The following is a 72,089-nucleotide window of genomic DNA, read 5'->3' as shown; positions in this document are numbered from 1 at the left end:
CCCATTTCTTGTTTTTGTCAGGTTTGTCAAAGATCAGATGGCTGTAGATGTGTGGTATTATTTCTGAGGACTCTGTTCTGTTCCACTGGTCTATTTCTCTGTTGTGGTACCAGTACCATGCTGTTTTGGTTACTGTAGCCTTGTAGTATAGTTTGAAGTCAGGTAGCGTGACGCCTCCAGCTTTGTCCTTTTGACCTAGGATTGTCTTGGCAATGCGGCTCTTTTTTGGTTCCATATGAACTTTAAGCAGTTTTTTCCAATTCTGTGAAGAAACTCATTGGTAGTTGATGGGGATGGCATTGAATCTATAAATAACCTTGGGCAGTATGGCCATTTTCACGATATTGATTCTTCCTATCCATGAGCATGGTATGTTCTTCCATTTGTTTGTGTCCTCTTTGATTTCACTGAGCAGTGGTTTGTAGTTCTCCTTGAAGAGGTCCTTTACATCCCTTGTAAGCTGGATTCCTAGGTATTTTATTCTCTTTGAAGCAATTGTGAATGGAAGTTCATTCCTGACTTGGCTCTCTGCTTGTCTGTTACTGGTGTATAAGAATGCTTGTGATTTTTGCACATTAATTTTGTATCCTGAGACTTTGCTGAAGTTGCTTATCAGCTTAAGGAGATTTTGGGCTGAGACGATGGGTTTTTCTAAATATACAATCATGTCATCTGCAAACAGGGACAATTTGACTTCTTCTTTTCCTAACTGGATACCCTTGATTTCTTTCTCTTGCCTGATTGCCCTAGCCAGAACTTCCAACACTATGTTGAATAGGAGTGGTGAGAGAGGGCATCCCTGTCTTGTGCCAGTTTTCAAAGGGAATTTTTCCAGTTTTTGCCCATTCAGTATGATATTAGCTGTGGGTTTGTCGTATATAGCTCTTATTATTTTGAGGTACGTTCCATCAATACCGAATTTATTGAGCGTTTTTAGCATAAAGGGCTGTTGAATTTTGTCAAAAGCCTTTTCTGCATCTATTGAGATAATCATGTGGTTCTTGTCTTTGGTTCTGTTTATATGCTGGATTACATTTATTGATTTGCGAATGTTGAACCAGCCTTGCATCCCAGGGATGAAGCCCACTTGATCATGGTGGATAAGCTTTTTGATGTGCTGCTGAATCCGTTTGCCAGTATTTTATTGAGAATTTTTGCATCGATGTTCATCAGGGATATTGGTCTAAAATTCTCTTTTTTTGTTGTGTCTCTGCCAGGCTTTGGTATCAGGATGATGTTGGCCTCATAAAATGAGTTAGGGAGGATTCCCTCTTTTTCTATTGATTGGAATAGTTTCAGAAGGAATGGTACCAGCTCCTCCTTGTACCTCTGGTAGAATTCAGCTGGGAATCCATCTGGTCCTGGACTTTTTTTCTTGGGTAGGCTATTAATTGTTGCCTCAATTTCAGAGCCTGTTATTGGTCTATTCAGGGATTCAACTTCTTCCTGGTTCAGTCTTGGGAGAGTGTAAGTGTCCAGGAAATTATCCATTTCTTCTAGATTTTCTAGTCGATTTGCGTAGAGGCGTTTATAGTATTCTCTGATGGTTGTTTGTATTTCTGTGGGGTCGGTGGTGATATCCCCTTTATCATTTTTTATTGCGTCTATTTGATTCCTCTCTCTTTTCTTCTTTATTAGTCTTGCTAGCGGTCTGTCAATTTTGTTGATCTTTTCAAAAAACCAACTCCTGGATTCATTGATTTTTTGGAGGGTTTTTTGTGACTCTATCTCCTTCAGTTCTGCTCTGATCTTAGTTATTTCTTGCCTTCTGCTAGCTTTTGAATGTGTTTGCTCTTGCCTCTCTAGTTCTTTTAATTGTGATGTTAAAGTGTCAATTTTAGATCTTTCCTGCTTTCTCTTGTGGGTATTTAGTGCTATAAATTTCCCTCTACACACTGCTTTAAATGTGTCCCAGAGATTCTGGTATGTTGTATCTTTGTTCTCATTGGTTTCAAAGAACATCTTTATTTCTGCTTTCATTTCGTTATGTACCCAGTAGTCATTCAGGAGCAGGTTATTCAGTTTCCATGTAGTTGAGCGGTTTTGATTGAGTTTCTTAGTCCTGAGTTCTAGTTTGATTGCACTGTGGTCTGAGAGACAGTTTGTTATAATTTCTGTTCTTGTACATTTGCTGAGGAGTGCTTTACTTCCAATTATGTGGTCAATTTTGGAATAAGTGCGATGTGGTGCTGAGAAGAATGTATATTCTGTTGATTTGGGGTGGAGAGTTCTATAGATGTCTATTAGGTCCACTTGGTGCAGAGATGAGTTCAATTCCTGGATATCCTTGTTAACTTTCTGTCTCGTTGATCTGTCTAATGTTGACAGTGGAGTGTTGAAATCTCCCATTATTATTGTATGGGAGTCTAAGTCTCTTTGTAGGTCTCTAAGGACTTGCTTTATGAATCTGGGTGCTCCTGTATTGGGTGCATATATATTTAGGAGAGTTAGCTCTTCCTGTTGAATTGATCCCTTTACCATTATGTAATGGCCTTCCTTGTCTCTTTTGATCTTTGATGGTTTAAAGTCTGTTTTATCAGAGACTAGGATTGCAACCCCTGCTTTTTTTTGTTCTCCATTTGCTGGTAGATCTTTCTCCATCCCTTTATTTTGAGCCTATGTATGTCTCTGCATGTGAGATGGTCTCCTGAATACAGCAGACTGATGGGTCTTGACTCTTTATCCAGTTTGCCAGTCTGTGTCTTTTAATTGGAGCATTTAGTCCATTTACATTTAGGTTAATATTGTTATGTGTGAACTTGATCCTGTCATTATGATATTAACTGGTTATTTTGCTCATTAGTTGATGCAGTTTCTTCCTAGCCTCGATGGTCTTTACATTTTGGCATGTTTTTGCAATGGCTGGTACCGGTTGTTCCTTTCCATGTTTAGGGCTTCCTTCAGGGTCTCTTGTAAGGCAGGCCTGGTGGTGACAAAATCTCTAAGCATTTGCTTATCTGTAAAGGATTTTATTTCTCCTTCACTGATGAAACTTAGTTTGGCTGGATATGAAATTCTGGGTTGAAAATTCTTTTCTTTAAGAACGTTGAATATTGGCCCCCACTCTCTTCTGGCTTGTAGAGTTTCTGCCGAGAGATCTGCTGTTAGTCTGATGGGCTTCCCTTTGTGGGTAACCCAACCTTTCTCTCTGGCTGCCCTTAAGATTTTTTCCTTCATTTCAACTTTGGTGAATCTGGCAATTATGTGTCTTGGAGTTGCTCTTCTGGAGGAGTATCTTTGTGGCGTTCTCTGTATTTCCTGAATTTGAATGTTGGCCTGCCCTACTAGGTTGGGGAAGTTCTCCTGGATGATATCCTGAAGAGTGTTTTCCAACTTGGTTCCATTTTCCCCCTCACTTTCAGGCACCCCAATCAGACGTAGATTTGGTCTTTTTACATAATCCCATACTTCTTGCAGGCTTTGTTCATTTCTTTTTCTTCTTTTTTCTTTTGGTTTCTCTTCTCGCTTCATTTCATTCATTTGATCCTCAATCGCTGATACTCTTTCTTCCAGTTGATCGAGTCGGTTACTGAAGCTTGTGCATTTGTCACGTATTTCTCGTGTCATGGTTTTCATCTCTGTCATTTCGTTTATGATCTTCTCTGCATTAATTAGTCTAGCTGTCAATTCTTCCACTTTTTTTTCAAGATTTTTAGTTTCTTTGCGCTGGGTACGTAATTCCTCCTTTAGCTCTGAGAAGTTTGATGGACTGAAGCCTTCTTCTCTCATCTCGTCAAAGTCATTCTCTGACCAGCTTTGATCCGTTGCTGGCGATGGGCTGCGCTCCTTTGCAGGGGGAGATGCGCTCTTATTTTTTGAATTTTTTGAATTTGAATTTCCAGCTTTTCTGCCCTGCTTTTTCCCCATCTTTGTGGTTTTATCTGTCTCTGGTCTTTGATGATGGTGACGTACTGATGGGGTTTTGGTATAGGTGTCCTTCCTGTTTGATAGTTTTCCGTCTGACAGTCAGAAGGACTGTCTGTTGGTCTGTTGGAGATTGCTTGAGGTCCACTCCAGACCCTGTTTGCCTGGGTATCAGCAGCAGAGGTTGCCAAAGATAGAATATTGCTGAACAGCGAGTGTACCTGTCTGATTCTTCCTTTGGAAGTTTCCTCTCAGGGATGACTCCACCCTGTGAGGTGTGGGGTGTCAGACTGCCCCTAGTGGGGGATGTCTCCCAGCTAGGCTACTCAGGGGTCAGGGACCCACCTGAGCAGGCAGTCTGTCCGTTCTCGGATCTCAACCTCCGCGTTGGGAGATCCACGGCTCTCCCCAAAGCTGTCAGACAGAGTCGTTCGCCTCTGCACCGCCCCCGCTGCTTTCCCTATTGGACCTCAGCTGTGGGCTGTCCCCAGAGGTGGAGTCTACAGAGACAGGCAGGTTTCCTTGAGCTGCTGTGAGCTCCACCCAGTTCGAGCGTCCCAGCGGCTTTGTTTACCTACTTAAGCCTCAGCAATGGCGGGCGCCCCTCCCCCAGCCTCGCTGTTGCCTTGCGGATAGATCCCCGCAGACGGCTGTGTTAGCAGTGAGGGAGGCTCCGTGGGCGTGGGACCCTCCCGGCCAGGTGTGGGATATATTCTCCTGGTGTGCCTGTTTCCTTAAAGCGCAGTATTGGGCTGGGAGTTACGTGATTTTCCAGGTGTTATGTGTCTCAGTTCCCCTGGCTAGGAAAACGGATTTCCTCCCCCTTGCGCTTCCAGGTGAGGCGATGCCTCGCCCTGCTTCAGCTCACGCTGGTCAGGCTGCAGCAGCTGACCCGCACCGATTGTCCGGCACTCCCTAGAGAGATGACCCCAGTACCTCAGTTGAAAATGCAGAAATCACCGGTCTTCTGTGTTACTCGCGCTGGGAGTTGGAGACTGGAGCTGTTCCTATTCGGCCATCTTGCTCCGCCCCCCGGTTTTTTGACTTTTTAACAGTAGCCATCTTACTGGTGTGAGATGGTATCTCATTGTGGTTTTGACTTCCATTTTTCTGATGATTAGTGATGATGAGCATTTTTTCCCTCTGTTTGTTGGTCACTTGTATGTCTTCTTTTGAGAAGTATCTGTTCATGTCTTTACCAGCTTTTTAACAGGGTTATTTGTTCTTTGCTTGGGAAAAGAAAAATTCTTGACACTACACATTTTAAGAGGAAAGGTTCATATGGTAGAAACAAATAACTTATAATTAAATTAGAGCTCCTATATTAAGCCAAGATATACTAAGAATGGCCTTGTTAATTGGTAGGGACTTCCTGGAGAACTGTGTTGGAAAATATTTTGACATTAAGTTTGAACACAGCAGCAACAGCATGACTGATAAATAATGTCTACTATAGACTCAAGCATGGGCAAAGGCAGCCCTTATGCCCTGTATTTAACATCTATGACCCAGCCCACAAATTTGCTTCATATATGAGAAAATCAAGGCTTAGATAGTGACATGAGTTTTCAAGATGTCATATTACATTTTATTTCATTTACCAAATCAATAAATGGGGAGACTGTCAGCCAGGAACTATGAAAAAGCTAAATAGATACTTGATATTAATTCAATCTTTTAAGAATTCAAACAATAACAAGAATCACATTGTGACTAGCTGAAGTGATATGGAAAGAAAAAGGAGATGTTCATGTGCTATGAGAACTTGTTGAGAATTATTAAAGGTTTTGAGTATAAAAAGGTTGTAAGTTTTTTGAGGTCAGGTTTTATGCTTATCCTTTTACTTCACATGTTGCCTTGGACATAGCTGGTGATCAATATGTGTCTTTTTTTAAATTGATTATTGAAAAGAAGGTAGGATGTGAGACAGATAATGAAATATTGATGTCTGAGTTAAAACTATGGAAGAGAAATTAGAAGAGAAATATCAGATATTGCATTGTGAAGGGCCTTTTTAAAATTATACTTTAAGTTCTACATGTGCAGAACGTGCAGATTTGTTACATAGGTATACACGTTCCATGGTAGTTTGCTACACCCATCAATCCGTCATCTACATTAGGTGTTTCTCCTAATGCTATCCTCCCCTAGCCCCCACCTCACAACAGGCCCCCGTGTGTGATGTTCGCTTCCCTGCGCCCTTGTGTTCTCATTGTTCAGCTCTCACTTATGAGTGAGAACATGTGATGTTTGGTTTTCTGTTCCTGTGTTAGTTTACTGAGAATGATGGTTTCCAGCTTCATCCATGTCCCTGCAAAGGACATGAGCTCATCCTTTTTTATGGCTTTGTATTATTCCATGGTGTATATGTGCCACATTTTCTTTATTCAGTATAAAATTGATGGGCATTTGGGTTGGTTCCAAGCCTTTGCTATTCTGAATAGTGCTGCAGTAAACATATGTGTGTATGTGTCTTTATAGTAGAATGATTTATAATCCTTTGGGTATATACTCAATAATGGGATTGCTGGGTCAAATGGTATTTCTGGTTCTAGATTCTTGAAGAATTGCCACACTGTCTCCCACAATAGTTGAACTAATTTACACTCCCACAAACAGTGTAAAAGCATTCCTGTTTCTCCACATCCTCTCCAGCATCTGTTGTTTTCTGACTTTTAATGATTGCCATTCTAACTGGCATGAGATGGTATCTCATTGTGGTTTTGATTTGCATTTCTCTAATGACCAGTGATGATGAACTTTTTTGTTCATGTTTGTTGACTGCATAAATGTCTTCTTTTGAGAAGTGCCTGTTCATATCCTTCACTCATTTTTTGGGGGGTTGTTTTTTTCTCGTAAATTTGTTTAAGTTCCTTGTAGATTCTGAATATTAGCCTGTGAAGGGCTTTTCTAATCACTGCTTCTCCTCCTCCTCTCATAATGCTTGGTATTTAACATTCCAGAATCTAATGCTACTGGAAACAGTTTTGTTTTATTTTCCCTGTATTCTAATCTCTGCTACAAATTAGCATTTCACCAGTTCCTGATAGATAAACGTACATGTCTTTGAAAAATGTAAAGTGAAAAGTGGGGAAATAGTAGAATAAAGGGAAGGGCCATTTTCACTCAAAAAGTATGCTTCAAGTTTGAGGATGACAGGCTTTTTCAGTGACAAAACAAACTGATGTAGCTGTTGCATTTCACTGCAGCCACAGTGAACAAATGTAGACTTTTGTTTAAAGTAAATGGTCTTTTGGCAAAAGTTTCTGTGTTTCGAGGTCCTTTGGCAGGGAGAAGGCTTGTTATATCCCTTTTCCCAAGATGGATGCATGGTGGAAGGTCAAACTGCTGTATTCTCTCTCTCAAGCTTGCTATTGTTTTTCTTTACTACTTCTTCCTCTTCTTCTTCTTCTTCTTCTTCTTCTTCTTCTTCTTCTTCTTCTTCTTCTTGTTCTTCTTCTTCTTCTTCTTTTCATGTTTTTTAGACTAGACATTGTTAAATCCTAGCCTGGGGATGGGTAAGAGTGACTTTCTCCTTTAACACCAGGAAACAGCGTATACATACATACATACATACACATACCGCTGTCTAGGAGGGTTCTCTGCCGCTCTCTGTTTCCCTAGGATGAGCCCTAGCATTACCATTGTGCACAAGACATTCTTCATTGTTCCCAGGATCAGCCTTCCCAGCCACATCCCCTCTAACCACTCAGAGGCTGATGTCCTTGTTCTGATGACGAGGGATCTAAAGTGAATGACTTATAAGCACTTTTCTAGATCTGACAGTCCACGCATAGTGTTTTGACTGGCAATAATTCTTTCAAGTAGCACAAGTCATGTTAGGATTTAAAGTTAGATTAATCTGAAAAGATACAATATGTAGACACATAAATAATAAATATAGGATAGGGAGATATATTTAAAGCAGAGAATGAAGTATTTCCTTAACCCTTTACGTTGCTTATAAAATTGTCAGACTGCTACATTCTGAAAATTCTTTTTTTGCTTTATTACAAAATTGACATAATGGTGAAGTCAAATTTTATCAGCTTTACGTAAACAAATCAGCATAAAATATAAGTTTAAATTTAATGAGTACATTAATTATTATATTACAGCGATAAAAATACTAATACAAAGAACTCATGCCACTAAGTGTGTTATTAACAGAGGCAGGTAATTTTCTTTAATTCATAACACGGTCACAAGCCACTTAGCTCACTTAATGAACACATACTCTTGTACTCCAGGGAATTTTGAAAACCTCTCAACTCAATTACTAGGATGCTCAATGAGATTCAGTCAGACTGACTTCTTGTTCTCATTTCAAGGACTAATAATATATTCAAGCAAGTAAGATGAAGAGTGGTTAATTAGTAGCCAATTGAAAAAGTACATCAAGACAATAAACTAGCCGCTTTTTTTGTTTTTATAAATAACGTAAAATATTCCAGGAATCAAGCAAATTTGTACAAAGTACAGTAAATGTGACTGGAAGAGACTGAGTAGTCGAGTAACCAATTAGCAAATTAATAAATTACTTTAATATTTTAGGCAAACTCCTTTTTTAAAAATAAAAAAGATGCCTTGATCAGATCAGCAACAGTTTAGAATGAAATCTGGCCTGGTGTGATGTCTCATGCCTGGATAGCAAAGTGCTCTCCAGTACTTTGGGAGGCTGAGGTGGAAAGATTGCCTGAGCTCGGGAGTTCGAGACCAGCCTGGGCAGCACTTTCTCTACAAAAAAACTTAAAAAAAAAAAAAAAAAGAAAGAAAGAAATTAACCAGGCATGGTGATGTGCACCTGTAGTGCCAGTGACTCGGAAGGCTGAGGGCAGGAGGATCGCTTGAGCCCAGGAGATCAGGGCTGCAGTGAGTTATGGTCGCGCTACTGCACTCCAGCCTGGGTGACAGAAGAAGACCCTGTCTCAAAAATAAATAAATAAATAAATAATAAAACTAAAAATACATATATAGAGAGAGACGGAATGAAATCTGTCTCTAATTTTACACAAATGTCTGCATTTCATATACTGCTATTTCTATTCAAGGAAACAAACCAACATTATTTTTGTAGAGAAACACCTGTGATTAAGGTTCACTACATACTATTAAAAGTGAATTAGCTGTGGAATTTGAGTATAAACTGAAAGATAAAAGGTGAATTAGCTGTATTTCTAGGTTAATTGTTAGTACTTCAAGGAACTTAGAATAATTTAGCTGTAGTCAGATGCTTTTAAAAAATAATGTGGTTTAATTTAGCAGAACAATTCCTTTGAGTTATGCCCAGTACCGATAGATATGACACATATTTTTCTTAACTGTATAATCAGAATAAAGTCAATAATGCAAACATTTCCATTAATAATGTAGCTCTTAAATGACAAGGATTTTCATATGAAAAGGAAGTAGGCTGCTTGAATGCCTATTTTGAATAGATCATTTTCTTTGGTAAAGTAAATTTGGTTAATATAATTTGTTAATTTCTAGAAGCCGGAAGAATTTTGAGACACTCACAAATACCTTCTACTGTGTTTTTCCTTTTGCTGTTTGTCCTTTATTATTTTGCTACATAAAACCATTTGTTGGAAAAGGAAATAACCATGTAATCTTACTTATATCTATCCAGAAACACCAAAATATCTTCCTCAATAATCTTGATTTGTTTCAACTTCTGGGGGTTGTTATTATTATTATTTCTCCTTACAGGTTTAGTGGAAAGTCCTCGAATTAGATTAATTGCCCTCGTCTTTGCTTGTGACCCTTGAAGATTAGCATGACCCTTAAAGCAGTTTGTTTTCCACGCAGACTTTTGGGTTGTTAAATGTGTCTTGTAAAAATTCCCAGAGATGTTGCCAGGAGAATCTTTCTATAAATACTTTAACTATTTATTTTTAACATGCTTGATTTCTTATCTAAAATGCTCTATTCTTTTTAGTTCAAAGATTTAAATTATTAAATTTGATAATCAGTAAGTTTTATAACTAATAATTAAATTTAGTTTTAGTTTTAAACTTATTTTACTAAACTATGTAAAATTGCCATATATAAGGTTAAACTATTCCAATATCAATAATTTTATGTTTCAATCTAATATTTTCATCTTTACCATGAGTGACTCAGGAGAATAATGGAGAAGGGTTTGGATTCAGGAGTCAAACAGACAAGGCTTCAAATTATATAGCAAAATCGTGTATTAGCTGTATGTTTGTGGATCATTTATTTAATCTTTGTTAGACCTTGATTTCTTTGTGATATTAATAGTATCCACTGCATTAAATTATTGTGAATATTAAAAGAATCATTGTATATACTGTGTTGTTATAGAGTGAATGCTGAAAAAATGTTAGAAGTTATTATTATTATTATTATTAATATTTTTTAGACAGGATCCCACTCTGCCACTCAGGCTGGAGTAAAGTGATGCCATCATGATTCACTATGGTCTTGATATCCTGGGCTTAAGCGATCCTCCCACCTCAGCCACCGAGTAGCTGGGACTACAGGGGTGTGCCACACTCCCGGCTAATTTTTTCGATTTTTAGTAGAAGAGGTCTTGCTATGTTGCCCAGGTCGTTTTGAATTCCCGAGCTCAAGTGATCCTCCTGCTTTGGCCTCCTAAAGTGCTGGGATTGTAGGTGTGAGCCACTGGACCCAGAAGAAGTTATTATTAGCATAGGATTTAATTAATATTTATATTATATTTCCCACCATTTTCTTTTTCCTCTTGAATTTCCCAATTAGTTTGCCTGGTTTACATGAACTGCTCTTCAATTTCAAGCCCACTGCATTTTCAAACATTATATAATCTGATACTATGAACATTATGAGTTTGATGGGTAGGAATTATTATCCCCCTTTTCCAAACAAGGAAATCAGGTTATGTGACTTTTTTTCAAAGATCACACAACTAGTAAAAGGCAAAGCCAGGATAAGAACTCACAAATCTTTTTACCATGTGGGCTTTTATAAGGACCTTTTAAATGGATATTTCTGAGCAGCAAGTATTCCAACATCAATGGCATTGGATTACCATTATCATTTTAGAGAATGTCTTCTCTCATTTGTTATAAATTTCTATTAATAGCCAACAATTATTTAGCAACTAATATGTACCTCATACTATACAGCATATGTATATACTAGTACCTCATACCATATAGCATATGTACTTCTACTATATACATAACAACTCATAAGATTGATAACTCTCATTATCCCTGTTTTACAAACACAAAAACTGAAAGCTAGTAAGTAGTGAAGTCAATATTTGAAACAAAGCAGTTTGCCTCCAGGACCTATGCTCTTAAACACTGTGCTATACCACCTCTTAGCAAATAGTAGTGCAAGCTTTTAAAAAATATTTATTTTAAAAAATGTTCACCATTGTACTTAACTCTTAACATTTTTTTTTTCTTTTCTTTTTTTTTCTTTCTTTCTTTTTTTTTTTTTTTTCTGAGACAGGGTCTCACTCTGTCTCCCAGGTTGGAAGGCAGTGGCACAAGCATGGCTCACTGAAGCCTTGGCCTCCCCAGATTCGGGCAATCCTCAAGCCTCTCGAGTAGCTGAAACTAAAGGCACGCACCACCATGCCCCAGCTAATTTTTGCACTTTTTGTAAAGACAGGATTTTGCCATTTTGCCCAGGCTGGTCTCCAATTCTTGGGCTCCAGTGATCCTCCTGCCTTGGTCTCCCAAATTACTGAAATTACAGGTGTGAATCACCATGCCCGGCCAGAACTGCAAACTTTCACTGCCTTTCAAACTTTCATTGATTCTCAAGCAGTGCATCTCAACATGTTATATGTGGGAAAAAAAAGAAAGAAAGACAAAACAAAAACTTTGCCCCCTCAAAATCTGACATGCTATACTGAATAGAAATCGTTTCTGAGGAGGTTTCTACTCTCACAGGCAGAACTGGCTACATAATTAGTAGAGACCAGTGCAAAAGAAAAATATGGGGTCCCCTGTTAAGAAATTATGAAACACTTTAATTAAGAATGTAACAGTAGAGCATTAATTCAAGTGTGTGATCTTTTTGAGGGTGAGGCACTGTGAGACTACACAGTAGCATGCCATGAAATCCATCCAGCTCACAGGGTCATAATCCTGAATCCAGCCTTGTTTCTGTGCAGCTATCCTTTTTGCAGACCTGCATAAAGCTTTGTAGCAGAAATACTGGTGACCTTTTAGTAAGTTTTTCCCAGAAACACTCCAGTTTCTCAACTGAGAGCATTCTGAGGAAACAGGAAGTAGGACTTGGGAGGGAAACAAGGCTACCAGGCTGCAGTCTAAATGACTTGTACTATGAAAAAGGAGAAGCGTAGGCCAATTTTTGTCTTAGCAGCCAGAGCGAGATGGTAGTCAGGAAGTGGGGAGAAGAAAGAGGAAGCTCTTGGAAACTCCCACCACCCCACAAAGGGGGAATTACCCTTTTCTTCCATCAGAATGGTGGCAGAAATACATCCATTTGTCTTTGTTTCTTGGAAGGGGTTCATGTTAATTTATGTCTAAAATTAACCAGCCTGGCGTTGGTTATTCAAATGTTTTTTGCCCATTTAAAAATATAGACAAAAATAATGTTTTAACCTTTCTTCCTTCTAAAAGTAGAAAAGAGATGCATCACTGAAAAATACCTGTTATTAATTCTTAGACTTTATTCTGCACAAAAGTATTGTCATTCAATTCTGTAGGCAGTCAAGAATCAGAGTCAGTGCTTTTAGAATCCGAGTATATAGGCTTAAGCTCTGGTCCCTGCCCTTATTGACTCTGCAATCTTGAGAAAGTTAATTCACCTCTCTGAGCCTTAGCTTTTTAATCTGCAAAATGAGAAAAATCTTAAATCATAACAACCTCAGAGGATTACTATATGCATTTGATGCATAAAGGTACTTAGTGTAATATCTGCCTGGCACATCACAAGAATTCAACAAATTATAGATGTTTTTATTTCGTGTAAATACACATGTTTGTATACATAAATATTCATACATGTACAAATATATTTTACACATGTGTATACTTTAAAGTGTGTAATATTTACACTTATGTATGTATATATGTATGTGTATATATACATATATATATTTTGAAGATTCTGAGTTTTAAGCTGTCAGACATTGGTGAGGGGAAATGCTTAGCTAGGAGGATGCCTGTAACAGAGCTTCTTTTTGGGCTTCTGCCTGTCATTGCTAACTCAATATTCAACTTACACAGCATTTCAATTGAATTACTGCTGCCTGCACAATTATGGGCTTTCTTAGTATAATTTCTATGCTTCACATCAAGAAGACTGAGTGTTTTCTTGAATCTAAACTAATATAATGCTCAGGAAAAGCCAGGTATGCTTCCTGTCTGAGGTGGTGGTAATGTCCTTCCAGGTGTTTTACAGAGCATCGATTGGGATATATAAATTGCCATCTATTAAGGTTATCTTACTTAGCATCTCTCCCCCTGATCCCTAGCCATCTGATGTATCTGCTATGTGTTTCTTGATTTTAATCACAGAAAATAAAATGGAAAATAACTTGAAGCTCTAGTATCTTTTTGCTAGTATACCAACATAGCATGTATCCAGGTTTCTCTTTAAAATTTCAGTTTTGTAGTTCCTTCAAAGTTATGGAAAACAGAGGTATCATTATTACATTCTCAATATAAAATTCACCAAGAAAATTAATTTTAAAAAAGAAGAAAAGCAGAGGCAACTGTATTCCCAATATAAACAGTATTTACCATGTCTTATTGTTTAAATATGAAAATAAGGAAGGCTTCTCTGCTGCTTTGGTAGTGGATAAAATAATTTCAACAGTGTTTTTTAAAAAACCTATTTCTTAAATGTGTTTCCTGTGAAATGAGTTACTTGTTTTTTGTCATTCAATTGAGAAATTTAATGTGAAAATGAAATAAATGTGAATGTGAAAATAAAAATCTCACAAAAATTCCCCTGCATGAACATCTCTGACTGGGAGGTTTGACTGAATAAATTATTTCTGGGCTTTTGAATTATTAATCTTATCTGCAAGATATGCAAATAAGACTGTACTAACCACGTCCAGCGGCACAGCACTGGGTCAGACGGTACATCCTGCTGCTGTCAGGGTTCCTGTCAAGGCATCAGGTCTTTCAAGAGAAAGGTAAGCTACATGGCAAATTGTTCCTCTCAGTGTATAAAGTAAAGCCAGATTTCCTTCTAAAGGTGGCCTGTGAGTAATTAAGGTTTTCAGTATTAAGTGTTTAAATTAATTCTTTATAAATAGATGTAAAACAGCAAAAGAATTGAAACAAAAAGTCATTTTTATCTCTACATTTATTTTTCAACAAATTAACTGTCTTTTTTTAGTTGTCAAATACTAATTTTATTTTATTTAAAGGGATTTATTATATTTGCTAACATCTCAGCAACTTATATTTCTACAAAATAGTAATTGGATTTACTTAAATAAATATAACTACTTATGGGGAAAAATTAAAGTTCCTAAATGATTTGAAACAATCATGTGTGTGTGTTACACACACACACACACACACACACATATATATTTTTTCTTTTTCTTTTTTTTTTTTTTTGAGACAGAGTTTCACTCTTGTGAGTGCAATGGTGTGATCTCAGCTCACTGCAACCTCTGCCTCTGGGGTTCAAGCAATTCTCCTGCCTCAGCCTCCCAAGTAGGTTACAGGTGCCCACTACCACGCTCGACTAATTTGTTTTGTATTTTTTAGTAGAGACGGAGTTTCACCATGTTGGTCAGGCTGGTCTCGAACTCCTGACCTCAGGAGATCCACCCACTTCAGCCTCTCCAAGTGTTGGGATTCCAGGTGTGAGTCACTGCTCCAGGACATAATATTTTTATTGTTAGAAAATAATGTATTTGGGAGAATTTTCTGGCATCCCAAAAATTAAATTTAACATTTATGTGCATAAAAATGATATTATCTAATAACAATTTACTTAGGAAAAATGAAAAATTGCAGAAACCATTTCTGCTGTACCTTCCATAACTTTTCAAATGTGTGTGGTATTCTTAAAGAAATTGATACACAATCTGTGCCATACTATTACTTTTTAATATCTTAATTTCTGATGTAATGTATGGAATACATAAAAATACAGTTACAAATGTTAAATTATTATATCTTGTCAGTGTGAATATATATTTTTGCTCAAATTGTTTAGTAATCAAAAAAGTAATTTTTTAAAAAAAATTCTCAAGTTACCATGTAAATTTGCCTTAAGGTAGGACTTAAAAGTAAACATTTTGCAAATGTTATTTGTTTAATTGTGAAGACTATAAAAACAAACAATTAAAAAGCTAAGAAAGTATCAAATATATATATATTAAAGTAAATTTGAGAAATGAAATATTTAGTCAAAAGACTAAATGTTTTTAAAGTAAAAAACATTTTCAAATTAAAAATTAGTATTATTGATCTGCTTATGTGAGTAAATTAGATATTGCTTCTAGTTCAATAATTCTAAGTTTTAGATATATTTTTAGACTTGAAACTAATGATTTCACTTTAATTTCTGCTCTTAAAAAAAAAAACCTGCTCAAAATAATTCATCCAAATCAGTTACAATCTATCACTATTTCCATTTCCTAAAAATTAAGAATATAACTACTAGATAGCAGAAGAGAGAATATTAATTTTTCATGAGGGAATTTTCTCTGTAATTGGGAGTCTTGCTTAAAGGAGCAACTTACTTCATATGTTTATAGAATTGTGATGCCACACTAAAAACATATGCAACTACAAATATATCCAATTTGAAATATAGTACCTTCAAAATTGTGTATCCTGGTGAAGTTAAGTTGGTCTGCAAATATTGGACAGCTCGTATTTATAAAATCATAACCTATTAGAATTATGAACTTAGAAAAAAGAATGAAACAAATGTATCTTAAAAGATTATAAAACATCATAAAAATATAATCTTATTTTTATAAATATAAATTCAGGTAAATATTAAAGTGTAGAACGGTACCCAAATACTAGGAGTGGTCTGTTTACAGACAATTTTTATTTATTATTTTTGCCTATTTGATTTTATGAGTGTTACACAATTAACAATAATTTTATACACACATTTTAAAAAGCTGTTTCAAAAAATGAAGAAACAACTCTATGAGAAGCAAGACAAATATGATAATTTAGCCATTCATTTTTCTTATTTCAGATTTACTCCTTCCCTATTTCTCCATCAATCCCCAACCTTCTGGACTACTGCAAAGCAGAAGGCTCCTTAATTTTCACGTGACCCGTCACTTGCCTGAATGATAGTTGCAGGAAATTGGACTCTAGTTGCACAAGTCTTTATGGCTACATTTTCCTTCCATTGTAGTCAAATCTTTCTGCTGTGCCCAATACATAAGCTATTAATATTTCCAGTGGTGAGTAGGCAGAAAGATAAACCTTATGACCAGAAAAAAAGGAAATGCAAAAGTGAAACAAATTTCCTGTGTCAAGGAAACTTTCTTGAAACAAATTCAAGAAAATTTGCATTTGTGCACCAGCTTTTTGAGTACCCCCAAAATAATAAGAGTTCGGAAATAAGGCCTGAGATGGTCCAACATTTAAAACTTGAGCAAAGAAGGATTAAGCCACAAAAGAGCCGGAAAACGGAGAAAGGCGGAAAACAAAGAGATTGTTGTGTCATAGAAGATAGGAAGAGTGTTTCCAGAAAGTGTGGATTTAAAAGCTACTGAGAATAAATAACAATAGTAAAAACTGACCATTGAGCCAAAAAAATGAAATTTGTTAATAATATTTTAAAGTCTATTGACATTTTTGCTATATTTCTAGAAGTTTAAAGTTTTTAATATTATCAAATAGATGCCAATTTTGAAAGAAAAAAATGATAGGAAATTGAGATAAAAGGAGAAAGGACATAATAATAACTACCTGCAGTCTCACCATTAGAAATAAAACTATTAACACTTTGATGCATGTCTTTCTAGACTTCTTATGCTTATTGATTTCAGGTGTCATTTCTTAATTAAATGCTTCAATTTTAAAATTTATCATGGAAGATATACATTTAATTTTGCCTTATTCAAATGTGTCTCTAAACTACAGCTACTATTACTACAATTACCAGTTTTTAATACTTATCATATTATATATAGTGTTGACTTTCATAGTGAAATAAGCAATGAGCTTAATCTGATGGTCTTGTTACTTATCTGGCCTTGGAGAAAATATTTATAAAAATGCTTATAAATAGTTAGGTGTTTATATTCATCTCTTCACTCAACAAAGATTTATAGACCACCTACTATCTGCTTGTCTCTGTGCCAGATATGGACAATAAAAATGAGTAAGACAAAGTTACAAAAAATTCTAAGAATTTTAATATACGATGAAAGCATAAATGGGAAGATCTAGTTTAGACTGAGGGTCAGACAGCCTACCTTGGGAAACCTACACTTGAATAGAGGTATGAAAGAAGTATAAATATAAGACAAATATACAATGGGCCAGGAATCACAGAACAAAAACAGCAGTGAAAAGAGAGTCAGACAGAGGGACTGCACATTAAGAAGGCTCTCTGTGCATTCAAAGAGCAGGAAGAAAGAAAGATGAGTTAGGAGGAGAGTAATGTCAAGCAAAATTAAAGTGGGTACAGGGGCCAGATCATGCAGACCTTGATGTCCCCATTAAGGATTTTAGACTATATTCCTTGGATAGTGGAAAGTTAATTAAGGGTTTTGATCAGGAAAAGCTATATGACCAGATTTTGAGTTGTAGTTTCTCAAGACTGTTTAGGTATAATGGTAAACATGAATTGATGAGGGCCAGAGAGGATGTGAGGAGACAATAGGAGAATGTGACATAGTGCAAAATAGAGATGAGAATAGCTTGGATGAGAATGATAATGAAAGCTATGGAGCAGTAATGGCAGATTTGAGAAACATCCAGGCATTACAGTAAACAAACGTGTAGTTTATTCATTGTTGGCATTGAGTTTTAGATGACCTGGAGGATATTGCCTAGATTTTTGTAGTGAGCACCTGGGTACATGGCAGAACCATTTACTGAAATAGGTGGATATGCTACAGGCTTGGTAAGGAACTTGGAGAATTTAGTATAGGATTTCTAGAGACAGAGATACCTGAGAAAAATCAATCAATGGCAATAAACAACTACAGTTTGTTAGGCAGATACAAGCTGGGCTGGAAATCTGCGAGTTGTTGATGTATAGCTGATCATCAAACCTCAACAGTGAATAACATCATTTAGGCCAATCTATAGAAAGATGGAGCCCAGAAATTAGCCTTGAGGAACTCAACATTTAATGTTAGAGCCAAGAAAACTTGAGCCCCAAAAGTGCCTGCAAAGAACAACCAGGGAGAAACAGGGGAAACTAGGATATTGTCATGTCTCAGAAGTCAAAGGAAGAGTGTTTCCGGAAGACAGACTATGAAAAACAACTGATAAATAAAATAAGATTAGTGGAAAATGATTGTTGGAATGAGCAATGTGGAGGATACTTGGAGGACTGGTAGGTCTGAAGCCAAATTGGAGTAAATTGAAAGGGAGTGGGGTGTCGAGATGTTAAAACACTTAGTGAGATGGCTCTCTTCAGAAATCAAACTATGAAGAGGAGAGGAACATGTGAAACTAGGGAGAGTTGTTTATGTTGCTCCTTATTTTAAGACTGAAAAGATGAGTGTTTAAATTCTGATGGTAAAGAGGAGATGAAGACTGAAGATGAGGTGAAGAATGCCGAAGAGTCAGAAAAGAGGAAATAATGGTACCATAGGAATACTGAGAATTTGGAAATGAGTTGGATCTAGAGTAAGCTTAACAAATGGTCTCTATCTCAATGAACTAGGAGGTAAAACCATTTGCTAATAATGAGTAAGGTAGAGTAAATGAGAAAAGTTTTTTTTTTTTTTGAGATGGAGTCTCGCTCTATCGCCCAGGCTGGAGTGCAGTGGCCGGATCTCAGCTCACTGCAAGCTTCGCCTCCCGGGTTTACGCCATTCTCCTGCCTCAGCCTCGCAAGTAGCTGGGACTACAGGCGCCTGCCACCTCGCCCGGCTAGTTTTTTGTATTTTTAGTAGAGACGGGATTTCACCGTGTTAGCCAGGATGGTCTCGATCTCCTGACCTCGTGATCCGCCCGTCTCGGCCTCCCAAAGTGCTGGGATTACAGGCTTGAGCCACCGCGCCCGGCGAGAAAAGTTTTAAGCGATTAAAAAATATGGAAAGAAGAAATATAGGAATATGCTGGCAATATAAGAGAGCAGTAGAATTAGGTGACCTCAAAGACAGAGCAAAACCAATCTGCTTTATTCTTCAGCAGCATTCATGTGTCTGCTGCTTGAGAAAGTTCCCATTCAGCTTTGTCTGGAATTGGACTTAGTGGCAGGTTGCCGTAGAAGGATTAGAGAGACTCAGAAAAATGTATAATGTTTTAAAGTAAGTGATTAAAAATAACTTTTCAAAATGTTAAACTTATCATATCTACAACTCTGTGATTTATTTTCATAAATACAACACTCTCAAAACAACAATTATCTTTAACTTAAGTAAACCACTTGAATTTGACAAAAATACAGGAGTTTTTCAGATGCCTTATCATAGCAAATTATACTGAATTTTGCCTGCTTTTCATAAAAAGCAGTTTAGGTGCATTTATTCTTATTATGTTCTATTTACCAAAATTGTATATTGAAAGAATTGTTTGCAACTAATACTCAGAAGCCTACTTGACAAGGAGGTTTTTAGAAGATTTTGTTTTCAACCTTGGGTTTCCTCACTAGAAATAAGTAACACTTAATGTTTAACAATGGCAATCCAGTATATTTTTCAGTTAATTAAAGTTCTTGAAATACCCTATCCAATCACAATCTGGCCTCATGACAAGAGGAAAAAATGGTAGGTTAGCAAGACACTTGAGGTTTGAGTGAGTCAGGTTGCTTATTTCCATGATACATATTCAGAAGGCATTACAATAAAGGTCTTTTACTAAGTATATGACCTAGGCAAGTGCCATGGTCTTAATATTGGTGTCTCCTCAAAATGTATGTTGGAACCTAATAGTATTAAGAGATGGGGCCTTTTGGAAAGTGATGAAGCCATGAAGACTTTGCCTTCATGAATGGGATTGGTACCCTGTGAAAGAAGTTTAAGGGAGCTGCCTTGCCCCTTCTGACATTGTTGTGAGGACACAACAGCCAGTATTTTTGAAGCAGAGGCTGACTTTTCATCAGACAACAAATCTGCTGACACTTTGATTTTGGACTTTGCAGCCTATAGAACTGTGAGAAATAAATTTCTATTTTTTATAAATTACCCAGTCTGAGGCACATCATCTTTCAATAAATAATAACCAATGTTAATATTACTAAGATTTTCAGTTTCATATTTTGAATTTTTAAAAATTAAGTTTTAAAACTGAAGTTGTATCATAGTTTATGAATTTAATACAATACGCAGAATTATTTAGCAATATGGAAACAAGTAAAAGCTTAAAATAGTAAGACTGACGTTCTAAAAATTCTTATTTCCCTTTCTAGGTTATGGTTTAACTCAGCAGAATTTGTTGAGCAACTACGATATGCTGGGGACCGTGGTATGTTTACAGGCACAAAAGTGAATTCAAAATCTTCTCTTCAATTATTTTATCACACTTTCCCTTTGTTTCTTTGCTATTTGTCAAGCCCTCTATGTGTCTTTCCACCTTAATGCCTTCACATGTGCTCTTTCTTATGCCTGGAACACTTCCTGCAAATATAGATATGTCTCTTTCACTTTCTTCATTGAGGTTTTTGTTTAAATGTCATCTTGTATAAAAGCCTCGCCCTTATCACCACATATAAAAAATAACTCACTGCCACCCTCCATCCCAAAACTTTCTAACATTTTTACCTTCCCATATGTTTTTATTCATAGCACTTATTATCGGTATCGTTCATTGTTTACTTCCTGATTCTTCCCAAGAGAGTATAAATTGTTAGAGATTAGGAACTTTGATGTATGCACCGTTGTTATCTCCCATGCCTGAAATTATATTCAGCACATAGTTGAAAGGTATTCAAAAATATTTGTTAAAATAATACATTAATGACATATATATGTATATATGTATATGTATGTATGCTTTCCTTACCAATGTAACCCAGTTTCTATAGTTCACCATTCAAGTGTTTTTCACTATTATTATGTTCTGCACAGTTCTGTCATTAGTCACAGTCTAGTGTTTAATCCTTATATTTTCTTTCTCTTTTTTAGGCATGGAATGCAACTTGCGAAAACTGGCTGGCAGCAGAGACTGCCCTGGAAAAGTACTACCTTTCCATTTTTTATGGGATTGAGTTCGTTGTGGGAATCCTTGGAAATACCATTGTTGTTTATGGCTACATCTTCTCTCTGAAGAATTGGAACAGCAGTAATGTCTATCTCTTTAACCTCTCTATCTCTGACTTAGCTTTTCTGTGTACCCTTCCCATGCTGATAAGCAGTTATGCCAATGGAAACTGGACATATGGAGACGTGCTCTGCATAAGCAACCGATATGTGCTCCATGCCAACCTCTATACCAGCATTCTCTTTCTCACTTTTATCAGCATAGATCGATACTTGATAATTAAGTATCCTTTCCGAGAACACCTTCTGCAAAAGAAAGAGTTTGCTATTTTAATCTCCTTGGCCATTTGGGTTTTAGTAACCTTAGAGTTACTGCCCATACTTCCCCTTATAAATCCTGTTATAACTGACAATGGCACCACCTGTAATGATTTTGCAAGTTCTGGAGACCCCAAATACAACCTCATTTACAGCATCTGTCTAACACTGTTGGGGTTCCTTATTCCTCTTTTTGTAATGTGTTTCTTTTATTACAAGATTGCTCTCTTCCTAAAGCAGAGGAATAGACAGGTTGCTACTGCTCTGCCCCTTGAAAAGCCTCTCAAGTTGGTCATCATGGCAGTGGTAATCTTCTCTGTGCTTTTTACACCCTATCATGTCATGCGGAATGTGAGGATCGCTTCACGCCTCGGGAGTTGGAAGCAGTATCAATGCGCTCAGGTCGTCATCCACTGCTTTTACATTGTGACACGACCGTTGGCCTTTCTGAACAGTGTCATCAACCCTGTCTTCTATTTTCTTTTGGGAGATCACTTCAGGGACATGCTGATGAATCAACTGAGACACAACTTTAAATCCCTTACCTCCTTTAGCATGAGCTCATGAACTCCTATTTTCATTCAGAGAAAAGTGAGGTGTTTGTGAAACAGATTGTTTTACAAATGCATCTGTAAGCCAGTTAGAGTTTGCTTTATCTCGTAGACATCAATCAGAGTGTGTCACAGATTTAACCTTCATCTAAAGACAAGTTGTACCCAGAGTATGCGAAAAGAATGGGACGGTAAGAATGTACCAGTTTCTTCTCCTTAGAACTGAAAGGAGTTGGATTGCCTCAGGTTTGGGTAACTCCAAAATACTAGGTGTTATAAGACTTTCTCACTCAGTGCAGAAATGGAAGATATATAAAGCAACAAGTTGTCTGCATTTGATCATTGGTCAGATTGTAAAAAAAAAAAAAAAAAAATTGTTTTGGCAACATTCTCTATGTTATTCTCATTCATATGATCCTAGAACTTTATGTGAGAACTGAATAGCAGAAGATGTATTATTAAATATTTTTCAGAAGTTGTGCTGTTAAGCAAATTTAAAGTCAACAGTAACAATGATTAAGAAAGCAATATAAGAAAGCAATATAATGAGTTCAAGGATATCGATCTGATATATTTTTTATATTCATCATGAATCGGGGTAGTCTTTTAATTTATCTATCCTTTTTTGTTGTATGGTTTATAGTGGAAAGAATCTTAATTTAAATTAAAAAGAACCTAAAGAGATAATTCAACAAAAGTAGAGAATATGTTTGAGCTTGTCAGGAAATTTAGATATTGAAATACTAGAGAGATACACCAAGGATATTTGAATGATAATAAAAAAAAAGATTTGTAGAACACAAAGTGCCTATTGGGAAACCCAAAGCAAAACAGAGCAAAAGTGAGTACATAGTTTTAAATGATGATTTTGCCATCTGGCATTTTATTATCATAATTTGACCACCAGTGCATGAAAATATATTAAAGTTCATTAGCCTTCTGCTCTTGATTTAATAGTGAACTTTAAAATATATTAATATCATAAACCAGCAAATGAGGACAAATAAACTGATAATAGTAGATTCATTGGGATAGTTTTCCCTTTTGGAGGGAAAGTCACAATTTTTTTCCATGATCCCCCTTTTTTTATAAACACTGGAATAATTTACAAGGATAACTTTATTGCAGCGAGAGTAAATCACATCTGGAGTGAGCCTTGCTTTCATGCAACATTACTGTAAGATCATTGGAGTAAATGTTTCAAAATGTTTCAAACAAAATGTACTTTATGAAATTATAGAACATAAAAATATTTATGTGCTTATTAATCTGTATTATCCCAGGAGGGCTAATGAGGCACCATAACATGCATAAAACAAATGTAGGGAAAAAAATGGGTGCTGCATTAACTTTTTAAAGTCAAAGAAGTGCCACATAATAATTCCCTGATATGCAGCATAAAGTGTCTATGGCCACATATCTAAGTTCCTTTCCTTGATGTCATTAGCTATAAGGAGTGAGTAATGTGAAGGATAAAATAAGCATTATGAATACAGAGACATAAAATTCCACTGTCCTTCCTTTTCTGAAATACTCTGGGAGGTATTCTGATATTTTTTAATCTGTCAATTTTCCCAGTTAATATCTCTAGACCTCAAACAACTGAAATATTATAAAAATGCATTAGTCACAAAAGATTTATTTTCTTACATTGCACTAAGCTTCAAGATATTTTCTGCCATGCCTTGCCTTTAGTATCAATATTCTAAAAATTTCATTCTAATTTTATAACTGCCTAATAACAAACTGAAAACAGAACTTCTGAGTTTCCTCATCAGAAAGGGCCACAGAAAAGGCCTTAGGAAAGAAACATTCACTTACTTCTGCGAACTTGGCAATCTGTAATTTAACTTTAATTTGTATTTTATGCATGAATTTTACTTGTAAAGATGAATTAAATTTGCTTCCCCTACACCCCAACTCCAAGAAGTCACAGGAATGGACTCTTTCTAATAGTGCAGTGAAATATTTTTTCAAACCATAAACACACACATATACATATACCTTGTAAACAAGAGGTTAAGACATTTTATAGCACATTTAAAAATTATTTTCTTCCTCAAATCTATCATGTGGTAACTTAATCCTTAACAGACTTTAAGGCCCTAAACGAAAAGTATAAGAGGTATTTCATTTGCTTTTTGTACTGGGTAATTGTAAGAATCACAAACAATAAATCATGGAAATCCTTTCTGGGTTTGTGGTTTTTAAGGAAATAGTATTGAACTTTTGTATTTTGTCTTTTAATTGGCTCCCTGGTATCTTCAGAATGATGTCTAAACTATTTGGTCCAGATTCTTCAATCTGGACCCATCTACTCTTCTTATGTTATCTCCTATCACTGTTGTCACAAACCATACCTTATAGCTAAAGATTGCTACTTTAGTTTATTATATTCAGAACTTTCTTCACTTTGTACCCCTGTTGCTCATCTTGGTTCCATCATACCTGCATATATAATAATTCTAAACATTGTTGAAGGTTCATCTCATCTGACATTCCTTTTGGAAGCTTGCCCTTATATCCTCTCTTCCCCAAATCTAAAAGTAAAATTTTCTACCACTGGAGCTTCAGATACTTTTTTTTTTTAATGGCTATTTTTTTTATTTCAAAGTTTTTGGGGACCAGGTGGTGCTTGGTTACATGAATAAGTTCTTTAGTGGTGATTTGTGAGATTTGGGTGCACCCATCACCCAAGCAGTGTACATTGTACCCAAAGTGTAGCCTTTTATTCCTCACGCTCTACCCACACTTTCTCCACAGTCCCCAAAGCCCATTGCATCATTCCTTTGTTGTTGCATCCCCATAGCTTATCTCCCAATTATGAGTGAGAATATATGATGTAAAAAACTCAAAAATGAAGTTAATATCATGACATACATTTGTGAACACAAACTTTCATACATTTAACTCAATTGAGGATATTAAATAAGGTTATAAAAATGAAAAAAAAAAAGAAAGTAGGCCAAGAAGATTTAATATATGGTTAACAGAAACTCCTTATGAAGAAAATCAAAACAGGAGAATACTAAGAAGTATAATTTTTTAAAAAGCCTCAAATAAAAAATAATATTCTCCTAAGACCACTATGTGTGTAACGTGGAATAAAGTAATTGTGGAATCATCTACTTCTACCAATTGCTATATCTTTGAGAATTATAATTCTCCAATTCTCCATATAAAGAAAGGAAATACAGATAAAATATAAAGTTACGTCAAAGACTCTGGAGAGTTGGATAGAATTGGAGACCATTATTCTAAGTGAAGTAACTCAGGAATGGAAAAGCTTCAGATACTTTTAATACTACTTATTTGAATTTCATTATTTTTATTACAGTTATTTAGATTTAAGTCAACTCCAAGGTCTGTGAGTTGAAAATTATACCTAATTATTATTGTCTTCATAACAGAGAACTTTTAAAATTATGGTTTATTGTTAGTCAATGTCTTACAGAACAAACTCAGAGTCAAGCTTCTTTTGAATGTGCGTAATCAAGCTATTTTCTGTCATCATTACTTTAACAAGTAACATTATTTTCTATGAAGAATAGAGTGAATATACATAAACACATGTGCCAGTTGCCATTGCACTGCCTCTCACATTTTCCTCTAGACTTTTGAGCATAGTTTTAATGACTGTTTGAAATCTCTGTCTCATCGTTCCAAATCTGGGTCATCTTGGAGTTGGTCTTCATTGGTGCCTTTTCTCTTAAGTATGGGTCATAATTTTCCTGTTTCTCTATATGTCTAGTAAATTAGAATTTTATTCTAGATGATGAATAATGTGTGGCAGAGATTCTGGATTCTGTTACATTCTATCAAAGAGTATTGATATTTTTGTATATACATTTACAAATGTACATGTGTACAATAATAAAAATAATTTTTTTTCTCAGAACTGCCTACAGTCATGAAGGGATTCTTCTTTATGTGCTTATAACAATGTAGACAAGGGGACTCCCAGGCAAGATGGTCAAATAGGAACAGCTCTGGTCTGCAGCTCCTAGTGAGACCAATGTAGAAGGCAGGTGATTTCTGCATTTCCAACTGAGGTACCTGGTTCATATCACTAGGACTGGTTAGACAGTGGGTGCAGCCTACAGAGGGTGAACAGAAGCAGGGTAGGGTGTCAACTCACCCTGGAAGTGCAAGGGGTCAGGAACTCCCTCCCCTAGCCAAGGAAAGCCGTGAGGGAACTTGCAGTGAGGGATGGTGCTATCTGGCCCAGATTCTACATGTTTCCCAAGGTCTTTGAAACCAACAGAACAGGAGATTCCCTTGGGTGCCTACACCACAAGGGCCCTGGGTTTCATGCACAAAACTGGGTGGTCGTTAGGGCAGACACTGCGCTAGCCGCAGGAATTTTTTTTTTTTTTCATACTCCAGGGATACCTGGGACACCAGTGAGACAGAACTGTTCATGCTGGAAAGGGGGTTGATGACAGGGAGCCTTGTGGTCTTGCTCAGCAGATCCCATCTGCATGGAGCCCAGCAAGCCAAGATCCACTGGCTTGAAATTCTCCCTAGCAGCACAGCGGTCAGATGTCAACCTGGGATGCTCAAGCTTAACGAGGGAGGAGTGTCCACCATTAATGAGGCTTGAGTAGGCAGTTTTCCCCTCACACTGTAAACAAAGCTGCCAGGAAGTTCAGACTGGGTGGTACCCACCACAGGGTCACAAAGCCATTGTAGCCAGACTGCCTCTCCAGATTCCTTCTCTCTGGGCAGGGTATCTCTGAATGGAAGGCAGCAGCCCCAGTCAGGGGCTTGTAGATAAAACTCCCATCTCCTGGGGACAGACTCCTGGGGGAAGGGGCAGCTGTGGGCACAGCTTCAGCAGACTTAAACGTTCCTGCCTCCTGGCTCTGAAGAGAGCAGTAGATCTCCCAGCACAGCACCAGAGCTCTGTTAAGAGACAGACCACCTCTTCAAGTGGGTCCCTGACCCCTTGCCTCCAGAGGGCATGAAACCTCCCAGACAGATACCTCAATCAAGAGAGCTCCAGCTGGCATCTGGCAGGTGTCCTCTGGGATGAAGTTTCCAGAGGAAGGAACAGGCAGCAATCTTCACCGTTCTTCAGCCTCCACTGGTGATACCCAGGCAAACAGGGTCTGGAGTGAACCTCTAGCAAACTCCAGCAGACCTGCAGCAAGGGGGCCTGACTGTTAGAAGGAAAACTAACAAACAGAAAGGAATAGCATCAACATCAACAAAAAGGACATCCATACAGAAATCCCATCAGAAGGTCACCAACATCAAAGACCAAAGGTAGATACATCCACAAAAGGGAGGAAAAAACAGTGCAAAAAGGCTGAAAATTCCAAAAACCAGAATGCCTCTTCTCCTCCAAAGGATCACAACTCCTCACCAGCAAGGGAACAAAACTTGACAGAGAATGAGTTTGACAAACTGACAGAAGTAGGTTTCAGAATATGGGTAATAACAAATTCCTCCAAGCTAAAGCAGCATGTTCTAACCCAATGCAAGGAAGCTAAGGATCTTGATAAAAAATTACAGAAACTGCTAACTAGAATAACTAGTTTAGAGAGGAACATAAATGACCTGATGGAGCTGAAAAACACACCGTGGGAACTTCGTGAAGCATACACTAGTATCAAGAACCGAATCAATCAAGTGGGAGAAAGGATATCAGAGATTGAAGATCAACCTAATGAAATAAAGCATGAACACTAGATTAGAGAAAAAAGAGTGAAAAGGAAGGAATAAAGCACCCAAGAAATATGGGACTATGTGAAAAGACCAAACCTACATTTGATTGGCGTACCTGAAAGTGACAGGCAAATGGAACCAAGCTGGAAAACAAACTTCAGGATATTAGCCAGGAAGGAAAACTTCCCCAACATAGCAAGACAGGCCAACATCCAAATTCAGGAAATACAGAGAACACCATAAAGATACTCCTTGAGGAGAACAACCCCAAAACACATAATCATCAGATTCACCAAGGTTGAAATGAAGAAAACAAAATGTTAAGAGCAGCCAGAGAGAAAGGTTGAGTTACCCATAAAGAAAATCCCATCAGACTAACAGCAGATCTCTCCGCAGAAACTCTACAAACCAGAAGAGAGTGGGGGCCAATATTCAACATTTTTAAAGAAAATAATTTTCAACCCAGAATATCATGTCCAGCCAAACTAACCTTCGTAAGTGAAGGAGAAATAAAATCCTTTACAGACAAGCAAATACTGAGGGATTTTGTCACCACCAGACCTGCCTTAAAAAGAGCTCCTGAGGGAAGCACTAAATATAGAAAGGAAAAATCTGCACCAGCCACTGCAAGAACAAAGCAAAATGTAAAGACCATTGATACTATGAAGAAATTGCATGAATGAATGGGCAAAATAACCAGCTAGCATCATAATGACAAGATCAAATTCAGACATAACATTAAATGTAATGGGCTAAATGCCCCAATTAGAAAGCACAGAATGACAAATTGAATAGAGTCAAGACCCATCGGTATGCTGTATTCAAGAGATGCATCTTGTGTGCAAAGACACACATAGGCTCAAAATAAAGGGATGGAGGAAGATTTACCCAGCAAATGGGAAGTAAAAAAAAAAAAAAAAAAAAACAAAGAAAAGAAAAAGAAAAAGAAAAAAAAAAGCAGAGGTTGCAATCTTACTCTCTGATAAACCAGACTTTAAACCAACAAAGATCAAAAAAGACAAAGAAGGGCATTACATAATGGTAAAGGGATGAATGCAACAGTAGAGCTAACAATCCTGAATATATATGCACCCAATACAGGAGCACCCAGATTCATAAAGCAAATTCTTAGAGACGTACAAAGAGACTTAGACTCCCACATAATACTAGTGGGAGACCTTAACATCCCACTGTCAATATTAGACAGGCCAATGAGACAGAAAATTAACAAGGATATTCAGGACTTGAACTCAGCTCTGGACCAAGTAGACCTAATAGACAACTACAGAACTCTCCACCCCAAGTCAACAGAATATACATTCTTCTCAGACCACATAGAACTTATTCTAAAATTGGCCACATAATTGGAAGTGAAACACTCCTCAGCAAATGCAAAAGAATGGAAATCATAACAAACAGTCACTCAGACCACAGTGCAATCAAATTAGAACTCAGGATTAAGAAACTCACGCAAAACCACACAACTATATGGAAACTGAACAACATGCCCCTGAATGACTACTGGGTAAATAAAGAAATTAAGGCAGAAATAAATCAGTTATTTGAAACCAATGAGAAAAAACACACAAGATACCAGAATCTCTGGGACACAGCTAAAGCACTGCTTAGAGAGAAATTCATAGCACTTAGGAGAAAGTGGGAAAGATCTAAAATTGACACTCTAACATCACAATTGAAAGAACTAGAGAAGCAAAAGCAAACAAATTCAAAAGCTAACAGATGATGAGAAATAACTAAGATCAGAGCATAACAGAAGGTGACAGAGACACGAAAAATCCTTCAAAAAATCAGTGAATCCAGTAGCAGGAATTTTGCAAAGATTAACAAAAGAGATAGACTGCTAGCCAGACTAATAAAGAAGAAAAGAGAGAAGAATCAAATAGACACAATAAAAAATGATAAAGGGGAAATCACCACTGATCCTACAGAAATACAAACTACCATCAGAGAATACTATGAACACCTCTATGCAAATAAACTAGAAAATCTAGAAAAAATGGATACATTTCTGGACACATACACCCTCCCAAGACTAAACCAGGAAGAAGTTGAATCCCTGAATAGACTGATAACAAGTTCTGAAATTGAGGCGGTAATTAATAGCCTACCAATCAAAAAAAGCCCAGGACCAGATGGATTTATAACCAAATTCTACCAGAGATACAAGGAGGAGCTGGTACCATTCCTTCTGAAACTTTTCTAAACAATAGAAAAAGAGGGACTCCTCCATCACTCATTTTATGAGGCCAGCATCATCCTGATACCAAAATCTGGCAAAGACTCAACAAAAAAAGAAAATTTCAGGCCAATATCCCTGATGAACATTGTTGTAAAAATCCTCATTAAAATACTGGCAAACCAAATCCAGCAGCACATCAAAAAGCGTATCCACCATAATTAAGCTGACTTCATCCCTGGGATGCAAGGCTGGTTCAACATACACAAATCAATAGATGTAATCCATCACATAAACAGAACCAATGACAAAAACCAAGTGATTATCTCAATAGATGCAGAAAAAGCCTTTGATAAAATTCATCATCCTTTCATGCTAGCAACATTTAATAAACTAGATATTGATGGAATATATCTCAAAATAATAAGAGCTATTTATGACAAACCCACAGCCAATATACTGAATGAACAAAAGCTGAAAGCATTCCCTTTGAAACCCAGAATGAGACAAGGATGCCCTCTCTCATCACTCCTATTCAACAAAGTATTGCAAGTTCTGGCCAGGGTAGTTAGGAAAGAGAAAGAAATAAAGTGTATTCAAATAGGAAGAGAGTAAGTCAAATTTTCTCTGTATGAAGGTGAGATAATTGTATATTTTTAAAACCCCATCATTGCAGCCCAAAACCTCCTTAAGCTGATAGGCAACTTCAGCAAAGTCTCAGGACACAAAATTAATGTGCAAAAATCACAAGCATTCCTATACACCAATAATAGACAAAAAGAGAGCCAAATCATGAGCAAACCCTGATTCACAATTGCTACAAAGAGAATAAAATACCTAGGAATACAACTTACAAGGGATATGAAGGACCTTTTCAAGGAGAACTACAAACCACTTCTCAACGAAATAAGAGAGGACATAAACAAATGGAAAAATATTCCATGCTCATGGATAGGAAGAATCAATATCATGAAAATGGCCATACTGCCCAAAGTAATTTGTAGATTCAATGGTATTCCCATCAAGCTAGCATTGACTTCCTTCACAGAATTAGAAAAAAAAACTACTTTAAAGTTCATATTGGAACCAAAAAAGAGCCCACATTGCCTAGACAATCCTAAGCAAAAAGAACAAAGCTGGAGGCATCATGCTACTTGACTTCAAACTATACTACAAGGCTACAATAGCCAAAACAGCATGGCACTGGTATTGAAACAGAGATATAGACCAATGGAACAGAACAGAGGCCTCAGAAATAACACCACTCATCTTCAAGCATCTGATCTTTGACAAACCTGACAAAAACAAGCAACAGGGAAAGGATTCCCTATTTAATAAATGTTGTTGGGAAAACTGGCTAGCCATATGCAGAAAACTGAAACTGGACTTTTTCTTACACTTTACACAAAACTTAATTCAAGATGGATTAAAGACTTAAATGTTAGACCTAAAACTATAAAAACCCTAGAAGAAAACCTAGGCAATACCATTCAGGACATAGGTATGGGCAAAGATTTCATGACTAAAACACAAAAAGTAATTGCAATACAAGTCCAAATTGACAAATGGGATCTAATTAAGCTAAAGAATTTCTGCATGGTGAAAGAAACTATCATCACAGTCAACTGGCAACCTATAGAATGGGAGAAAATTTTTGCAATCTATCCATCTGACAAAGGGCTAATATCCAGAATCTACAAAGAACTTAAACAAATTTACAAGAAAAAAACAACCCCATCAAAAAGTGGGCAAAGAATATGAACAGACACTTTTCAAAAGAAGACATTTATACAGACAACAAACATGAAAAAAAGCTCATCATCACTGGTCATCAGAGAAATGCAAATCAAAACCACAATGAGATACTGTCTCATGCCAGTGGGAATGGTGATCATTGAAAAGTCAGGAAACAACAGATGCTGGAGACGACGTGGAGAAATAGGAATGCGTTTACCCTGTTGGTGGGAGTGTAAATTAGTTCAACCACTGTGGAAGACAGTGTGGCGATTCCTCAAGGATCTAGAACCAGAAATACCATTTGGCCCAGCAATCCCATTATTGAGGATATACGTAAAGGATTACAAATCATTCTACTGTAAAGACACATGCACACCTATGTTTATTGCAGCACTATTCACAGTGACAAAGACTTGGAACCAACCCAAATGCCCATCAATTTTAAACTGGATAAAGAAAATGTGTCACGTAGACACCATGGAATACTATGCAGACATAAAAAGAATGAGTTCATGTCCTTTGAGGGGCATGTATGAAGCTGGAAACCATCATTCTCAGCAAACTAACACAAGAACAGAAAACAAAACACCACACATTCTGACTCATAAGTGAGAGCTGAACAATAAGAATTATGGGCACAGGGAAGGGAAAGTCACACACTGGAGCCTGTTGTGGGGTGGGGGGTAAGCGGAGGGATAGCATTAGGAGAAAAACCTAACGTAGATGGCGGATTGATATGCGCAGCAAACCGCCATGGAAAGTGTATACCTATGTAACAAACCTGCACGTTCTGCACATATATATCCCGGAACTTAAAGTATAATTATATATATATATATATACAGTTCTACTTCTTCAAAAAAAAGTGTAGATGAGGCTTTAGATTTCCCAGTGGCCATACCTATGGCTACATTTACATGTTCAAATTAGTGGGAAAACCCCACTTTGGTCTAGAATTGGACCAAAGATTGGAAAAACCCACTTTCCAATCCAAGTCCACCGTAACAAATTAGATGCTTCGATTTCCATTGGTTTCAGATTCCCAAAGGAATCTGAGACATAGAAATATGATCAGTCAGGATTCATGTACTAAATTCCATTCTAAACCTTCAACACAAATAGCACTTGGGTAGAACTTAAAAATGCACCAGACTCTGTTACTCTAGCACTTTATATATTTTTAACTCATTCAACTCTCACCAAACCCTTGAAAATTAGACATGATGAAACCAAGGCACAGATAATTTAACGGTTTGATCAAAGCAGATAGCCTGATTTTACAGACCATGCTCTTAATTACCATGCAGTAAACCACAATTGCATGGAAGCTGATATACATTCAAGGGTCATTCTTGTAATGTATTTAAGGATGTTTATTTTATAGTTTATCATATGATTTGATCCCAGTGACATCTTATAATGCAGCTTTAATGAAGGCAGCTCCAGGATGATCTGAGAATGTATATCAGAATAGGTTCTTGAATCACAGTCACAATCTGTTTACACGTGCAAGATTCTTTTCTAATTTGATTTTTTTCTAATCTTGAACTTTGTCTTATGAAATTCTATGGATATGAAATATGAAACCTATAGATAGTGTTCACACAGTATACAATAAATTTGAGAATATGTAAATTTTCAGAATAGAAATTTATCTAAATAATGCCTAGGTGTACTATGTTTATGGAAAGCTGACTGTTTCAGTGATACAATAATAAATCCTATGGCACAAAACACTATATATGTCACAGTAAGATTCTCAGACAGAGACAATGAGTCTTGGTCATATTTTGTCTAAATATCAATAATATGGAGAATATTTTATTAGGAAATTTGCTCTTTGGTAACTTTCTATTGAAAGAAATAGTGTATTTAAATGCAAACTTTGCTAGATTATTAATTCTAACTGTAAAAATAGTTAATTTGATTAGATTTCTAAAGATAGAAAATTATTACCCTTTTCATGTCACATTTAAATCTATATAGACCAATACTTGAAAGATATAATGCTACATGGATATGTGTGTATAGTTCACATAAAGTAAAGGAAGAAGAAATGTGCTGTACAAAATTATTAGCTTTGTTACAGTAACTCAGGCCTGTCTCTTGGTTGTATTATTATCTCCAATGTACTGATGCGGAAACAAACTTTAAGAGATCTAGTAGCTGGGGGGACTGACCCATGGCTGTAATCCAAGCACTTTGAGAGGCTGAGGCAGGAGGATCACTCAAGCCCAAGAGTTCAAGTCCTGCAAGAAAGCAAGGCCCCATCTTTACAGAAAATACAAAAGACAGAGATGTAGTAAAGGAGTCCTCAAGGCAAGTGCCAGAGTTGGCTTTGAAATCTAGATCCATCTGGCTTTAAAGAAAAATAAACTCTCTGTAACAATCTCTTTTGAAATGAAATCGAAGCCATCATCCAAAGTTTAAGCCACAGACATATAAAAAAGAAAAGTATTTATAAACCATAGACAAACACCATTTTCTTTTTTCTTTCTTTTTTTTTTTTTTTTTTGAGACAGCCTCGCTCTGTCACCCAGGCTGGATGGAGTGCAGTGACACCATCTCTGCTCACAGCAGCCTCTGCCAGGGTTCAAGGGATTCTCCTGCCTCAGCCTCCCAAGTAGCTGGGATAACAGGTGCTCACCACCACTCCCAGCTAATTTTTGTATTTTTAGTGGAGATGGGGTTTCACCACATTGATCAGGATAGTCTTGAACTCCTGGCCTAAGGTGATCCGCCCACTTTGGCCTCCCAAAGTGCTGGGATTACAGGTGTGAGCCACTGTGCCTGGCCTGGAGCATCATTTTCAATGGGAAAACACCGATATAGGGAGGAGAAATGTTTTTCCTTCTGAAAATGTAGTTTTTCTCATTTAAGATTTAACTTTTCGACAATATAGTTTGAAATTAATTTAATGAATACTAATTTCAGAGCTTTCCATCCAAAGTGTAGTAATTCAAAATATACAAAAGTGCATATTTTAAAAACCCTCATTCAAGCTCATTTGTGGTAAACTTCAAAATTATCATCATAGAGTGAAAGGAGCGGGCAGGTGTTGAAACCACTGATGTCTCAGTTTACATTGTACACACTTCCTGTGGTTTTTTAACGGGTCAAAACTAAGCAATAAATATGGTGTGTTTGAAAATTGGCACATCCTACCAGACTTATATGTGTACACAGTACATTATTAACTCAACTTTCATATTCATTGTGTCCACAGTGGGGATAAATACTTGTATTGGGTGACCATGGGGCAGAGCAGCCTGTGCTTTGTGTGTATGAAGTGTTCTCTGGAAGGTGAACTCATCCCAATAAAAAAGTGAGTCAAACAAGCAAGTTCAGCCTTATCTTATATAAGAATAAAGCCTCAGATAGAGAAGATGGGCAATTCCGAGTGCAACACAATGGAGCAAACTGATTGTTGAAAATGTTTGTCTTTGGCAATCTCAGGAAAATGCCATGGAAAAGAACCTGGAGTAGAAGAGGGGAAGGAAGCATGAGTACGTGATTGTAAATGAGACACATCCCAGTGGCCTTACATAAAGATATACCTGGGTAGAACTGTGGACATGCTGAAGAGGTGGAGCATAAGTAGGAAAGAGCATTGGTGTTCCACAATTCCATCTGAGTTCCCAAATTGGTGGACTTGGAAAATTCTTGACATACACAGAAAATTTTGCTGTTGTCTTTGTCCATGATCTATTACAACTGAACATCTGAGACTAGGTCAGTTATAAAAAAATGAAGGTTTATTTAGTTCATGATTTTGAAGGCCGAGAAGTCTAGAATCATGGCACCAACATCTGTTGAGGGCCTTCTTGCTCCATCATAACCCGGCAGAAGGGATCACAAAGTAAGAGAGCAAGAGCATGTGTGTCATGTATGTCAGCTCAGATCTTGCCTCCTTGTTTTATGAAGCCGTCAGTGCTATCATGGGGGTTCTGCCTTGATGACTTTATCTAATGCTGACTACTTTCAAAGATCCCGTCTTCAATCAAGAATTTGGAGATTAAGTCTCAACACATGAAATTTAGAAAACATATTCAAACCAGATAATTCAAAGCATTATGTATAGAGAGAAACATACACATATTTAGTACATTTTAAAAGAAAGTGAGGCTCACTACATCAATCATACAGTCATTTAGTTCCTGTGTCACATTTGCTCATTAGACTTTGTCTATATCCAGGACTAGTGAGAAGTAAATTAAGTTGCTGAGATGTCTTTTTGGTTCTAAACACATTCAAAATAAAATGATTTTAAGTAAGTAGATTTGCCTGGCAGCTTGCCACTTCTGTAACAATTCTACATTTTTAACAAATATTCTTTGGATGCTCAGCGTTTGCCAGAAATTTTGCTGTTGGTTAAACTATAAATAACAAACATTTTCTGCCATTAATTAACTCACGGTCTTTTAGGGAAATCAGGTGTGTAAATACACATACATAAAGTGGTCGGTGAAAAAAAGAGATGTGCCCAGGTTGCAAAAGAACAGGAAGAGAGGTCGCAATTCTTGCACATTATGACAGGGGACGGTTTGGAAGTGATACTAATTCTACTAGGGCTGGCATGGAGGGAGCACAGCAACAGAGAGGGAGCTGAAGCATAAAGGTGGAAGGTGGGCATTTGAAGGCAAACCAATGGGGGAGCAATTTTTATATCACTGTGCCTTTTCAGATGAGATAATTGGTAGTTAGTAGAAAAGTAATACATATGTGTAATACTGTTCAGTTTGCAATGCACCATAGCTGGAACCATTCAAGAATTTTCAGAAGAGGACTTTTTTTTTTTTCTTTTCATAAGGAAGGTTTAAGCAAATACAGAAAACAAAATTTGATACATTTTTAAATAATTAATTTTACATACTCTGTCCTGCCAGCTTTCTTTGACTGCCCTGCCAACACTGTCATCCTTATTCCAATTCCAGCCATCTCTTAAATATTAGCATTCTCAGCTCCATTTTCTTTTCACTCTTTTTTCCCTCAGAAAATTTTATTCTCTTACATGGATTTACATATTATTTCTGAGTTTGAATTGATTTCTATGCTACCTGCACAGGTTTTCACCTGCCTTTCTGGGCAATTCTATATGAAGAGAAATTCATGGGTTCAAAAGAGGGAGCTCAGTGTCTCACTCAACAAATTTTGTACCTTCTGCACATTCTCTCAGGAACAAAAATTCCATTTCTTTTGCTTCCTCTCCCTCATGTCTATATCCCCTTATTTGTCTAGCCTCTAATTTAGTTTTTGTATTCTTCAATTCCTCATCATGCTTCACCTGGATCATCTATTTTTTAATCAAATAAACATTCATGGGCATTTATTTATCTAATATCTATCCATGGTTTGGGAATTGTGCTTACAACTAGGGGAGCACATGAAAAAAAAAAAAAAAGAAACAAATAAGTGATCCAAAAAGTAAAAGAAACAGAGAATTTAAAAAATACGAAAAATTCTTGGATGGGGCATAAGAAAGGCTTCTATAGCCCATATGATGCCTTTGTAAGAATTAGTGAAAACATACCCTATGGAGAATGTAACCCCATGACAGGTGCAAGGTTTGACTTGCAGAGCACTGACCAGTTTCCAGGCCCACTCTCCCCTCAGCTGGGCATGGACTGTACAACCTCTGTGAACCTTCAAGCATAGGTTACCATGGCAGCCCAGTGAAGGGATGCTTTATGTAACTTCAGGATATGCAGAAGTTTGATTTTATCTCTAAATCTCATTTCAACATTTTATAGATATCTGTCAGTAAAAATAAATATTTTCAAAATATTTTTTATCACTCAAGTAGTGTACATTGTACCCAACAGGTAGCTTTTTATCTCTCCTACCCTGTCCCCAACGTTTATTATAACACTCTGTATGTCCATAGCTTAGTTTCCAGTTATAAGGGAGTCATGCAGTATTTGGTTTTCAATTCCTGAGTGACTTCACTTAGAATAATGACCTCTAGTTCCATCTAAGTTACTGCAAAAGACATTTCATTATTTTCATGGCTGAGTAGTATTCTACAGTATACATATATATACATACATATATATATATACACACACATATATATAATCACATTTTCTTTATTCACTCATCAGTTGATGGGCACTCAGGCTGATTCCACATCTTTGCAACTGTGCAGTATGCTGTGATAAGCATATGCATGCAGGTGTCTTTTTGATATAAACACTAAACACCTTTATCAAAGAAGGCCCAAAATGGCAGGAGAAACATTTCATATAAAACAATAATTATCAGGATAGTCACTTGCTATTGAGTACCTATATTGCATCTGATGTTGTAAATATATTCATATATTTAATTCCTAAAGCAACCTCTAAAGTTAAATATTATTACTTTCATCTCCAGATGAGGCAGTGAAGTGTCTGAGGGATCTAATAAACTGTTCAAGTTACACACATGAAAATTTGATGTATACTCATTCTGATTCCAAAGGCCAGGCTTTTTTAGATCTTTTCACTGCTCTTATACAAGCAACAAATGAAAGAGATTCAAGGAAAGAGAAATTTCACTCAATGTATTGAGGAAAAGGGTAAATTTTGTAATAGACTGAACGGTTATTTCCTCTCAAAATTCATGTGCTGAAATCTAATCTCCAAGTGATGGTATTAGGATGTAGAACATTTGGGAAGTGATTATGTTATGAAGGTGGGATGGGATTAGTGTACTTATAAAAGAGGCCCCAGACAGTTCCATCATCCTTTCCATCATGTGACAACACAGTAAGCAAATGGCTGCCTGGCTGTGAACCAGGAAGTATGCCCTCAGCAGACACAGAATCTCCCAGCACCTTGATCTTAGACTTCCCAGCCTCCAGAACTGTGAGACATATATTTCTGTTGTTCATAAGTCACCAACTCTATGGTACTTTGTTATAGAAACCTGAATGGACTTAGATACTATTTAAAACACTTGGAAAGATTTTCACAAAGAAGAAGAATTAGCTTTGGTCTGTGTTGCTTTACAGGTCACAACTTAGCCAGTTGGTAGAAGGGAATTGATGTGATGTTCAGCTCCACACAATAACAAACTTTGTGTTCCTATGACTGTCTGAAAATTGCATAAGCTATCTTGAAAAGTAATGTACTCCCCATCATTATCTATGTCCCGAATTGTTGGAGGTGCTGTAAAGAGAGTGCAATTGTTGGAGGTGCTGTAAAGAGAGCCCTGAATGACTTCTAGGTTCCCTTCTGCTTGAAGATTCTATGTCTGCAAGTACTGCTGGAAGCACAACAGAGGCTTGTACATAAATTAATTCCCAATCTTCATGCACCTGAGGTCAGTTTGAACCATTATTTTTTTTAAAAAAAGGCCATGCGTGGTGGCCTATGACTGTAATCTCAGGACTTTGGGAGGCCGAGGCAGGCGGATCACAAGGTCAGGAGATCGAGACCATCCTGGCTAACGTGGTGAAATCCCATCTCTACTAAAAATACAAAAAACTAGCCGGGCGTGGTGGCATTTGCTTGTAGTCTCAGCGTCTTGGGAGGCTGAAGCAGGAGAATTGCTTGAATCCCAGAGGCAGAGATTGCAGTGAGCCTAGATCACGCCACTGAACTGCAGCCTGGGAGACAAAGTAAGACTGTCTCAAACAAACAAACCAAAAAGCCTTCTCATTTCTGTTCAAATTGCCATTGATCTTCTATTCAAATTGCCTTAGCTATTTACACTACTTAAAATGCTACACATGGAATATTAACTAACATTTATTGAGTGCTTACTACTTGCAGGATCTAATGGTTTTAATAGCTCCACAAACATTAAAACTTTGTATCCTCTTAACAAATTCATGAGGTAGGTATTATTATCTTCATTTGACAGATGAGAACATCAAGGCAATTTGATGGTAAATAACCTGCTAAGAATTACAGAGTTAATAAATGAAGGAGAAACACAGCGGGAATGTACATTTTGGCAACGTCATCCTCTCGCCCCTTCCTCCATTAAATCAGCATACTTAGGTTCACTCACACCAACGTGCTGAGTTTCTCCTTTAAGCAACTTTGTACCAGATACATGTGCTGTATCTTCCAGGGTGAGTTATCTGTATTTGTTAGAGTTCAAAATACTAACCTTAGGGAGAACAAAGATGGTATGAGATTACAGGCAGGCGTTAATTTTTTCTTTTACTTTCTCTACACCGTAGAATTTATAACAGGTTAGCATTTAGACAATTTATTATATATAAATCTAGCTCTGACTGTCAAGTTCCTTTTTACTGCTATGTTCATAAGACTTTATGATATTTATTAAATCTCTCAAGTCATCTTTCCTTTTCATCATTCTTCAGCACTCCGTGTAAAATAGCCAATGCTTAGACAAGTTAATTTAAAGATTTGTTGTCCAGAAGTTACAGTAAATTTTTTTAACCAAAAATAGTGTGAGTAATGACCTGCTGTTGACATATCTTTCTTCCAGATTTTCTTTGCTACATTAACTCTTCAAGGTCATAACTAATGACTTTCTCATGACCTTGAGTTTCCTGGATTTGTTTACTCAGAGCAACTGAACGGGTCATTTTTATACATATCTGAGAATCTCAATAATTATAACTGTCTCTATTGACAGTGCCAAATATTAGAAATAAAATTGGTAAAGAATATTGAAAAATGTGGAGATATAAACACATTTTTACCATATGTGCTACTACATGAAGTAATGCCACAGGCAATACTAATCAAAGTGAAATACAAACACAAATTAAATAATGTGACATTTTAATAACAAATTTACCTTCCTTGAACATGCCTTACTCCAATATTAAAATTAATTTGCATTCTTAAAAAAAACAACAACAGACTGGTGGAGCCAGCAGCATACACGATAGGAAATTGCCTCAGGATTTGTAATTTATCTTGAGTAGCACACACACACACACACACACACACACACACTCTCTCTCTCTTGTGAAAATCAAGAAAGAATGCTATATTTATTTTTCTTGGTTTATGTATCATATATCTTTATTTATCATTACATAGGTCAAAATAAAACAAGTTTTATATGCATTTAAAACTCTAGCTTTAGGCACCATACCAAGAGAATGGTTGACAGTGACTCACAGGCATAAGGCTCAATTCAAGACAGAAAGAGCCAAGTCACAATACTGAAAGATAGCCAAGGTCGAGGAATCTAGGAAATATCAGAAACCAGAAGACAGGTATGTGGTTATGAGTCAGAAAGCAATCTACTGTCACCTACATAGGCACCACTGCAGTCAGAGAACTGCAAGAAATCAGGCAGTATCCTGTTGTAGGAGCAAAGGGCAGTACCATGCCCCGTATCCAATCGAGGCTCTCTCCAGTACATTTACGTTACTGGGAGCAAGTTATTAAACCTTTTCAAACCCATATTCCTCAGATATTAAATAGGGAAAATAATTCTCCTTTGAAGGTTGTTGTGAAGATTAAAGGAGAAAATGAGTCTCAAGTGCTAGACACATCTTATAAACTTAATAATGGTTATTTCCTTTTACCAAGACCAAACCAAAGAAGCAAAATGAGTCCGCCTTGGAATAGTAAATTCAACAACTTAGCATGAGATATTTTACAATCTCATAGCCACTTTTACTCAATTCAGAAAGCAACTCAGCTGAAAGTAGCTCTTGTCTTCTTGGAACACAGTTTTGATAGTGAGATCTGGAGGATGGGGATGCTTTGACCTATGAAGGGAATGAATATTTTATAGCTTATCTATTTCATATATCGTTCTCAGTAGCTGATGGACTGCTCACAATTCCCTGAGGCAATGCTATTATATCAAAAATGAGGTTGTGAGAGCTAACTGAAACATTCAAAATCAAGTTAAAGGCAGAGCTGGAATTGAAGGAGTTGTTCTCAATGTATGTTACACAGCCTCTAACATGGATAACTAAAAACTATTAGCTACTTTTATAGAATCATAGATACACAAAGTTTTAGAAACAAAAGTTACAGAAATAATTCCTCAATTCCAAAAATATCAGTAACAAACAAAAGGTATATTTAGTTAAAAATATTACTTTGAAACTTGTAAGACTTAGTAACTGAAAGTTTTCAAGGTTCAAAAAAACTGAAAAACCTAAATGTGTTCTGCACATTTAACAATTGATTAACAAATTAATTGTTAAGACTCTGCCCAAACTAAAGCTATATCTTCACCTTTGTTCTTCTCTTGATAAACCTTTCTTTTAATTCAGATATCAAGATTTCTGAATTTTAAAAGAAAGTCTGCATCTGAAAGGGGCAGAATTCTGTCACTGACAGTTCAGTGACCCTTATTAGAGAAAGTGTAGATAGGACTCCCGATATCTGCTGACTTGATCAGGGTCAAGTCCTCTGGAACTCAGCAGCAGCCCTGACTTCCTCTTATAGGTGGAAACTTACCACCCCAGGCCCAGCTCAGCCCAAGTCCCAACCTCAGCCTCAGCTCAGCCCCAGACTCACCCAGCCTAAGTCCCAGGCCCAGTCCCAAACCCAGGACCAGGCTCAGGCCTCGATCTTGTCTCACTCAGCCTCAGGCCCAGGCCAAGACCCAGATCCAGCATCAGAACTAGCCCCAGTTCCAAGCTCAGACCCAGCCCCAGCTCCAGCTTCAGACCCAGACCCAGACACAGGCTCACACACACGCTCCACAGCCTGGCTCCTGCGCTCAGGTCTCTTTTCTTTGCCCTATGCCCTTAGGATTCATATCTATACTATGGCAAACACTACCTGCTTTTAAGAGAGAAATAAAATGGTGTGAAGTAGGGATATAGATGAATTTGGACAGTAAGAGAAATCTGACATAGTTGACTCCATCTGCTTCTAACCACCAAGCTATCCTTGGTCATTCCTGGGGATAGACCAAGCTGACTTTGGGAGAAATTTAGTTTACAGTTTAACCTTAAAGCAAGGATAATAGTAGCCCTTCCCAAAACTAAATCACCTTTGTAAAACGAACGAAAGGTCACAAAGTTAGCATTCTGAGAAAGGCCTGAACTCTGCTGAAATGTGGGCGTAGTTTCTATAATCCCTATTGCTCAGGAGTCATGTGTCCAGAGGTTACAAGATTTGTGACTTCCCCAGTTACTCCTATAGATAAGATCACTGTTTTAGAACCTAAAGCTGGTTTTTTGAGATGTCTTTCACATTGATCCCACCCAGACTCCTGGCTCTTGACTCAACCAATCCTGTGAACTCAGCACACAAGGACTGTTTTCCACACCCCTATGATTTCATCCCCAGTCAATCAACATTCCCCATTCCCTAGTCCCCTGCCCAACAACTGTCCTTGAAAACACCTACCCTCTGAGCCTTCAGGGAGGTTGATTTGAGTAATAACTCTGCCTCCTACAAGGCATGGCTGGCCTCGCATCAACTAAACTCTTTCTTTGCTATTAGTACCACGCCGTGGTCCCAGAGAATTGACTTTGTCTCTGCAGAGGTCAGGATGAACTCATCTGGAAACTCTACTTTTTAAAAATCTAGTAAAATAAGGCAAGTCTTTAATTTTCAGCAAATTGTGGTGGAGGGAACACCACTGTCTTTTTGTTCTCTGTATTTTTCTTTTCTTTTCTTTTCTTTTTTGAGATGTAGTCTCACTCTGTCTCTCAGGCTGGAGTACGGTGGCTCACTGCAACCTCCGCCTCCCAGGTTCACGAGATTCTCCTACCTCAGTCTCCTGAGTGGCTGGGATTACAGGTGCACAACACCATGCCTGGCTAATTTTCGTATTTTTAGTAGAGACGGTGCCTGGCTAATTTTCATACTTTTAGTAGAGATGGGGTCTCACCATGTTGGCCAAGCTCATCTCAAAGTCCTGAGCTCAAATGATATACCACCTTGGCCTCCCAAAGTGCTGGGATTACAGGCATGAGCCACCAAGCCCAGCCTTCTCTGTATTTCTTTTCTACATGTGAAAACTTCATGACTAAACTTTCCTCATGGATGTTACATTGTTTTGAACTCAGCTTTCTACCTGACTCTCTACGTAGGTGGTGGCCATTTTCACGAGCCTGGCCATCCAGACAGAATATGTAGTTTATACCACTCCAGTGACACCAATTATTTTCTGCCTTACTTATTGCACAGTTTTGGGATCCATGGAGGTGATGAGGGAGGCTGAAAGCTCCCATTCCCAAGCACACAAATCTTGAAGGTTCAGTCCTATGCTGTGTGAGGCTCCTCTTCCTTGCCTGTGGTAAAACTCCTCTCTTTTGACTGAGTAAACTACCCTTAAATCATCATATGTTCTTCCTCTTCAGTTGTTAAACACAAAGTTTGCTGATCTTTGCATTTAGAAATGTGTTATGTAAATATCTTTTATTTCTCATAACTCTGGCTCTTGTTCTAATAAACTTTTGCTTTCATTATATATATATATATATATATATATGAATTGACTTTTTTTTCAACTCTATCAATTCCTCTCTCAAGGCAATTCATGCCCACACTACATGATGAGCATCAAGACCTTTGGAAGATGGTAGAAAGCTTCAGATATCATCCCCCAAGTTTATTCTATCACATTTGTCCCTCAATTTCCCCTTTAAAGAATATTTATTTTAATCCATTTCTAACTATTAGAATTTGGTATCTATTGTCTCTGTTTAGAGTTCATTGCTCTAAAACCTCTCCCATGGCTAGCTAAGGTTTTGTGGATAAGAAGGTTTTCTCGCCTCCCTCCACTGGAGTTCACTGTGTACTTATGCAAAAGGCTCTCTTTCCTCCTATTGCTATACCACCAAACTTTCCTACTTTATCCCAATCTCAGGATGTTTAGCCTGGGCTGGGCTTTGCAAAAAGATTAAGATCATTTATTTTTTGTTTTTTAAGTCGGGAGTTCATTTGGGTTGATGGTTCAGCTCAACTCTCCCACATACTCTGTTTTGATAACACTTATGATTAGAGTTTCACAGCCAGAATTGGCTTTCTTGCACTTAAAAGAGGTTCAGTGTATCTAGATGTAGTTCTACAACATAAACATTAAAATCAGCTTGTGTGCCTCTCCTTTTGTCCAGGACATCTTTCACTTCCAAAGAAAAGTTTGCGCTAAGCAAACTTACAAACTGCCAGCCATGTTACAGGTGTGTATGGTGCGGGGAATCTTTGATATTCTGATTAGATCATACAGGTAGAGTTTGAATTTTCAATCACAGTCAGTGGTGCAAAGTGGACATTTTGCAATGTCATCATCATCAGTAACCTTACTCTCCACTTCTCCACCCTTCCCCTGCTCTCCAGTTTCTACTAAAGGTCCTGAATATAATCTGAACAATTAAAACTTAACTCAGTTGCTTATGAGATTTTCTCTGTTTCTTATGAGTAAGTAGCCAATTCCAGATTACTTTCATTCCCTTCACCTTTTTTCCTCTAGGAGATGACATAAATTATTTTGGGAGAGGGGGTTCAATTTCCACCGGTATACACTGAGGAGCAGGTGCTTCTCTTTCTTTTTCTCACTTTCTCTGGTCCTATGGTGGAGGTCTATTGCTATGTGTTCAGCCTCCAGCCTGCCTGTACCCACTGCCACAGCATCCACATCCCCCTCTACTTTCCCTCTGCCGTGACTAAGCAGGCCACTCTACATCCTGCTTATTTTACCTGTAGAGTCTGTCCAAACCACTAATCAGCTCTCTTGTGCCTCTCTCAAAGACACAGAAAACTTTCTGAAATTCTTTGTGCTAGTGCAAAATTGTGAGAAACTTGAAATAGGTTGTACTCTCCATCTCTGATTAAACATCTCCGACTCTACTCTTCAATTTCTAGACAATGATGACTTTGGTTGACTTTATATTGAGATTTACCTTCAAGGTTTGTGCTCCCTCAGGCTTCAAGAACACTTGTATCCTTTGTTTTAAGACCTCTGCCAAATCTATCTGGGCTCTGCGTTTTACACCATCTAAAGCTTGGCTGGGAGTGAGGGTAGGAAACAATGTGCCATCTCAGTTACTGTCAGTTTCTAAACTCTATTCTCTTCGCCTCTGCTAATGCTCTTCCCTTTCACTTATTAAACCTCATCGCCATTGGTGTGGGAAAATACTCTTATCTCAGGATGCATTTTTTCCCCCCAACTTTATCCTCAGGACTCCGTCTTCAGCAGTCTCCAGAGGCTTAGCCTTTTGTAGCTCAAAAGTCCTTTGTGTTCTCAAAAAGCTTGGCTCTTATAAGACTTGGCTTTCAAACTGCCTGGCTCAAGAGTTTTAACAGATTTCCTAGGAACTCAATTGATTTCCTCTTTCTCAGCTGCATTTGCCCTCCCTGGAGAGAATAAAAGCCATTTAACTTGATGGGTGGAGATCTGAGCAAAAACCTAAAAGTGTAAAAAGAACAAAACAGTTATTATCTCCTCCAGGTTTCATCCCACAAGAAACAGAGTGTCAGGTACTAGGTAGCTGCTCAAAAAAGTATAGTTTCCCCAAATTTTCCTCACACTATTAAATAAGACAACTGCATTATTCTTAAGATCTCTAATGCTTATAATAAGAGTCAAATGTTCATTTCTTTCCTAAACATTCTCCCAGAAAATGGGGAATATCTTTTTCTACTAGATGGTCATGTATCCTAATCACAACTCCTAAGCTTACAAACAAACAAATTAAAAGCAATATCAACACAGAAAAAGAAAAAAATGCATATTCTAGATGTGACAACTGAAAACTTACAGTAACTTCAAATCCTACCACGTCCGGTATATAGTTTGTGTGATCTATGGTTAGTTGATGGCTACAAGGGCTACAGCGCATAGATAATATGGTCTCTTTTGAGGTGTGGTCTACTTCCTTTTGTCTGTTATCCCCTTGTATTGATCAGTTTTTATTATTCTTACTTATAGCATTCTAAACCATGTGAGAGTAGCTGTCTATCTCCTGTGGTGCTATGTATTTCCAGTAATCATCCAGAACAACAGAAAATGTATCTGGTTTGTATTATTTAGGACTGAAGCTCAGTTGCAGTCACAAAGGGTTCAAACAATACTGTGGTTCAAAGGAGTTTGTTTCTTACACTACAGTCTAGCAAGAAACAGGCAGAGCACGACAGGTAGGTAACTCTGTTCCATGAGGATGCAGGGGAGAAAGGAAAGCTTCTCTTTGTCCTCTGAAGGTTCACTGAAAAATCAACTCACAAAAAGGCAGAATAATTGGAGAAAAGGCAAACAAATGTTATTAACGTGTACACAGGGAGAACCACAGAGTGACTACCCACACCCCCATCTGTTTCAGAAGCTTATATACTGTCCTGGCAAATCAGGTTATGGAAGGCAGGAGAAGAGTAATGAGATCAAGAAGATTTCTAGGGAGAATTAATGAATCAGGGAACAGACATTAATTTGCACATTATCTTGTGAAAGAGTCTGCTCAAGCGTGGCTACATTCCTGGTCTTACAGAGAACAGGAGAGAAAATTGTTCCTTTTGGTGGATCTGGATCTTACTTAGGCAGATAAAAGATTTGGGGAGACAATGGTGGGGGAAGGTCAGAGAGACCTGGAGGCTTCTTCAGTCCAGCCTTTAGGGTATGGTTTCTGACATACCACAAGGTCATTCAGGGACGCAGCTTTCTTCTGAGAACTACAAATAAAATCCTACACCCATCCCCCAACCCCCAACCAACTGATTGGGCTCACTCTCAGCCAAGGGGACTCCAGAGAAACCTTAAAAATTGAGTTCCTGGCCATAACTAGACAGGTGGATGGATATGCCTAATTACAGCCCCTCCCTTTTGTGGTTTAGACATACAACTGAGCAGTGTTAATGTAAAAGTAGAGATGATAAGATGGACAGAATGGGCTCTTTCTGACAAAAAGACACCAAGTTATAAACAAGACATAAGACCGTTGCAGGTAAAAGGTACATCATTCACCCCTACATTTAAAGAATAAACTATGTTCTCACTGCCACAAGGATTTTCTTTTTCTCTAGCAGCTAAATAAGCACTGGCCTTGAGATAAACAGTATTGAAACAATTGCAGCTCATCCACCTCCAGGCACTGACTCACTGATGCCCCTGTTCCACAAGCCATAACTGTAGCTTTGATTAGACCAGAGACTGATTTCAGTAACTTTCTCCTGATAAGAGACCACCCACGTGGACACGTTCTGGCTTATTTACCAAGGCTTTGCACTGAATGCCTTCATGTCCCCACTTCACATTTTGACATATAGGGCCTAACTGTCATGCATTTAAATGTTAAGTCTCCACCCCAAAGTGAACATGGGACAAATGTAACATGTATGTTTGTTCAGTTTGCATGTGTTAAGACCCCCTTCATGAATATTCAGAGCTGTAACCAGTTGGATATATTTGATCAAGGCATTCTGTATAAATTCCTGTTTCATCCTTCCCTCCCTCAAAGTGCCTGCCAATGGCCTCTGCCAGGGACTATGCTTTCCAGCCCGTCAGAATGGCCACCTTGCAAGCTGTAACCCTTTATAAGAAATAAAATCTCGTTTCCAAATTTATAGATACTGTGATTTATAGATTTTTTTTTAGTTGACTCTTCTATCTGATTGCTTTACCAGCCTATGCAATTATAACAATATGTAAAAATATAAATATTATTTACATCCTTTGATACAGTTTGGATACTTGTCTCTGCCCAAATCTTATGTTGAATTGTAAACCCTAATGCTAGAGATGGGGCCTAGTGGACATTATTTGGATCATGGGAGGGAATCCCTCTAGGCTTGGTGCTGTCTTTATTATAGTGAGTGAGTTCTCCAGAGATCCGGTCATTGAAAATTGTGTGGCACCTCCCCGCCACCCTACTCTCCTTCTTGCTCCTGCTTTTACCATGTGATGTGCTTGTTCCTCCTTTACCTTCCACCATCATTGTCAGCTTCCTAAGGCCTCCCTAGAAGTTGTGCAGATGCCAGTACCATGCTCCCTGTAAAGTCTGCAGAATTGTGAGCCAATTAAACCTTTCTTTCTTTCTCTCTTCCTTCCTTCCTTCCTTCCTTCCTTCCTTCCTTCCTTCCTTCCTTCCTTCTTCTTTCTTTCTTTCTTTCTTTCTTTCTTTCTTCTTTCTTTCTTCTTTCCTTTCTTTCTTTTCTTTCTTTCTTTCTTCTTTCTCTTTTTCTTTCTTTCTTTCCTTCTTTCCTTCTTTATTTTTTTCTTTCTCTCTCCCTTTCTTTCTTTCTTTCTTTCTTTCTTTCTTTCTCTCTCTCTCTTTCTTTCTTTCTCTTTCTTTCTTTCGTGATGCAGGGGAATGCAGGTGTTTGTTTGCTTTTACTTTCCTGCCTTCTGCTTTTTGAAACCTCTTTTCTTTATAAATTTCCCAGTCTCAAGTATTTCACCATTGCAATGAAAGAATGGTCGAAAACACCCTCCAAATCCACGTTATAAGTTTCAGGAAGGAGAGAAGGGAGAGTGCAAAAGGCCTCTTCTTTTAACCACATGAAGCACACATCCATTGCACTCCTTTCCATTTGCTAGGATTTAGTGCCACTGTCAATCCTGACTGCAAGTGAAAATGAGACATAGAGTCTCTAATTGGTAGCCAAGGCTCCAGCTAAAACTCAGGATGTTCTGTAACTAAAAGAAATAAGAGGAAGATTTCTTTTTTTTTTTTTTTTTTTTGAGACGGAGTCTTGCTCTGTCGCCCGGGCTGGAGTGCAGTGGCCGGATCTCAGCTCACTGCAAACTCCGCCTCCCGGATTCCCGCCATTCTCCTGCCTCAGCCTCCCGAGTAGCTGGGACTATAGGCGCCCGCCACCTCGCCCGGCTAGTTTTTTGTATTTTTTAGTAGAGACGGGGTTTCACCGTGTTAGCCAGGATGGTCTCGATCTCCTGACCTCGTGATTCGCCCGTCTCGGCCTCCCACAGTGCTGGGATTACAGGCTTGAGCCACCGCGCCCGGCCAAGAGGAAGATTTCTATAGCAGGACAAATAGAAGCCGCTGGTCCCAGCTGTTGGTGTTAACAACTGAAGTCCAGAGGTTTTCTTCCTGCTTCACTCAGCAAGAAAAAGTTTGAGCATAAAAAACTCTAATATTTGTCACCCTGGTACTATTGACACTGTGGGTCAGATAATTCTTTATTGCTGGGCTGGAGGATATTCTGGACATTGTTATATATTTAGCAGTGTCCCTGGCCTCTACTCACTACATGCTAGGGAGACCTCCTAACTTCAGTTGTGACGAGAAATGTCTTCAGATATTGCCAAATTTCCCCTGGGATAAAACTGGTTTTAGTTGAGAACCACTACTCTATCTATAAGATGCTATCCCAGGGAGTCTATTCTTTTAAGGAATCTTCCCTTTGTTTTTAAATATGATATCCCTGAATGCCAGAATCTTCTGTAAGAGTCAAGTTAATCCTATTCCCCTATCGTTTTGATTCATTCAACAAATAATCTATTAAAAACATACTAAATATAAGACTTCATGCTGATGGAAGAGAAGATATGGAGAGGAATTAGGAACCACATCCTTAGAGCTTCATAGTTTCACAAAGAAGGTAATACATGCAAAACATTATACGAGCTGTAATACATATAATAGCAATAATACATGACTGAAAGTGAGGCATGCCCCTCATATTACTAACTTCTTTAGAATGTTCCTAAGTCCAGTGTGGGTCAATGCACAGATTTTATTTTATTTGCTGTTGGGATGATTAACACATAAACCTTGTGTTTTTCCTACATTTGCATCTTAAGATGTTCATCTTTAACCCTCTGGAAACTGGTCTCATTAATCTAGGTATTCCCCTACTGCTGTTACATATTGATTGGTAAAATAAAAAGATGTGGTTGTCTGAAGATCTACTTAAGGCTATAATGATTCATATTTTAGTCTGGGGTCATTGGTTGTAAGTTACAGAGACTCACATAGAGTATATTAGGTAAAATCCAAAAGCCTATTACAAGAGCAAAGATCTATATATATAGATCTTTAAAATATAAAACAAAATCCTTTCATCTAGTAGCAGGATAATTTTTTTAACTGACTGTAAATGTTAATTACTGTAAGAAACTTCCATCTTTCTTTTAATTGTTATCACTTTAGAAAATCTAATCAGTATCTTTACACTAATTTTACTTGTCTTGATAGATGAGTTAGTAAGGCTGGTAAAGAATTTATAATAACCAGGTCTTATTAAAAATCTAATCCCTTTAGGTATATAAATTTCTTAGTTTTTTTCTCTTCTGCCCTGGATGTCTATATTTTGAAGAATTAGACTTTGGAAGTACAGTGGACATGAAATTACTCTTTTCCACTCTGACTCACTCACCCTTGACAAATCTGCCCATATCCTGTAATTAGAGATTCTGCTCCCAGATAAACTCCTAAATGAACAAGGACCACATGCTATGTTCTGAATGTAGATTTTCTTTCAAAATTCTTATGTTGCAACCTAATACTCAGTGTGGTACTATTAAGAAGTAGGGCCTTTATGAAGTGATTAGGATAAAATTGATGTTCTTATAAAAAGAAGGGGAGGACGCCTCTAGCTTCTTCTGCCATTGGCATAATGTATAAAACATGAGACTTCACGAGACACAGAATCTTAATTTTGAGCTTCCCAGACTCTGGAACTATGAGCAATACATTTCTGTTGTTTATAAATTATTCTGTCTAAGGTCTTTTGTGGTAGCAGCCTGAACAGACTAAGCTACCACACAATCCATCTCTTTAGCCACAGCAGATAGAATAGAATGAGGGTGTAATACCAGACCAATAATAGCGCAATTAAATAGTTTCACTCTCAAAGGAAGTTCTGGAAGATTAAATAAGGATGATCCTATGACAAAAATTTTCTGCTATGTAATCAGCAAAGAAGACGTCAATCTAAAGGATATAGCAAAATAAGAGAGCTCTTAGGGGACCAGACATACATCCCTGGAAGTTTGAATGTATATGTAAATGTAGTGACTCAAACTGTTTCTTACCCCAAAGACTGAGAAGATTAAAAGCTTGCTAGATTAGTCCATATCAGCAAAGATATAAGAAGCGAAAGCAATGTAACTTTTATTAGCCTGGCAAAGAGATGTGAGTTTTTCATTGATCAAGGGGAATGAGGCTTGAACCATTTTACTAGTCCTCGGTCCAGAGACCATCACCTCAGTAAGATGATCATAGGAGCAAGTTGGAGCTGCTGAGTGGCTCAAAAACGTCTGCTTAAAAACACAAGACCCAGACAACTCTGCATCAAGGAGACTTCCTACAGGTCCTTCAAGGAACTCATACTTGTTGTCCATGCAGGCCACTGTTAGGAGGCTTGTTACCTACATGACATCAAAGACCAGGGACTACAGCAAGATGAGTTAAGTAAAAGATCATTTCTTCTTTCTTTTAATCCTATCTCTCTACAATCTGACTTTAGAGGAATCTGAGAGCAGAAGAGAAAGGAGGGTATAATCTTAAGGCAGAAAAGGCTTTGACTTAGAAATTTCAGTGAAGTTTTTCTAATAACTGAATATGACCATAATTATCCACATGATTATGGAGACTGACAGATGTCAGAAGACTTACGCAAAGATGTAATTTCCAACATGTCCCAACTAGTAATTTCAAATGGAAGCAGCCTGAAAGCTGAGTTTAGACAATTTTGACTCCAATAACGCCTTAGAATTGTACATTAGAAGGAGACACAATAGGGATCTACCTGACAAGGATGCAATAGTCTCTAAGACTAGGATGGGTTGTTGGAAAAAAGAATAGTATTAAATACAATTATAAGACACTAGATCATTTATAAAGTATGGTTAAAAAATCATGATACCATATGAAAGACCTTGTAATCATCACAGAACCAACTTTTGGAGTCCAAATGACTCTTGGAAAATCTAGGAAAAAAATAGATATTGACTGTTATATACTCAACAAATGATCTAAGTCTGACCAATATACCTTGTTGTTAGTATGCCCTGGGCTTCCTGGTAGAGACAGTAGTTACTATTAGTTTTAAAGAATGGCTATTATGAAGCCAGAACAGGTAAGAAGAATTTAGTATTCATTTGTTCAGAATAATTTATTTCTAGCCTAAAACAATGGATTGGAGTTTCTCCAGATACCATTTACTACCAGTGACTGATTTGTGGTAGCATTTACAAGTGTTAGGATATTTAGATAATGTGATTGTATTAGGAAAGACTTTGGAGAAAAAAAAAAAAAAAAAAAAACTAAATCCTTATAGTGTTAGACTATCTCAATGAGTCAGAATTGAGTATGTTCTCTAAGAAGTATTAGTTCTGTTGTGCCTGCACTTATTCCTCTGTTAATTATATAGTAGATATAGTTTCTCATCAGAGGAACTGTTGTCCTTATCTGCTGGCCTCTTTCAGGAGATTTAGAGAAGTAAAGATGCTTTGAAAGTTTAGCTGGTGTTTCATGCTGTCAGTGAAAGATTACACCTGGATCCTCATTCATTTGACTTGTAAGAATTTGATTAGCACAAAGCTCCCTCCCATGTGTTCAAAGATGCCCATAGTGGCTGAGGGAGAGAGGAGTGACCCTACCACCTCCAGGGAAGCTTGGAGTAGGTAGCCTAAACCCTCAACCAGGTGTTCTCCCCCTTAGCTGACTATTAGAACAACCTGTTGAGATTTTTTTTTTTTTAATTCAGAAATTCCAATTCAAGTAATTGATTTTCCTTTAAGGCTTCCCCAGGAGACCCTAATATTTAGTGAGATTAAGCACGTTTGCCTTAATCAAACATCTCAATTTGAATTCTGCTGATTTTAATAACCATTGCACATCACACATGGATGGTGGCCAGAAGTTCAGAGAGCGGTAATATATTTTTAAAAATCTAAAAATTGGAGAATGGAAACTCTGGCATTTGCTAGTCCATGACTAAAAGCTCAACCTCTTATTCACAAAGTAGACTTTTCATAGAAGAAGTGGGCTACATGAATAAATTTAAGGTGTATGTGTTTGAAAGACCTTTTTAAGAGTTGACCAGTAACAACACTCTTACTTCTTATTTATGTCCCAACTGTTCTAAATTGGGTGAGACAGTACTACAAGTTTCACTGGTTATGAGAGTTGTTGCTGGCCAAGGTTTAGCCAGAGAAAGCAAATGCTCTGTTAGGGAGGTATCACCCTCAGACCACTGATACCCTCTTAAGTGAAGTAGTAAACCCTATTTGGGATGATCATTGAATGAACCTCACACAGTTGGGGTGGGCAGAGACATGATTGATAATCTAGTACTTCCATCAGAGATTGTACTAACAGCAACTGAGGATTATGCAACTTCAAGTCTAGCCTCCTTCCAGGTGGAAATGAAGGACTGATAATGGGCCTTTGGGACAGATTTGGAGGTATGGATCAGAGTGGAGTGAGAAAGGTAAGCATTCTAGCAAAGTGTATCTACATCTTCCCTAAAAGTATGAGAACCTTATTCTGAGCATGGAAGAAATGATCACCAATTAATGGTATATAACATAGTGTCGTCATGCCCAAGGCACTAGTTATGGAAGCAGTTGTTCTTGCTCAGAAATACTGCTCCATTGTGCTGAGAGTGAGGCATAATAATTTCCTCTAGGGAGGAAAAATGCCAGAATCAATCATAAGGCAGGATACAGTAGCTAATGTTCACACAAAATGTGACTATTTTCCCAGAGAAAAATATTTTCCAGCAAATCAGTATATCTGGGAATGACTCAGTCATTACACTCTATAATCAGTATGCATTGACTTTTCTGTGTTTAGAATCAGAGAGACAAAATCTGGACAACTTTCTCCAAGTTATAAATCAGTTTATAATTTCTATGTCCAGATAATTCCAACCTGAAATTTTCTACTTGTTTTCTTTCCAACCAAAGGAATTTTATTTTATTTTTAGTCAATCTGGAAATATTTTTATCAATTAATCTCCACAGATTATAAACTTGTTGGAGATCAAAATCTCCTATCATTCCATAGGTGGCCCATGCCAAAGAGACTTAACAAGTTTATTAATCATATGGGAACTCTCCTAGGAGGCAGAAAGTGCAATAGGTTTTCAAGTCAAGGCATCCAATGTCACTAAGAGTGTTGCTACTAGATTCCCTCTTTGTCTCTTAATGGAATTACCAGAGCCTTATGCCCATCCATGGCTGCCTGTAGGCTGCTTCTCCTAAGTTGCAGGAGAAGATATAAGGGGTTTATCAGCCAACTTTTATGTTGATTTATCACAGTAATTATATAGAAAAAAATTAAAGATGCCCTGTTACAAAGCCTGTAGAATTTAGTTTCAAATAAGCATAAAATACTTGATAGGTAAAATGGAATCCCATGTCTGAAAGCATATCAGTTGGGATTTCATCTTGCGTATATGCTGGAGCTAGAGACACAGAGACAAGGGATGGGGCTATCAAGCGGTTCTTAAAAGCCATTTGTCAATCAGGAAGCTTCACAGAAGAAGCTCTGCAACCCCACTCCCTACCCACAAACTCCCGAAATTTACATAAAACTCATGACTCAATGGTCCAAATGAGGGCAAGAAGAGTTCCCATTTTCTTCTCCATTAGCAAGGAAGAGGAGAAAGAAAGTATTAGCCTCTCCTTAAGAGTAGTTCCAGTGTATCCTTTACTTTGGGTAAAGGTGAGAAACATACTATTATAACACCATGATGTCATGAATGCTCCTCCAAAGACCTTATTCTCCAGGCAGAAGAGTTGAAGCCCACTAGATCAACCCACTGCAGGCAGGACAACAATGAGAAGTGCATCATGAGAAAAATGTTGGCTTCTCCTGTAGAAGGAATTTGGATATTCATCCAACATCATGGTGGTAGCAAGAACTCTTTGTGCCATCTCATGTTTCCATGCTGCCTGGCATGCTATTCATGAGCACTGGTTCTGTGTAAGCAATGCTTGCAGACATTGGTGATAAGTAGATAAATACTTGTTAAGTCTCTGACTACTAGTGGATCACATTATAGAGAGGGAAGAAGTAAAAATTATAATAAAATGTGCTATACCAGCTATAGCAGAGGTATTGAAAAGACACTAAAGAGAGCAGAGAAAAAGGGAGATTTAACTGTATATGGGAAAGAGGTAGAAAGGTTTTACAAGGAATGCCTCATGATGTAGCTGTCACTTGAACTGAGTCACAAAGGAACAATGAATATTTCCCAGATACACAAAGAGAATAATACTCTATGTCCAAAAACAAGCAAGCAGGATTAATGTGTAGTAAAGAATTTGGCTTTGCCCTAAAACAGGCCTGGGTTTTGGGAGATAAGCTATGTTGCAGCTGAAAGGAGTGTTTTTCTTGAGGATAGAAGTTGATTTCCATAGTCTTACAGCAGAAGCTGGCTACATCAGAAGGACCAGTCGTGTGATTTAGGATAGGGACTTTGGGCGCATGGTATCAGTCAACTCAGAGACTGAGATCAACTACTTAGGCAATCGACAAGCATGCCTGCAGAATGAAGCCTCAATAAAAACTCTGGGCAGCAGAGCTCTGGTGAGCTTCCCTGGTTGGCAGTATTCCATGCCTGCTATCAAAAACTGATAATGAAATATGCATCCTGAGTAAAAGCAAAACTTGACGTTTGGAATTCTTCCAGACACTGCCCTATGCACCTCTTCCTTTGCTTGATTTTTATCTATCCCCTTTCCCTGTAATAAACCACTAGTATCATAGCTTTCAGTGAGTTTTGTGAGAACTTCCAGTAACTTTTCAAAACTTAGAATGGTTTGGAGAACCTCCAGAACTGGTATTTAGTGTCAGAAATGAGGGTGGTCTTGTATGGACTCTTCACCCTAACTTTGTAGTTGGACCCTAGCTCCTTTAAAACTGTGTCAGAAGTCTTGTGCATACACGGCAGTATGTGGACTGTGCCCTCAAACCTAACAGTTTGGCTCACTCTGAATAAATATCTATGGTAATTTTTGAAAATTCTGAATTATCTCAGTACTTCAATTTGGAGGGGAGCAGTGAGACATGTAGACTAATGATGACAGAAGAGTCTGGAAAGGAAAGGAGTGATTATTTTATGAAAGGTCTGACTCACTGTAATAAGTAGTTGGAATATATGAGTCCCGAATTTGAAGTCAAACTTAGGTCTAATCGTGACTCTGATACCCGATTAACCAAGGGAAATTATGTATCCCCTGTTATAAAGTGGTGATGAGGATGAAGGGGAAGGTATGGATTAGTAAAATAAAAAGCCAAAAGTATTTCTATGAATGGGATACTTGGATCTAGGACTAAGAATAAATCACCAATAAAGAGGAAAAATTAATATCCAAGAAACTGGTTAATCATGATGTTTTAATAACAAGTATATATCTCTCCATTATGTCTCCTATGGACTACTCATATTGCCAAAATTCATTTCAAATAAATGCTCTTGTTCTTATGGATTGGGTGTAAGCTTTTTGAATAGTTTTGAAGGAAGATTTCCAGGAAGTTCTAGTTTTATAGCCTTTGTTAGAAAATCCAAGAAGTTTGCCACCCACTCTGACTATTATTATTATTAATTTTTTTTTTAGATGGAGCCTCACTCTGTCACTCAGGCTGCAGTGCAGTGGTGCAATCTGGGCTCATTGTGACCTCCACCTCCCGGGTTCAAGCAATTCTCCTGCCTCAGCCTCCCGAGGAGCTGGGACTACAGAGATAATCATCTATTGTCTTTTTCACTCAGATTTGTTTGCCTGTAAACAAATGCCAAAGTATTTTCTCTGTACATTTTCTATATAACATCCTCTCATTTTTTTCATTGTTGTTCTATTTTATGATTGCCCTTTAGTATATGTTCAACTGTGAGCTTCCTGTTTGGCCAATTGATGATAGCAGAGCCCAGAAATACTTAGTCTTTGCAATGAATAAAGCTTGGAGACTTCTTGGATGGGTGTATGGAGTGGAAGTGTGTGGATGGAGTCTGATAATAGGCAAGTAAAGAAGTTTTCCTTGGTTCCAGCTTGTATGGTTGAGTAGATGGTGAAGCCATTAGTCAGCAGGGGTAATATAGGATGAAGAGCAATCCTGGGGGCTCCGTAATGTGTTCAACAGGCTACATGGAGTTTGAGGCATCTAGGTGAAAATTTTAAAAAGTGGTGATAGCACAGAACTTGGGTTCTATCAGAATTGGTAGGTAGATAGATTGAGCTCTCTCTCTCTCTGTCTCACTCGCTGTCTCTACTTGCCTACCAATTACCTATCCATCTATCTCTCTACCTACATACCACATATCTTTCTCTAATAGTATATTATGATTAACAATCATCACTACTGTTTCTCTTATAATTCTAGTAGAACCAAAAGCACTCCTAATAAATAGTCAATTTTTATTATTTTTAATGATGTATGACTTTACATATAGCAAAGTGTATACATGTGTACTATTATTTTTTAAATATGTATAGAATCCCTAACCACTTCTCAGAGGAAGATATGAACTATTTCCACCATCCCAGTTCCCTGATGCCCCTTCCAAATTTATACACAACTCCTAAAAAGAGGGAACTCTTAATCATATTCTCTCATCATCATCTGTTTCAGGCAGATTCTAAAGTGGCCACTCACGATCGCCACTTTGTTGTGTTCAAATTTGTGTAATAATCTCTACTGAAGTATAGGAGCAACCTGTGACTGCTTTTTAACCTAGTATAGCAAAGGTGAGGGGACTTCTCTTCCATTACGTTATGCTATATAAAACTGTCTTGATCTTATTCTAAAGTCTTTCCTTACTGGCTTGATGAAGTAGGTGGCCAAAGTGAAAAAGCCAGCTTGGGAAGGAAATGCAGATAGTACTGAAAAACCGTGAGCAGGGGCCAGGTGCGGTATCTCATGCCTGTAATCCTAGCACTCTGGGAGGCCGACGTGGGTGGGTCACAAGGTCAAGAGTTCGAGACCAGCCTGGCCAACATGATGAAACTCCATCTCTACTAAGAATACAAATATTAGCCGGGCTTGGTGGCATGTGCTTGTAATCCTAGCTACTTGGGAGGCTGAGGCAGGAGAATTACTTGAACTCGGGGGCTGGAGGTTGCAGTGAGCCGAGATCGTGCCACTGCACTCCAGCCTGGGCGACAGAGCCAGACTCCGTCTTGAAAAACAAAAAAAAAATGTGAGCAGGATCTAAGAACTGATGGTGGCCACTAGCCACCAGCCAACAAGAAACCAGAGCCCTCATTTCTACAACCAAAGGAAATGAATTCTGCCAACACTCTGAATGAGTTTGGAAGAGGATTCTGTCCTAATCAATCCTGAATAAGAGAAAACATCCTGGCTGATATCTTGATTGCACTCATGTGAGACCCTAAGCAGAGGACCCAGGTAAGCTGTTGCCAGACTTCTAGTCCCTTTAAACTGTGAGACGATAAAACTGTATTGTTTAAAATCACTACGTTTAATTTGTTACTACAGCAATAGAAAATCAATATATCATTAATTAGTGTTACTTGTTCTTGAACCTCATATTGAAGGTTCTATTATATAGTCTTTACTCTTTTGTGCCTAAATTTCATTCACACAGCATCATATCTATGATGTTCATGTCCATGTTGTCACATGTAACAGTTTGTTCACTTTGTTCTTATATAGTGATGCATTGTGGTATTGTTTGGCTCTGTGTCCCCACCCAAATCTCATCTTGAATTGTCATCCCCATGTGTCAGGGGAGGAACCTGGTGTGAGGTGACTGAATCATGAGGGCGGTTTCCCTCATGATGTTCTCATGATAGTGAGTCCTCATGAGATCTGATGGTTTTAAAGTGTGTGGCAGTTGCCCACTTGCTCTCTCACTCTCTTGCTCCCACGGGAAGAAGGTGCTTGTTTCCCTTTGCCTTCTGTCATGATTCTAAGTTTCCTGAGGCCTCCCAGTTATGCTTCCTGTTAAGCCTGTGGAACTGTGAGTCAATCAAACCTCTTCTCTTCATAAATTATCCAGGCTCAGGTAGTTCTTTATAGCAATGTGAGAACAGGCTAATACACATTGTATGCTAACAAAACAATGCATTGTTCATGATCTGGTTTATCATCCAATCTAGTTTTTGGTTATTGTGAATAAATCTTCAGTAAACACTCTTATCTTTTAGCAGACATGTGTTCTCATTTCTGCTGAAATAGGATAAGTATATATTTTTCTTTATTGAAAACTTCCCAAAAGTCATTCAAAGTAGTTGCATCATTTACATTCCCACCAGCAACTCACACAGCATGCAGTAAACATTTTTTGAACTTAATTAAATTACTTTTGCACAAACTATATTACAGTTTTGGACATAATGTAGTTTCCTTGTTTGAATTTTGCTAAAATCGACTTACCTGTCTACACGATATTCTTGGAAATTTAAACAATAAGATTTTGCAAAGAGCAGGCTAGTTATGACATCCAACATTGGCTATATTATATAAAACAAATGCTCAATTTAAAAAAGCATACTTCTACTGTTTGATAATTGAATTAAAATGAATTAACATGTACTTATATACAAAAATGATACATTTTCATCCTCTATTATATTTATATTTAATACTCCATCTTTTGCAATATGGTATTTTGAGATTTTTTTTTTCCTAGAATTATTTTTCAGTTCCTTTTTCTTTCTCATTTAATTGGTCAATAATTTCTCTCATTTCTACCACCTACTTAGGCTTCTTTTCTTTTTCCCCAAGAGACCCTGATTTAGTTTAGGCCCTCATTATATTACCTGGATTATTGCAATAGCCTTTGAACAAATTACTGTCTCTAGCTTTGAAATTATTCTCCACATTTTGCCCACCATCTTCTTATATTTTTAAAATCCAAATCTAATTTTAGTTCTGGTGAAATGTTCTCTTTTTTTTTTCCAGAGTTTTATTTGCTGTCTTCCCTGTGATCTTATTGCATTTGTACGTAACTTTATTATTACTCATCTTTAGAAAATTGTCTTTGTATTTTCAGTTTCTAACTGTGAACTCCCCAAGAAGGCGGAGGCTCTTGCAAATTTGCGTATTAGCTCAACTTATTACTGATTCCTGCACAAAAGAGATGCTCAAAATATTTGTTGAATTGATCCCTTCTATTAATGAAGATATTAATATCTTTAGAGAATTTAGAATATTTAAAATGTTCTTCAAATCAATATTTAAACTTCAAAATCTCTAATGCTGAGTAAAAGTTTTCCCTATAAATGATGTGATTGGACATTATACTGAGACTCTTTCTGTCTCCATTTCTATAGAGCTTCCTAAAGGCTGACAGCAAAACAAAGAGAGCAAGAACTTGCAACTTCCAAAGTGAGGCTAAACTCCCCATACAGACCTAAAATAGGAGAGGCCCAAAACTGAAGTTTTGACCATTAGCTTCTCACCCACCTTATGGGTACAAAAGAGTTAAGTCTGAAGATGCCAGGGAGTTAGGGAAAGAATTGGTTTGTGGACAGTTATCTGGAGGAGGAAGACATGATGCTCCGCCTTACTCAGGCCCAGTGAGAGGACTGGAGAAAATGACTGGAGAGAGTTGGCTGAGATGACTTCTGACTCCAGCAGAGAGGTTTATAATAGCTGTACTCCCAACAAGTCATTGCTTTTCTGGAGCAAAAACCTAAGCAGAGAGATTGGTGTGTGATCTTTATTCATGGGACTCTGTCCAAGGGAGTATCTGCCAGAGGCAAAATCTGACTTGAGAGGCAGAGGGAGATTATAAACGATCAGCTGAAAAAGAGGCACTGTCCTGCAGTAAAGCTGCTGTTGGAGGGGCTGAGCCAAACCCAGCTGCATAATCTCTGGAGCCCAATGAAAAATGAAAATGCAGGGTCTCTTGATCAAAAATTATTTTAAAAATGCTAAGAGGCAACAACAGAGCATTAAACCAAGCCTGGGACCCCTCTAGGCCTGTGGTGCTGAGATTCTACATGGAGCTCACATCCACGAAGTTGGCCCTGACCTGGTTGTGCAGTCACACAGCTCACAAAAGCCCTCAAAAATGACCACAAGAGAAATGGGCCGATTTGAACTACTGCCACAGTGCCGCCCAACTTGCCAAATGAATGTCAGATTGCAGAGGTATTGATGAAAGAAAACACCTCCTGCTCTTTACTTCTTCCCTCTTCTTTTCTTGAACCCTCAAGTCAGAGGCAGCCTGGTGGGAAGAAGAGTAGAAACTCGGTGGGGACATGGACCAGGACATGTGTAACCACCTCACCACTTCTCCCCACTGCAGACTTCCGGAGGCAAGCAGGCAAAATAAAGGGAAGAAGTTTAACTTTAGGTGAAGTTAGCAATTTTAAGTATTACACATAGATAGGTGATTTAATTATTGAAATGAAATAATTTAGGGGGAAAAGGTAACTAGAAAACCTTTCTTCTTTTAATTTCTGAGAAATTATGGGACTTGCCCAAGATTTTTTTCAAGGTGATGATGAAGAAGATGCCGAGATAGTGGATTTGCAGGGCTGTGATGGGAAAGAGTAAAGTACCTAAATGTGCCCAAAAGAGTTCTTCTCATTCACTATAATGATAACAACTATTTTTATTTATATACTCAAATCTCTCTGAGTAAACACACACATATCTACACACAAACATTCATGCTCACATACATGAATTGATGTTGAAATACACTTACATGAACCTAAAAAAGTATTTGAGGTAAAGAAGTTGAACTTTTGAGTTCACAGCAAAACTATTGCTGATGAAAGAAACCAAAATACAAGCCACAGCAAAACTATTGCTGATGAAAGAAACCAAAAACAGAATGTGTGCTTTAAAATTTTCTTGTTCTACTTACATTTGAGAAACTCTAGAAATATAAATCTGGCAGATGGGGGTGGGGGCATAACTCTAGACAAAGTTAGAAACACAGATAAGGTATTTTGGCCAAGTCTTTTAATTTTGGAGGTTATGGTTAAATCATCTGCAATGTACAGTTAAGAAATGTGCTTTTACTGCCCTCAAGTGGTTTTAAATTGTCACTGCAACATTTCTGACGACTTCTAAGTGAATGTTTCAAAACCCTAAGCAGTCTTCACATTTTCCAGACTATCTGACAAAGGAATCTGAAATAATAATCTTTTATTCTGAAATAGTTTCTAAATAAGCAAATGATGAAATGAGTCAGGTAGATTTATGTTGTTGTGTTGAAACATATGCACTCAATACAGATTTGTAAAATTGTTTCTCTTTTCTTTCTTAAAAATGTAGCTTATATATGAACTCTCAGTCAGCTGATCAGGGTTTGGGTAGAAGAGAGTATGAGAGTTACTTCATCTTCTAAATGAAGCAGTTGAAAATAGTTCATTTTATATAAATATTCGGAGAGTGTAAGTTACAACACCTTTGTGAGTGCTGTTTGTCTTCTTCCCTTTCTATCTCACAGGAGAACACCTGAGTAGACCAGAAAGCTGGTTGGGCCAGCCCTGTGTGCTGGCTCTTTGCTAGACTGGGTGGTTGGTCCACCATGTTGCTGCTTTGGCCCCTCCTTGTTGCTTTCGGATGCTACCAACCCCTTGTGATATTGTTTGGCTGGGTCTCCACCCTAATCTCACTTTGAATTGTAACAAAGCCCACGTGTCAAAGGTGGGACCAGATGGAGATAATTGAATCATGAGGGCAGTTTCACCCATACTGTTCTCGTGGTAGTGAATAAGTCTCACGAAATCTGATGGTTTTATAAATGGGAGATTCCCTGAACAAGCTCTTTCCCCTGCTGCTATGTAAGGCGTGCCTTTGCTTCTCCTTTGCCTTCCACCATGATTGTGAGGCTCCCCAGCCATGCTAAACTGTCAGTCCATTGAAGCTCTTTCCTTTATAAATTACCCAGCCTCAGATATGTCTTTATGAGCAGTGTGAGAACAAACTAATACACCTTGAGTCTCAGTCATGCTCTCCTCCACCAGTCCCAAGTTTAAGAGATTACTTGCTCTTGAGTTTCAGCTCTTGGCACATTTATTCCTCAACATTGTGAGCCATTCCAGGCCTGCTGGTTCTTGGCTCTCGTCAGCCTTCTTCAGCACCCCCAGGGAAGCATAAAAACATGTCTATACACCTTCACACCAAAAGATAGCCCATGTTGTTGCAAGGTATCTATCCTGAGCTTTCCTTTTGCTGAAACCTCCTACTGTTCACGTGTTTGCTGATCAGAGTCCCCTGGAAGTCTTGTCAACACACGTTTCTGGGCCTATCCCCAGAGTTTCTGATTCAGTAGCTCTGGGTGAGTTCCAATGACTTGACGTTCTAGCAGGTTCCCAAATGATGATGCTACTGGTTCTGGGACTTTTTAAGAACCACTGGCCTAAACCAATACTTCCCTCAATTGTTCACATCGAGTTACATATAAAATATAACAAAATGGCTCATATTTTCGGACCACAGTTGACCATGAGTAACTGAAACAACGAAAAGTGAAACAAGGAATAAGGGGGGACTACTGTATATGGTTCAAATTTTACTCACCTGTAGAAACAAATATAGAGTAACGAGTTTCTCTTTCATAAACAACCATGTGCACATTTTTGAGTGCACTTAAGTTTTTTCAAACAAGTTGTGTAAATACCTAGGAATGTGAATGCTGATTGTAGAGTAAGAAAGTATATATGTGTTTTGTATATACATATAACACATCTTTCTCCATGTATTTAAGTCTTCTTTATCTCGTTTATTGATGTTTTGTCATTTCCTACATGTATGTTCTATATATATTAGATTAGATTTATATCTATGTAGTTGAGCTACTGTAAATGATATTGATTCTTTTTTTAATTTCAAAGTTTAGTTGTTTATTGCTGGTATATTGGAAATCAATTGACTTTCAACCGTCTATCTTGTGACCCTTCTATATCCACTTATCAGTTACAGGAATCTATTGTCATTTCAATGATATTTTAAAATAGAAAATTACATCATTTGCGAATACAGACAGTTTTATCTCTTGCTTTCTGACTAGCGTCCTTATAAGAAGAGGAAACTCTTGGGAGGCCGAGATGGGCGGATCACGAGGTCAGGAGATCGAGACCATCCTGGCTAACACGGTGAAACCCCGTCTCTACTAAAAAATACAAAAAACTAGCTGGGCGAGGTGGCAGCCACCTGTAGTCCCAGCTACTCAGGAGGCTGAGGCAGGAGAATGGCGTAAACCCGGGAGGCGGAGCTTGCAGTGAGCTGAGATCCGGCCACTGCACTCCAGCCCGGGTGACAGAGCGAGACTCCGTCTCTAAAAAAAAAAAAAAAAAAAAGAAGAGGAAACTCAAACACACAGAGATACCAAGGATGCACACAGACAGAGGAAAAAATCACATGAGGACACAGCAAGAAGGTGGCTATCTGTGAGTCATGGCAACAGGCCTAAGAAAAAGAAAAACTTGAAGGCACCTTGATCCTGGTCTTCTAACTTCCAGAGCAAAATAAAATTCCCTTGTGTAAACCACCCAGTCTATGGTACTTCGTTATGGCCACCCTAGCTAACAAATATAGAACCCTTAACATCTTGCAGCTCTTTCCAATGTAATCCACTGTTACTATATTGCAGTCCTGCTGGTGTGGTAGTAAAGTGTCGGTGAGGGGATGCCTTCTATATACTTAGGACGAAATCTCACTCTTTTAGTCAGCCTGTGTCTGTGGGCTGTGACTTTCACAAGCATTTCTCCTGTTGTGTAGTTTTTGTACTCTCTTAGTTGCGGCAGAACCACTAGAGGGAACTAAAGTGGGAGGAATGCTCTTTTCCAGCTTAGATAAGGCTCAGGTAAAGTCCTTTTCTCTGCAGCGTAGTCCATGATGGAGGAGGCTGTGAGCATATTTCACATTGACTAGTTTTTCTTTCCCCTGCTAGTGCCGCAAGGGAAACTTTCATGAATATTTACCATGGCAACCTGGAGGGGTTCCCAGAGGTAAAAATCCATGAAATTGTTGAAACCTCTCTAAGATTGTGGCCTCTAGGAGGTTTTTGCTCTCAAATAATCCATACTCAATCTCCAGGAATTTGTTAAAATTAATATTTTAGTTTTTCTGCCAGCTTGTCGTGCTAATGGCTTCTGCACCAGGTAAGTTGCTCCACTGTGACTCTCTGGATTCACGTATTATTTTTCTACTACCACTATAGCAAATTGCAACAAACTTAATGTCTTAAAACAACACAAATATATTATCTTAAAGTTCTGGAACTCAGAAGTCTGAAATCGTTTACACCAAGCTAAAATAAATTAGTCAGCACGGCTTTGTTCCTTCTGGATGCTCTAGGGGAGAATTCATTTTCTTGTGTTTTCCATGCATTAATATAAGGCCAAGGACTTTTCAAACTGCTGTCACAATAGTTCTCTTCCGCTGCCCTCTTCCAAATGTGAAGAGCCTTATAATTATATTGGGTCCAACTAATAATGCAGGACAATCTCCCTCTTTAAATATCAATTGATTAGCAACCATAGTTCCATCTACTACCTTAATTCCTCTTTTTTTGTGTGTCATATAGCACATTCATAGAATCCAAGGATTACGACTTGGATTTCTCTTCAGCCATTATTTTGCCTCCTACTGCCTGTCCAGATTTCAGTGGCAGGTTGCTCTGCAACCTTAGTTCTTTGATAGGTCTAAGAATAGTTGTTGATTCTTAGTTTGTTCAACTTTTTGTTATTTAAGGATAGGAGTGATGACTTCTAAGCTCTTCTTTTTTTTTTTTTTCTTTTTTTGGGACGGAGTCTTACTCTGTCATCCATGCTGGAGTGCAGTGGCATGATCTCGGCTCTCTGCAACTTCCACCTTCCGGGTTCAAGCAATTCTTCTGCCTCAGCCTCCCAAGTAGCTGGGACTACCACCATGCCTGGCTAATGTTTGTATTTTTAGTAGAGATGAGGTTTCACCATGTTGGCCAGGCTGGTCTTGAACTCCTGACCTCAGGTGATCTGCCCACCTCGGCCTCCCAAAATGCTAGGATTACAGGCATGAGCCACCACGTCTGCTCGACTTCTAAGCTTTTTAGATGGTGGGGCTAACACCAGGAGTAGTAAGCACCTTTTCATACAAAATCCAGAGTTCTTAAATAGCAGTGACTGAAACTCTCATCTTTTTGTCTCTGGCATTAGATGCACAAGTTTTGAGTGAGAAGATGTAGAAGGAAGGTAATCGCTCCATTAAAAACACTTTACTTTAGATTTGAAGCACTTAGAGCAAAAGATGGAATATAATAGATTGACATTTCACAGAGGTGTCTAAGTAGTCGTTTGAAAATAAATGAGGACGATTGTAGTAGATACAAAGAAGACCGTCACTGGATTATGATTTGAAAGTCGTGCCCCGTATCTGGTGAAGTTTCTCTTTAAAGAACATTTTGTGCTTCATCAAAACCAAACCAAATCCAGTCAATCCTATTTCTATTAATTCGGTTAGTCATGATTTTTTTAAAAAAATAACACCTAGAACACATTATGCTAGGGCTACTAAAATACACATGTACATCACTTAAACTATTTTCTTTCCATCATCAAAGAGTATGCTTAAATACAACTCCAAAGCCAAGGGTTTAATCCTAATCTTTTAGAATTTCTTTTAAAGTTTTGAAAATTACCTACATATTATGATTTCCTAGATATTGTTGATGAAATGTAAATGATGGGGAGGACAACTGAAAAATGACATACAAGTGTCCTGGAGGACTCCACATGACTTTATCCCAATATATGTATGCATTATTAATCACCAGGATCCACAATTTTGTGATCACAATGTTAAGACTGTTTTTGAATCTTTTGGACAAAGATTGATGTGCATTTTTTATTTCCCTCTAACAAAAAGTCTCAAAGTCTCCTCTCTCTTGTCTTTTTACAGTATAACCAGAGTAGAATGTGGACTTAGGAAATATGATAAGTTGTGTACCATCTGGTTCTTTACCATAGACTATTTCCCATGCTATTATATCGGAGGGCAGAAACTGGCAGCCTCAGATAAAGTTTGTTCTGTAGATACATTTTTGGGGGGTCAGATATTTTATTAGAAAAAATTAAATTAGTTTTTAACATTTAAAAATCAAAAGATTTTCAATTTTAAAATCTACATTTTTGGCTTTTTTAACTGGGAACATATTTCCACCCATCAACAGAAGACTGATCTTAAGAGAAATTTCTGTTTTGGGGAGGGATGCAGAATGGCAGACTTCTTTATTTTGGCAAAATTCCTACCACACTGTATTGTATTACACCCAATATATGAATGAATTTTCCCTATAGACATTTGAGTTTGCACTCCCTGACACTTTTCTCTGCTACTTCAGTTACTGGCTCATATCACTGACATTTAAGAATCTCTTTATAATGGCCTAGACAATAAAGTTGCATAGGATGCCTATCCACGGAAATTCCGATGCTCATACAGAGCTAAATCTGTTCATCAGTGTTTGTAATAATTGCTATGCTTTAAAATTTGTAAACCATAGTTGAAAGGAAGACTTGCAGCCAGATGATATCTGACTCATTCTTGTAGTATGATTAATTGTGCTATAAAAAGTATTTTTTAATCTAGTCAGGATTCTTTAGGCTCAAGAAACAAAGAATATTCAAGCCCAGATGAATTTAAAACTAAAAGCTTAGTGTTACGGTTAGAATCTAGGAGAACTTTAAGAAACTGGTAGCAGGACTAGCAGAATTAAAATATAGGCAGGGGCTGACTGGGTACTCTGGGCTCTCTTACTAAGTGTCTCTGTTTCTTTGTTGTTGTTGTTATTATTATTATTATTATTATTATTATTACAATGTCTCTTCTTTTTTACTCACGCATCTTTCAATTACTTTTTGCCTCTTAATTTTAACCTTCACAATGCCACACAATGTCGATCCCAGCCTATAACTTTTTTTGGCCACAATTTATTGATTTTTTAGAGGACTCTGGCCTAGCTCATCTTTGCAACCAGCCACAGGAATTGTAAGACAACATGCAGATTCTGGATTGGTAGCCTTTGGATAAAAGCATTCCTTGTCCAATCAGTCATAGCCAATGTGTTAATACCATCAAAATCACCATCATGTCATCTCTTATCATTACTGTCAATATCATTGCTAACACTTCTTAGATGCTTACTATGTACCAGACAATCTCCTAAACACTCTAGACTTGATTCGTTTAATCCCAATGACAATGTATGAGGCAGACACTCTTTTGATCGTATTTTATGGATGAGGACATTGAGCATGGTTTTGGTGTTCAGCAGGGACTTGAAGGCAAGGGCAGCTTCCCTTATTGCTAGCTGTGGGTGGGAAAAGCAATAATAGATGTGTCTAGAAAAAACGATTTTCCCTTTGGGCTTGTAAAATAGGAGGTTCGCAGAGAATTACAGGGTAATCCCTTCATTGAGAAATTACTAAAACTGGTTTGCAATTTGCTTTGTTTGCACAGCTGTGTATCTTTCTAAATGTATTACAGGCTGGTACAGTCAGCACTCACAACAGGACAGATCCAGGGTCAGACTCTAAAGTATTTAGAGCTTTTTCACTCCCATTCCCCTTTCTGTGCTCCCAGATTCCACAAATCCTTTCTTTCCACTCTCTTCCTCTTTAGTCAGTCTCTGCTGTTGCTAGCTTCTCATGGGTGAATTCTTTAGCTCTTTCCCCTGAAGACTCAATCTCACCCACAAGTTTCGACCACATTGTGAACACAGGACTTGGCAAGGTCAAGCAGTGACCAGATTTGGGGAATACTTGAGATTAAATGTTTGCTACTCAACCTGAAACACCAGGTAGTCACAGATTTTGTCCAGACTTGGTGCTTAAAGGCCAGTTGCAGGCCCTGTGGTAAATTTCAGGAATAAAGGTAAGACCTCAGTTGAGAACCAGCAGCCAAATACAAGTCAAAGTGCAGCATGATGAGAGATGCAGAAATATCGAAGCAATCCAAGAAGGAGAAATTAAGTAGTGGGAGGTCAGTTAAAAGAGCTTTGGAGCGAGTGAGCACGTCGGGATAAACTTTGTCAACCTAGAGGATGTTGCTTCGGTGATCTCATAACCATGTGCCCTTGGGGTGCTATGAATCTGTACCCACCACAGGTGGAGGCTGAAAGACAGCTATGTGTTCGTTAAACTACTGAAAGCCACATACCCCAGATTTTCTTCCCCCGGGGGTCTCAATGGAACACCGTTCCTTGTCTGTTCCCTCCTTCCTTTCCTCCTTCCCTCTCTCCCTCCCTTCCTATAACTGTCCTTTTCAGTCTGTTTCAGGTCCCAGGTGCTTTTCAGGCGCTAGGGATCTAGTAGTGAATAACACCCTACCATCCAGGAATTCACATACCAGAAGTAAAGAGAGACCATAAACGACAAGTCCTACTACTGGAATTTCTATTTGCCAAGATTTCCCCAATGTATTTTTTGGATGTCAAGCTAAGCCTGACCAAGAAACCCCCATTAAAACAAAAGTTACAGCTCCAGCCTCTGTGTGGCTAGTGGATAAGCCTCAAGGCAGCTCATAGCTCCCTCATGAAAGACTTGTTTGCCTCATGGTTTTTAATGGATGAATCATGCTTCCTGCCAGACTCCTGAGATTTTTTTTTTAACTTTTGTCTTAATGTTCTTTTCTTTTACCTCTTTTCTTTTTATCCTAACCCACCTTCAGAAAATAAAAAGATACAAGTCATGTATACTTTAAATGTATGGAAAACTTAAATTTAAACAAATGTACCGTCTCTCAGGGACATGGCCATTTTACTTCTTAGTTTGAAAAGTTGAATGAAAGTATTTTTTCCCTATTAGAAACATTTTAAAAGTAAGGATCTAAATGAAGTAACTACTAAGAATAAAGCCTGTCCAAATATACACCTTTTTTTATTATGTGGAAGGCTAGACTTGATTCAGTGTTTCCTTCGGTTTTAACCAGAAACAAAAAGTACCTCATGCCTTTCAAAAATGCTCAAAGGCAACAAGGAATTGCGCTGCCTCATCCTAATACTCTCAAGCTTAAATTTCTTAATTACAGTTGTTTGCCAGCAGTTCTTTATTAGTATAGAGTCAGCTTCCAACAAAGGAGGAATCATTAGTGCAGCAAGATAGCTGGCCTCTTCCGGAGGAAACAGACAGCTGGAAGTCCACGACCCATTCTTACTAAAGGGACACTGCATGGGTAGGAAAATGGTTGAAAGTAAACTTAGGTAGCTGAAGAGACATGTCTGCCATGGCCTAGTGTTGAAGTTAGAGCAGAGCACACCTATTTATTCTGACAATTTAAGACCTCATTAACTAGATACTGCTAAGGGCAAATTAATCGTGTTGAAAGAGAAACACCCATCAATACATTTATTAAGTGTACTCCTATTATTAGAATCTTTATATTTTATATTCTGGGTAGGGTGGAGACAGAGAACTTGCTCTATAAATGATTAGTAAAGTGTTTCTTGTGTATTTCAGTCAGACTAAAAAGTGTCCAAATACGTGCTAATGGTAACCCAGTCTCTAAAAATAAACTATGTGCCTATTGCTTACAATGCTGGCTTCTTTGAGAGGCTATTTTATATGGTTTTTCCATGCCCAGAAAAAAAGGGGTGCGGCTCTTTCTGCAAACACATTTGAAAATCTGATGATTTTGTAGGGCCCAGAAAGCACCTAAACATGACTCACATATTACCAGCTTCAGAGCAACTGAAGTGATTGTAGTGATTATTTTTTAACTCCCCACAGATGTTGGAAAATTACAAGGCTTATGCTTCATAAAAATATCACTCTACCTACACCCGGCTTCTGCCTTTATTTTAATGAATGAAATTGTGTAAAATTTTGGAATTGTGTGTGTTTGAATTCCATAGGCAGTGATTAAGATTAACTAACTGATCGTGCAAAGCTTCAGAAAATTGAAACCAACTTGCTATATTTCATGGGATTCTATCAAAACAAAATAAGGATTTATTTGGCCTTATTTTTTTTTCCTTTTCTGCTTTTATTGCCTCTTCTTTCTCCTTGTATTTTATCAGAAGACAAATATTTTGGGGGCTTGAGGAGAAGAGAACAGGGCAAATTTTTCCATGTTCTAACATTTTCTTATAGAATCTGACTCTGCAAAGAAAGAAGAAGTGATTCAGCTAACCTCCCTCAGGTTTTCTTTCCTAAATTTTATGCATGAGACACTGATGCTCAGAAAGATGTTCACTGATTATTCCCAGACCCAGAAAGCGAAGTCTGTTTTATTTATTTGAGCCATGTAACTACTACCAAAATTTTTCATTGAGTATAACCAAAACTTACTTCAGATGAGTTAAATCCAAAAGGAATTGTCAAAGTTTATTGTATGCTCACAGAATTTCCAGAAAAGCTGGAATGTCAGACTAAGAAAACGAGCAGGAACCAAGTAAGGCTGAGTACCAGGAACACAGCCAAAATTATTCCTCAGGAAACACTGGGATGGGCGTTATGGCCGCACTGCAGAATACCAGATATTGCCCCTAACAACCCCAGACATTGTCTGTCATTAGTGCTGTCACCAGCACTATTCAGACTCTGAAACTCTTGTCTCTGCTACTTGCACTGGGACAAAAATCTCCTTTGTCCCTCTATCTTTGCATCACTTGCTCCAGAGTGGATTTCCTGGCAGGTTATATGCCTTTATCCTAGGTACTGCAAAATCTGCAAAAGCGAGTGTCCG

The 72,089-nt window shown here is 37.8% G+C and overlaps 1 protein-coding gene across 1 annotated transcript; it reads left to right on the top strand.

The window, feature by feature from the left end:
* The first annotated feature begins 16,102 nt into the window (after positions 1–16,102).
* Positions 16,103–25,934, top strand: SUCNR1 (succinate receptor 1). The gene is given in 4 exon segments (XM_033204270.1): positions 16,103–18,363; positions 20,386–20,441; positions 21,101–22,050; positions 22,052–25,934. Coding segments are annotated over 4 exon segments (1,086 nt in total). The 5' UTR covers positions 16,103–18,320; the 3' UTR covers positions 22,089–25,934.
* The last annotated feature ends 46,155 nt before the right edge of the window (positions 25,935–72,089 follow it).

The sequence above is a fragment of the Trachypithecus francoisi genome, unplaced genomic scaffold (assembly GCF_009764315.1).
Source record: "Trachypithecus francoisi isolate TF-2019V2 unplaced genomic scaffold, Tfra_2.0 Lachesis_group0, whole genome shotgun sequence".
NCBI lineage: Eukaryota > Metazoa > Chordata > Mammalia > Primates > Cercopithecidae > Trachypithecus > Trachypithecus francoisi.
This window is presented reverse-complemented; position numbering and strand designations above follow the sequence as displayed.